Source organism: Mauremys mutica, chromosome 13, assembly GCF_020497125.1.
Source record: "Mauremys mutica isolate MM-2020 ecotype Southern chromosome 13, ASM2049712v1, whole genome shotgun sequence".
Classification (NCBI taxonomy): Eukaryota; Metazoa; Chordata; order Testudines; family Geoemydidae; genus Mauremys; species Mauremys mutica.
Genome location: NC_059084.1, coordinates 50,280,790 through 50,351,605, shown reverse-complemented (window position 1 = coordinate 50,351,605; position 70,816 = coordinate 50,280,790). Strand labels below are relative to the sequence as shown.

Genomic DNA, 70,816 nt, shown 5'->3' with positions numbered 1-70,816 from the left:
CAGGGATCACCTCACTGAAGTTAATGGATTTCCAAACAATGTAAAATTTAAGCTTATGCAGGATAAAATGACAAGAGCCTTTATAATATTCCCTAGGGTTCCGCACACTCTGTTTCTTAGAGAAGATAAAATTCCCCAGTTTTCCTTTAAATCTGACCAAGAACCTTACCCTGCCTGTGTGCCTAGACCTAAATTTAACCTCTTTTCAAATCCGGACCTGAACACTGATCCATACACAAAATGTTTGTCTGTACCCTAAAATGCTAATTCTTCCTCTATCCCTACAAATCCTGATTTAACCCCAAAGCCTAACTTTAACCCTGTCTCTCTAACTCTAAATCTCACACTTCATATAACACTGACCCAGACACTAAAGCTAATCCGGGCCCTTCCACTTATATTTAACCATACTGAACCTTACCCTTAACCGCAACCCTAACCTTAATCCAATCCCCTAACCCTAACCTTAATCCTAATCATACCCTTATCTCTAACCTTAACCCTGCCTCTAACCTTAATCCTAACCATACCTTTTATCACTAACCTTAACTTTATCCCTAATCCTAATTTTAGGCATAACCCTAATCACAACACTGGGAGTTTTGCCGGTATATGTATGAGTATTTCAATGAGGCTGAATTTTCCTCTCTTTACATTTCGCTCAGTGACCTCTCATTGCTGGGAGGAGTGTGTGAATTTTTTTCCCACTAGACGCCGCAAGCGTCGGATTAATTGCAGGATTTTGAGCACAGGGCCAGCCGGCGTGGCGAGAGAGTAAAGTTTGGAATTGAAAGACCACTCGGGAATCAATCCTGTAGATAGTGAGAAAGTACAGACCCCTGGGGGACACCACTATTTACCTCTCTCCATTCTGAAAACTGATCATTTAGTCCTACCCTTTGTTTCCTATCTTTTAACCAGTTCTTATGTTCTTAAGAAGCCTGGCAGATTTAGGAACCACAATCTCACTGGATTTCACTGGCGGCTGGATGCCCAGCCACCTACCTGCCTCTATTCTTCTCTGCTCCTTGTCACCGGAATGTTTCAGCGACTCACAACCAGTCCTGGATTTCACCCTCGAGTCCGCACGTGAGGCAGGGAAGTCTCATTAACCTCAGTTTACAGACGAGGAAATGAGTCCCAGAGTCACAAAAGCGGAAATTAACCAACTTGCCTAGGGGTTTGGGGCACCCAGTGCCCACTAACAAGAGTGGGAATTGTGCACGCAGAGCCCCTAAACGGATTTACCCAACGGTAAGAGGGAGCGAGTGGGTGATTTAAGAACTGACCCTGCCACCCCTGTCTTGTCTCTAGGGCTCCAAGCAATTGAACAGACTAATGCACAGCTGTGCTGTGCTGAGCTGAGCGCCTGGTCTCTCTGGGGTGTAAAGGGGACCCCTGTCCGAAGGCAACATCGCCATGTACTGAGCGCTCACCCTCTGCCGCCTCTAATAGCCACCCTGGGAACCCTCATGCAAATCCCTTCCCCGGGGGGTTCCTGTTAAATACCAACCCCCGGTTCTTGGAGCCTCAGTCTCTCCCCAGACACAGAACTGCCCGGTCCTGCACGCTGGGGAGTGTCTCCATTAGCCATCACCATGACACTGTCACTGCTCTGCTCCCTTTTCCTACTCGCTGCCCCGTCAGGTGAGTATTTCATGGGACGCTGAGAAACACCGAGGTGGGGAATGCACCAGTTCCAGGCCAGACTCAGCTCTGTTCTTTTCCCCAGGTGTCCTCTCCCAGGTGCAGCTGGTCCAGACTGGCCCGGGAGCGATGAAACCCGGAGAGACCCTCAGTATCACCTGTAAGGTTTCTGGAGTCTCCGTCAGCAGCTACTATTGGAGCTGGGTCCGGCAGCTGTCGGGGAAAGGGCTGGAGTGGATGGGGCGCATCCAGAGCACTGCAGCGGGAGGCAGCACAGAGTACAGCTCGGCTTTCAGTAGCCAGATCACCATCACCAGGGACACCTCAAAGGACGAAGTTTATCTCCAGCTCCGCTCGCTGACAGCTGCAGACACCGGCACCTATTACTGCGCCAGGGACACAGTGACACAGAGCAGAGCAGGGACTGGCACAAAAAGAGGAAGCGAGTTCGCGCAGACACTCAGGGCCCTTTTACACAAACATCCCTGCTCCTGGTAGCAGGGAAACGTTCACTCTTCTGGCCATTATTATCTCAGACTCATTGGGCAGGGGCTGTCACCTCAGAGAACCGACATGGGTGATGATGGGGCTGATCTACAGCCCTTTGGAACCAATGAAACTCTCGCCTCTGATTTCACACAGCTTCGGTTGTTATGGCCTTAAGAAAGATCTACACGATGAGAGCAGATCCACAGCTGGAATCAATGATCACAGATCCACTGGATTCAATATAGCAGCTACCCCTGATTATGCCAGCTGGCAATCTGGAACTTTTATTCAAACAGTTACACACTCTAGTAAACACATGGGAGCTATTCATCCAATGGGATTTGGGTGCCTAACTCCCTTAGGTTCCTTTGAAAATCCGAGTCTTTCATAGGAGGAGGTTCCATCTATACATTTAGAACTAGATAAACATCCCCTTCACAGCGGTGCTTTTATTCTGGAAAGAATTAAAGCCTCTAGGCTCAGAGTTTAAAAGGTTCCATAGCATTTAATATTCTAGTTAATATTGGATCCCTGCCCCCCAAAGACTTTATTACCTAGGTAAAAAACAGGAGAGAACAGATGGGATATCACAAGGAACAAAAAGTTTATATTAGTCAGCATGACAGGCACTGGCCTCTGCAAACCACTGATCTAACTGTTCTCTCTCTCTCTCTCTCTCCATCTCTCCATAGACTCACAGACACACATAGACACGTGTCCTAGCGCAGGGTGCAGGGAAGGGTGAGCTGGAGTGTTCGTACAGGTGGGGGCGGAGGACGAATCGCCCTTTCACGGAATTTCCGTAGTAGGTGGTTGCTCCACCAATTGTTGATAGCACCGCAGCCCCTGACCGGGACCCGCCCTGAGAGATCCAATTAATTCAGTAGCTGTCTATGTTGAACCTGAGCTGGTACAGGTCAGTCTCTCTTATCCGTACAAGGGGAGAAAACACCTTCCAAAGCGGCTGCAACGAAAGCTAAATGGAGCCAAAGATTTATTTTCCCTGGTGTGGGAGGGGAAAGGTCTCTGGTGGATTGGCTGGGAACTGCACATAAACAGGGGGATGTGGATTCTCTCTGGGTGCAGCCCTGCAGAGAGAGATTTAAACAGGAAACGCTCACGGTTATTTGCGTATCCCCCTCCTAATAACAGATAAAACTCCTTCCCAGTGGATGATTTGATGATTGCCCTTGTCACGGGGCTAGACGGACCATTGTTCTGACCCAGTCTGATCTCACGTCTTGGTCTGATGATCTAAGAGTGGGAGCTAGACTCATTACTGGAGAAAAAAGGCTGGGACAAGCTTTGAACTCCTCAAGGGTTTAACAGACGCTCAGCCTTGGCTCCTGCCTCGACAACTTGCTAGATGGTGTATGCTCGGGCTGCAGGCCCAGCCCTGGCACCCTTGAAGCGGACACGAGTCTCCTCTTCACAGTCAGGGAAGTGTCTGTAACTGCTGTCAGGGTTTGACAGCACGGAAAGGAACCTGCCCCGCTCTGCCAGGTTTTCTGCGTTCTCATCTCTGCACGTTTCCAGTGACAGGCAAGAACCGATATTGGAAAGGTGTTTATTGGTGGTCGGGTCACAGAAAAAAAAAAGTCGAGAGTCCTCGTCTTCCTGCCCCCCACACTCCTCTCCACATCTCCCCTTCCGTGTTTCTGACATTGTTTTGAAAGCGCGGATTTCATAGCTTCCTTACGTGTACACTATCCTCTTCTCGCATGTCATGGCTGGGGCGCATCAGCCCCAGAGCAGATCTATGGAAAGGGGAATGAGGGTCCCCAGGCCGGCAGCCATCAGACAAGGCCTCCAGACCTGCGCGGTCTGACCCAAAGACCCCTGACACCTTCCCTGTGGGGTTGCTGCCTGTCTCTGCACGATCCCAATAAGCCCTACCTGACTTCCTCCCGGTACCCTCACTAGCCACTGCCCTCAGCGCCAGCCTTGGGGAGCTCCCTGTAATTAAGGGCAGCCGGTCCCGGTTACTATGTTAAATAGCTGGGTCTTTATCTCCCCCTGGGACAGCAGCAGAAATTCTGGACTGTGATTGCAGAATGTGAGGTGGGTTCCTTTAGCCATGAGGCCCCTTTGAAACTCCCAGCCCTGCGCTAGCAGCTGAGTGGTCTCTGCCAGGCCCGCTGACAGGCAGCGACAAAGGGGCGTTCTAAGACAGGGGTCACTGGAACAGCTCCGAGAGAGACTGACGCACGGGGGGAAGCAGACGTGGATTGGAGAGAGGTGGGGGCAGGAAAGACACAGAGCGGGGCTCCCACTGAATAAGATAGAGCCGAAATCCTTCTGTATCGGGGGGAGCCCTGTCAGTCTGTATTCACAAAAACAACCAGGAGGCTGGTGGCACCTTAAAGACTAACAGAGTTATTTGGGCCTAAGCTTTTGTGGGTAAAACCCCCACTTCTTCAGATACACCGACTGGGAGAGGGGGGTACCCCAGAAGTAAATTGCGGGCCCATCTCTCAGCCACACGCAAAGAAACTGAGTTCGCTCTAGGAAATAATTGGAGTCTCTTATAAGAAGGGAGATATGCAAATAGCGGCGAGAGTTTCCTGTTTAAAGCTGTCTCTCTCACTTCCACAGCTGCACCCGGACAGACAATCCGCAGCCCCTGTCTCTGGGCACTCACCAGACAACCCCCCTGAGAACGCTCCTCTCCAAACACGGGACAATGAGGCTTTGGTTGTATCTCGTTCTCATTGCAGCAGCGTTTGAAGGTATTTTCTCCCTTCCCGTGTCTTGGATAGTCAGGAGATTGTTATTCTGTTTCCCTAGATACTCATGTTCTCCGTAATTCATCTTTATCCCCAGGTGTCCGGTCCCAGGTGCAGCTGGTGGAGTCCGGAGGGGATGTGAAAAAGCCCGGAGACTCTCTCCGCCTCTCCTGCAAAGCCTCCGGATTCACCTTCAGCAGCTACTACATGGGCTGGGTCCGCCAGGCTCCGGGGAAGGGACTGGAGTGGCTCGCCTGGATTCACAGCTCTAGCATATACTACAGTGACTCCATAAAAGGGCGATTCACCGTCTCCAGAGATGACCCCAACAGCCTGTTGTACCTGCAAATGACCGGCCTGAAGCCCGAGGACACCGCCCGGTATTACTGTGCGAGAGACACAGTGAGGGGAATCCCGATACTGCTAATACAAAAACTCAAGATGCAGAATCTTCTTGCTCCCATGCGCCGCACGGGGGCAGCACTTCCCCGAACAATCTAGCCCTGGGCACAGGAACGGGAGCTACAACCAGAGCGAAAAATCACCTCTCGTCAGGTTTGAGATCTCTGTATTCATATATGATCACGTGTCCATAACAACTGCAACAACTTGACTATCACATGCTTACAGTGGCACTCGTCAGACACGGAACTAAACATGCACCAGAGAAATATTCGGGGACCCGATTGTTCCGTGTGATAATCAGAATTTGGGCTTCCAAAGCTGCCTAAAAGTGATGACTGTCCAAATGCTTTTGTTGTTTGTTGGGGGATGGGTAGAAATGCTCTCAAATTTCTTAGGCTTTTGCTAGATTTTAAAAGAGCAATTCTAAAAGCTAAGTACCAAGAATAGCTCTCTTGGGGTCCAGCTTAAAAGTTACAGTCAAACAGAAGCATCTGGGGATTAGCACAGAGGAGATCTCACGTCTATGGGCCTCATCAAATAACGCTCATCCAGCCCATGTGAGAACCCTGGGTCATGGCACATACTGGATCTCATCCATCCAGCTCCCTGTCTTGGTAGAATTCAATTAATCTACCCGGACAGGGAGTTGCACGCATGGTTCACTCAGGGAGGTTGGAGGTTGAAAGGGGCTGTCAGCAGGTGCCATAGATAAATGAGCTCAATCTATCCAGGGGCATATCTAGGTATTTTGCTGCCCCAACCATAGCAGGCAGGCTGCCTTCGGTGGCTTGCCTGCAGGAGGTCCATGGTCCCACGGACTCAGCGGCAGGCCTGTGGGAGATCCCCCGAAGCCAGGGAACCAGCAGACCCCCTGCAGGCATGCTGCCCAAAGCAACCTGCCTGCCGCCCTGGCGGTGACTGGCAGAGCGCCCCCCCCCCCGTGGCTTGCCACCCCAGGCACGCGCTTGGGGTGCTGGTGTCTAGAGCCACCCCTGCCCACCCCAGTGTTCTCGCCACCTACATTACCATTGCCTGACACCTATTAATGCAGCATTTAACTAATTATTAGAACACTGGGACTTGAAGATGGACCTCCCTTGATCTCAGAAGAATACTCTGAACACCGGGGCTATTGCTCTCTCATCACAAAGACTCTGTAAGGATTCTGTACCAAGTGGAACAACTTCAAATGCAGCTCTGTGGAGATGAGTCCCCCCGAAAACCTTCTAGCCCGGGCACTCTCCTGGGAGGTACAAGAGCTACCTTGAAGTCCAGTCTGTGGCTCAGGCAGAGTGGGGCGGAGTCAGGGTGCTTAATTCGAGGCTGTAATTTACACTGAGAGCCAGGCACCTATAGGCAGGTGTTATAGCAATGACCCTTAGACCCTTATATGACGCGTTCCCCCAGGACTCCCAAGCTTATTGATCCAGGCAGTGCCCCAGTGGGGCGGGTCTGGTGTTTAAACGTTGTCTGAGTCTCTTCCCATATTTCCACAGGCGTTCAAACCTCAAGCGTCCCAACCAGCCAACTCCAGAGCCTGGCTATAAGACAGAGCTGGTTTACATCCTAGGTCCCTGGCTGTGTGTGTCCTCCGCTCTCAGGCTGCTGATTTGCAGATGCTCCAGGCTGTTGGCCTTGTCTCTGGAGATGGAGAATCGCCCTTGAACGGAATCAGCCTAGTACTACTAGTAGGTGCTTCCCTGGGTAGCAGGTCTGGCCAGTTACTCCAGTCTCTTCCCAGGAGCCTGTCGGACCCAGCTCATGCCGTAGCTGCTGAAGGTGAAGCGGGAGGCTTTGCAGGAGAGGCGGAGAGAGTCTCCGGGCTTTTTCACATCCCCTCCGGACTCCACCAGCTGGACTTGCGGCCTGGCCCCTGCAAATACAGATTTGTTTAAAAGCTTGATTCTATCAGAGTCTGGAACCCAGGATAAACTTAATTGCCTTAATTGTTACCTGGGAGACGTGACAGAATGAGAATCAAGTTTAGCCAAAATCTCATTTTCCTGGGCTCTGTGAGAGTTGGAAATTCCAAGGGGCGGAGCGAAAGCATTTTCTTCTTGGAGGAGCTGCAGGACCAGAGACGTGGCAGGATTTAAACAGGGTGATTAGCATTTGATTTGCATAGACATCCCTTCATATAAGGGAGAGGCTCCCCGAGCACCGTGAACGTGGCGAACAGGTACATAGATGGGATGAATGTTGATAAATAGCTAGATAGGCTGTATGGGGATGGGGATAGATAGACTGTATGGGGGAAGACAGATATGTGGCAAGGGAATGTTAAATGGACGGATTTACAGAGTGATGCCCAGACGATAAGGATGGATGGTTGAATCCATGATGCGACATGGTCCTAGGCTCTCAGACTGGCTGGAGACCAGTTCACTGATGCGGTTAATAGAGGTGAGACAATGTACGGGGCAGGGAGTCGACTAAACAACGTATGTAACATTTTAAACCTACCCGACACAGCTCTGTGACACTGACCAACAGCGATTCCGGCAGAGGCCCCGGGCCCTTTTATACCTGCCAGAGCTCAGGGTTTTGCTTATCCTGCGTTCTGTCCTCACACACAGGAAGTGAGCGGTTTACATGAGAATTTTAAGACTTTTCTTTGGTGGATAATAGTTCCTTTTCACCCGTATCAATGTCTGTAATAGAGTATTTGGGACCGACTGAATCCCGAGCATGCCCAGTGCGGGACACCCCATTCCCGGTATCTCCACCTCCTGTGGATCTAGATCTGACTGACAAGCCGTGTTCATTTCCCCCATTTCAAAAGGAGGAAATTACTGTCTCCTGTGAGCTCCAAGCGCGGCCTGTCAGCATCACACCAGCTGGGACTTTCTCTGGTAACCGCCACGGGAGGTTTTTATCTGAGCTCAGCCCGGCTTCCCCTCACTGTGCAGGGGGCGTGTCTGGCACAGTGAAACCGGGCAGTGTCCTCCGGCTTCAGGCCGGTCAGTTGCAGATACAGCAGGTTGTTGGGATTGTCCCTGGAGATGGTGACTCGCCCTTTGACTGCATCAGCGTAGTATGTGCTGCTCCCACTGCTGCTGCTGCTACCGGCGACCCACTCCAGCCCCTTCCCACAGGGCCGCCCAGAGGATTCCGGGGGCCTGAGGTCTTCGGCGGCGGGGGGCCCTTCCGTTCCAGGACCCGCCACCGAAGTGCCCCAAAGACCCGCGGCGGGGGGCCCCCGCCGCCGAATTACCGCCGAAGCGGGACCCGCTGCCGAAGTGCAGCCGGGTCTTCGGCAGCGGGGGCCCCCACCGCGATCTTTGGGGCACTTCAGCGGTGGGTCCCGGAACGGAAGGGCCCCCCCCCGCTGAATTACCACCGAAGACCTGGCTGCGCTTCAGCGGTAATTTGTCGGCGAGGGGTCCTTCCACCCCGGAGCAGAAGGATCGTCCGCCGGAAAAGACTGGGAGCGGAAGAAGCTCTGGGACCCGCGAGAGTTTTCCGGGCCCCTGGAGCGAGTGAAGGACCCTGCTCCAGGGGCCCCAAAAACTCTCATAGGGGCCCCTGCGGGGCCTGGGGCAAATTGCCCCTCTTGCCCCCCCGCCGGGCGGCCCTGCCTTCCCAGGAGGATGACGGACCCAGTGCAGGGTCAGTGCAACCTATTATGTGACCTAGGAGGTGGCCCAGGGTGCTAGGATTTGGGAGGTGGTATTTTGGATTGGGGGGGGTGGCATTTTCTTCATTGGTGACTGCAGCAGCTGGATCTTCGGCCGCTATGGTCGCTGCGGGCATTTAAGCAGAGGGAGCTGGGGCAGGGGGGTGCAGGGAGGGCCACCTGCAGCAAGTAAGGGGAGTGGGGGTGGCACACATGGGAACTCCCTGCCCCAGCTCACCCCTGCCCCACCTCCTCCCGGAGCAGCTGTGGCTGCTTCACTTCTCCCTCCTCCGAGGCTTGAGGTGCCCATCAGCTTAGGAATTGCCGCTTCTTCTGCTCCGGGTCTCAGGCACTTAACTCGCTCAGGGTGTGTCAGCACTGGAGGACCTGCCTCTGAAGACCCCCAAAAACTCATGGGGGCCCCTAAAAACTCTCATGGCCCCCCCTGTGAGGCCCACGGCAAATTGCCCCACTTGCCTACCCCGCTCTGGTCGTCCCTGATTTCATGGCCCTTGTGCGCGTGGAACAGGGCTCCAGAGCCGAGTCCCCCCAAGTCCCTCTATCACTGCACAGACACACAGGCCAGGACAGTCTGACTCCTGCACCCGGAGCCCTGGGGCGAGTCACTCAGATCACTGGCAGCAAGAGTGCGTGTCCCTTATAAGAAGGGAAATATGCAAATGAGGAAGGTAGTTTCCTGTTTAAATCTGTGCCTCTCTCTGCCCAGGCTGCACCCGGAGACACAATCCGCAGCCCCTGGGTCTGTGCAGTGACCAGCCAGTCCCTGAGAACTTTCCCCTCCAGCACCCGGGAAAATGGGATTTTGCTCCTTGTGATTTTCGCTGCAGCCGCTTTGGAAGGTATTTTCCTCCTCTGAATAACTGTCAGAGTTAGAAGAATATTGTGTTACCGCTGTTTTTATACCGATATTAATGGCCTGTCTTTGTTCTCAGGTGTCTGGTCCCAGGTGCAGCTGGTGGAGTCCGGAGGGGATGTGAAAAAGCCCGGAGACTCTCTCCGCCTCTCCTGCAAAGCCTCCGGGTTCACCTTCAGCAGCTCCCATATGCACTGGGTCCGACAGGCTCCCGGGAAGGGGCTGGAGTGGGTGGCTGAGATTAGACCCGATGCATCCAAGCAGTGGTACTCCCCGGCTGTTGAAGGCCGATTCACCATCTCCAGGGACAACTCCAACAACCTGCTGTATCTGCAACTGACCGGCCTGAAGCCCGAGGACACCGCCCGCTATTACTGTGCGAGAGAGTTGCACAGAGAGACTAACACTGTGGATGCGCGTACAAAAACCAGAGCTGCTGAACTTCCCGCGGCTGCCGCATGGGGGCAGCAACGACACAAGCAAAACTGTCCTGCCTTGGGCGCAAGAGGGGGAGGGGCCTCAGGACTGAAAACTCTGACATCGCGGATTAACTCTTTCATGTCCTGACTACGTCCCCCACCCCAGTGCAGAGCAGAGCGCTGCTCGCCTCACGCAAACGGCTCTTCCCATTGGAGTTAACGGGGCGGGATCTCCAGGGAGCGAAGCAACGAGCAATTGGCCCCTTCTCCGTATGGCTAAACCTGCCGGGGAACATTCCCTGTGGGCACCGCACAGTTCAGTGCAGCCGCTCACTGCTGGGAAGGGGATTCAGTCCCGTCTCTCAGCGCCAGCGGGTGTCCCAGCCCCTGCCTGGACCTGAGAATCTTCCCTCACTAAGTAAAGGGAATAGAAACAGGACGTAAAATCGAGTCTCTGGAATGCTGCTCTTTCAGTGAATCTTTTATTTTATTATTTTTCTCTTATCCAAAATACACTCGGGATCCCACCGCACTGAGCATGGTCCAGTACACACCCTCCCCAGTAAACCCTCTCCTAGAGTGCTAAGAAAAATGACAAATTACAACAGAATTTGTGTCTCCTATAACGAGGCAGATCGGCATATAGAAGCCACAATTCACTGTTTAAATCTGTCTCTCTTTGCCCAGGCTGCACCCAGCTGGAGAGACAATCTGCATCCCCCAATGGCTGTGCAGTTACCAGTCAGTCCCCTGAAAACTTTCCCCCCAGCACCCGGGGTGAATGAAAGCCTGCCGTCAGCTTGCAACCCTATAATTCACAGCCAATGTGACCCATTGCTACGCCAAGATCCCATGGGTCTGTGGTGCAGAGACCACTCAGTTCCCGAAGAAACCCCGCTCAGCTACTACTGGAAATATGGAGCAGAGCTGGGAGTTTCAAAGGGGCCTTATGGCTAAAGGAACCCACCTCACATTGACAATCACAGTCCAGAATTTCTGCTGCTGTCCGAGGATGGGACTAAAGATCCCGCTGGCAATTTAGGTCCAGCAATTTAATATAGAGACCGTGGAGATAAAGGACTCAACCGGCAGCCCTTATTTCCAGGGAACTCCCCAAGGTTGGCGCTGAGGGCGGTGGCTAGTAAGGGTACAGGGAGGAAGCCTGGCAGGGCTTATTGAGATCGTGCAGAGGGAAGCAGCAGCCCCACAGGGGAGGTGTCAACAGGAGTTATCAGAGCGCAGGGCTGGTGGCCTTCTCTGGTGGCTGCTCGCCTGCAGGTCCTCATTCATCTGTGGCTAGATCTGCTCTCGGGCTGATGCCCCCAGCCGTAACAAGCGAGAACAGAACACTGTGTAGGCAGTGAAACTATGAAACCCGGGCTTTCAAAACAACATCAGAGACACATTCACATGGTGGAAGATCCACTGATTTCAATAACCGCACCCCTATACACAAAAGCTGAGGATTCAAACAGAAAAAGTCCCTTATTTAACACAGGGGCGCTATTGATACCTTAAGCTGTAGGCGCAACACCTAGAAAAGTTGCTTTGAAAAATGCCATCAATATTTAAGAGGAGGTTCTAGCTCAGGGGTGGGCAAACTTTTTGGCCTGAGGGCCGCACCAGGTTTCTAAATTGTATGGAGGGCCGGTTCGGGGGGGGAGGGGGGTCGTGGCCCGGCCCCCACCTCCTATCTGCCACCCCCCTCGGAACTCTTGCTGCATCCAACCTCCATTCCCTGATGGCCCCTCTGGGACCCCTGCCCCATCCACCCCCTCTGCTTCCTGTCCCCTGACTGCCCCCGGATCCTCGTCGCCCCATCCAACCCCTCCTCTCATTCCTGATGCCCCCCTCGGGGACCCCTGCCCCATCCAACCACCACTTCTCCCTGTCCCCTGACCCCTGCCCCTGACTGTTCCCTGCTGCCGCATCCAACCCCCCCTTCCTGACTGCCCCCCTCAGGTCCCTTGCCCCTATTCAATCCCCCTGTTCCCCCGACCCCTATCCACACTTCCACTCCATGACCACCACCCCGAACTCCCCTGCCCTTTATCCAACTCCCCCTCTCCCTGCCCCCTTACCGTGCTGCCTGGAGCACCAGTGGCTGAAGCCGGGCCATGCCTCTGCCACCACGCAGCACAGAGACTGGGTCAGGCCGGGCTCTGCAGCTGCGCTGCCTCGGGAGCTCACAGCCCTGCCACCCAGAGCGCTGCACCAGTGGCGGGGCGAGCTGAGGCTGCGGGGGAGGGGTCAGGGGTGCCTCCAGTGATGAGCTGCCAAAACCTTAACAACTGGTTCCCTATAAAACGTTCTGATTTAAGGGGGGGAGTGGGGGAGGGGCCTGGGCAGGGGGAGACATACTTGTGGGGCCGGGGGCCTCTGCAGGACCTGGGGCAAATTGCCTCACTTGCCCCTCTGGCAGCCCTAGAGCTTGCAGCCCCCTCCCCCCTTACCTTGTCAGCAGCTCAAAGCAGCAGGACGACTCTGGAGCTCATCTGAGCTGCCCAGCTGGTGCCGGCAGCTGTCCAAGCTGCAGCTGGGGGGAATCAGGGGAAGGACCGGGGGAGCCTCAGCCTCCCCAGCTGGGAATTCTGGGAGCAACAGGATGGTCTGGCCCACGGACCGGAGTTCTTTGCCCACCCCCTGGCCCTTTAACAACCGGTTCTCCACGGAGGTCTAATTTTAGCAACCAGTTCTTGGGAACCTGTGGGAACCGGCTCCAGCTCACAGGCCAAGAGCTCGGGGCCCTGCAGGACGGTCCCACGGGCGGCAGTTTGCCCGCCTCTGGCCTAGGGTCTTGTCTACATGATATAACTCAGAAAAGTTTAAGATTAATTAACTAAAGATGTGACGTGAATGTGCATTAAACCCCTGTGTGTGGACGCGCCCATTCAGAAGAAAAGTGGCCCGAATTCCCTTAAAGCAGGATTTTCCTGAGTGCCCCCATGTATGTATAAGCATCAGGGCTGGAATCCAGGGCTCCAGACATGCAGTTCCAAGCCTAGACTAGAACACCAGCCTTCTGGCTCCCAGTTAGCTGCCGTGCCCATTGTGTGTGGGGGGTGACGTGCTCTCGCCTTTCTCCTACAGGACAATGACTGCTTTGTTCCACAGCGGCGTGGCTGAGGGACTTACTGGCTGCCACTTCCAGCAGCTCCCATTGGCCCGGAGCAGCGATGGGCGGGACCTGGGACGGGGCAGGTAAACAAACTGCCCCCCCCCCCGCCAGGGGTTTCCCCCACACAAGCAGCGACCCCTGTTTGAGAAACCCTGATCTAGAGGATAGAATTAGGATTAGGGGTAGGGTTAGAAATAAATGCAGGGTTTTGGTTAGGGTTAGGGTTGGGAAAGGGTATAATGAAAAAATAAAATTATGTTTTTTGGACAGCAGAGGTAAAATGATTCTTTATCTTGATACGAAGAAAGTCAACAATACAGAATCAAAACAAGTGGAACTTTAATGCCCTTTGGAGCAGATCTTTAATGTTATTTAATCGCCTAGCTCCCCGAAAAGGAGAAGAGGATTCTATGCAGTGCCTTGAGACCAATTTTAGATGGAGTGTTGGATCCTCGCTGTGACACATGCATTCACATGAACACAAACTCACATACAGCAATCCCCCCCCATCCCGGTAAATTAAATGTGAACACCACATGTGAAATTCACACACACACACACACAATCTCACAGATTCACTTACAGACTCACCAAAAGTGAATACAATATGAACAAAATATATTAAAAAATTATTAAACTAAACAGATTTCAGATAATTTATCTCTATCACGTGCCCCAGCCTGAGCAAGGTCTGCCTAGTGTCCCACAATACACTGTCACAAAATTCTGTTGTGATACAAAAATTCAATAAAAATGTGGGTCTGCATAATCCGACATGCCCTGGGAATTATTGAAACAGAAATCAAATAAGGTAACGGCACAGACAGGGAAAGATACCATGGGTATAAAAGAGTAAGCGAAAGTCAACACGCGGTGTTTGTTGATGTGTTTTGTGTACACAAATTGAGACGCTCTCACTGCCTCCAGTATGGGGCGGCACACACACACACAGAGAAAGAGCGAGCATATTTCACAAACACCCACTGAACTGGGCTCATTCCCTTCAGCAGGGACCATCAGTGAAAAACACAAGCATTCAAACACATATTTCTATTTGCAGAGTCAACAATTCTCATCTCCTGTGGCGGGGGACAAGAGTTACCTACCAACAGCTCACTGCTGGCCTGTTGACAAGCATCCAGTAATCGCTAAGGAAAATCCACTGGTTTGTCCTGTGCAGGAGGTCAGATCAGGTGGTTCAAATGGTCTCTTCTGGGCTAAATATAATAGGAAGCTATTAACTCAAAAATATTAAAATGTATAAGATGCTACTTTCCCTTCCTGTTTACCCTTAGGACTCCCTGAATGCAGTCAAAGTTCTTCATTGCATAAAGCCCCAAAGCCGCATCGTCCCTTTGTGTCTCCATTTCCTCCTCACTCACTGACCCTGTTTGTCTGTATGCGCTGCCGAAGGCACAGTGTCTCTGTCACACCTGCACCGCTTTTCCCGTTTATATCTGCAATGCACGATATTAATTAACTAGTATTACAGAGGGGAAGCACCTTCCCCTTTACTCATCCTGTGACAGCTCATTTCTATTGATTGCTTCTGTGCACTGTTTATATTTCGTGTATATTCCCAATGCATTTCTCAGTAACCACTGCTGGAGGTTGGGATTCACAGACCCAGTTAAGCCCTGTCCTAAAACACATTAATCTCCAGGGAAAGGCTGTAGAAAGCACAGGGACCACTCCATCCCATCCCAGACGTGATCAAGACGTATTGCAGGCCACTCCACCACACAATACCCCCTACCTAGACATCTCCCTGGTGCCTTATACCCGCTGGGTGCAACCCGCATGCAAATCCCTCCCCGGGGGTTGCTGTTTAAATACAAACCCCTCATTCAAGGAGCATCAGTCCCACCCTAGACACAGAACAGTGTCATATTCCTGCCATCTGGGGAGCTTCCTTATTGCATGAAACAAGCATGAAACCCCTGTGGCTTTTCCTTTCCCTGCTCTCTGCCCCCACCTGTGAGTGTCTGTGGGGCACTGGGGGGAATTGGTGACAGGCCCGTGGAGTCTTTCTGTCGCTAATGCCTCTCTTGCCCCTTTCCCAGGTGTCCTCTCTCAGGTGCAGCTGGTCCAGTCCGGCCCGGGGACGGTGAAGCCCGGAGAGACCCTCGCACTGACCTGCGCTGTCTCGGGTTACTCCATCGCTACCGGTTACTCTTGGAACTGGATCCGGCAGCCCCCCGGGAAAGGGCTGGAGTGGATGGGGTATGTGTACATGTATAGTGGTGGGGGTACCGGCTACGCCCCGTCTCTCCAGGGCCGAATCACCATCTCTGGAGACACCGCCAAGAACCAGTTCTCCCTGCAGCTCCGCTCGCTGACAGCTGCAGACACCGCCACCTATTACTGCGCCAGGGGAGACACAGTGACCCAGAGCAAAGCAGGGACCATACAAAAAGGGGAAGCTGGTTCTAAGCTTATAGTGAGGCCACAGAAGCAGGGGGAACTGAGCCCCTCAGAGATAAAGACACACGCAGAAGGCTGAATATGAATAACCCACGTAGTAATAGATAGTTTTTTAAAACGCCTCCAGCAGCCACCCAGATTCTCTGGACACCATTTACCTTTCCGCTGCCACAGGAATCTTTGCAAACTTACTGAGAAATGTGTCATTTGTTACATTAAAATTATAGTAGCAGGCAGAGAAAGGTTCCTAGCAATACAGTAACAGAAAATCACTCGGGGCTCCTGTGTCGGTCTCTTTGCCTATGTTTGTGAGAGTCTCATTCTGTCCAGAGGGGGGAGCAGTTTTCCTCTCAAGCCCACACCCACGAGCTGTTCTATGGCAGGGGCCAGCAAACTTCCTGGGCTGAGGGCTGCATCGGGTTTCCGAAACTGTATGGAGGGCTGATTAGGGGAGGCTGTGCATCTCCAACCAGCCAGCCATGGCCCAGACCCCGACCCCTAGCCAACCCCCCACCCTACTTCTCACCCCTGATGTGCCCCCGGGATCCCTGCCCCATCCAATTTCCCCTGTTCCCTGATGGACCTCCAGACCCCTGCCCCATCCACCCCCCTTGCTCTCTGTCCCCTGACCACACCGGGACCCCCGCCCCTAACTTCCCTTTGCCCCTAACTGCCCCCCACCAACTACCCATCTCCTTTCTGATTGCCTCCCTGGGACCCCGTCCCATCTAACCACCCCTTCTCCCTGTCCCCTGACCTCCAAAAAACCCCCACCCCTGACTGTCCCCAGCCGCTCCATCCAACCCCTCCTCTCATTTCTGATTGCCTCCTGGTACCCCTGCCCCCAGTGATGAGCTGCCAAAATATTAACAACCGGTTCCCTCCTCCTCACTCCATGAGGGGGACATGCCCCCCAGGGACTCCTGCCCCATCCAACACCCCACGTTCCTTGACAGCCCCCCCCAGACCACTGCCCCATCCACCCCCCCCTTCCCTGTCCCCTCACTGCCCCCCTGCTGCCCCATCCAACCCCTGCTTCTTCCTGATTGCCCCCCCCAGGACCCTTGCCCCCATTCAATCCCCCTGTTCCCTGCTCTCTGACCGCCCGACACTAATCCACCCCCCAACTCCCCTGCCCTCCATCCAACACCCCCTCCATGCTCCCTGCCCCCTTACCGCGCTGCCTGGAGATGGGGGCCGGTGCCTGGAGCCCTCCGCACACCTCTGCCCCAGCTCACCTGAGAGAAGTCACTGCTTCCTTCTCAGCTCTCCCAGGCTTCCCATGCGAACAGCTGATTCGCGGGAAGCCGGGGAGGGGGAGTAGAAGCCTCGGGAGCGTTCAGGGGAGTAGGCAGAGGCGGAGTGAGGTCAGCGGGGCGGGGGAAGGGCAGGGAGCTGTTGGGGCTTTTGTTAAATTTAGGTGCTGCATGTCCTTACAGCACCTGGTTACAGACCAGTTCTCCCCGCAGCTCCGCTCCCAGGTATTGCTGTGCTAGTGTGAGAGAGTCAAGGGGGTGGGGGAAGGCTAATGCAATAATTCCTGTTCAGATTGGCAGCTCATAAAATACTGCATGATCAGCCCACCCCCATGCATTCTTTCAAAAACTCCCCTTCAGCAAAAGGCTTATTTTGTTTAGTGAGTTTAAATGCCAGAAGGTAACTTGCCTTTGTAGTGTCTTCCTGAACTGCAGCTTGTGTCACATAAATATTTTGCTGAGTTTTTAAGTTTGTGGTGAGTTCCCCAACTTTTTCTTCCCTTTCCTCAATTGTTAGCTGCCAAAATTAGGATGTTTCATTGAAAAATGGTGATTCAAATTGTATTCTTTGAACACTGCAATGCTCTCCTGACAAATCAGACATACAGCCTTCAAATTCACATTTGTTGAAAAAATAGTTTGCATTCCATTCTTTGATGAAAACCTGACATTCACTATCCACTTGTTTTTTCAACACTCCTTTTTTAAAGAGAAACTAAAATTGTACGATTGGGAGCTAAGAAAGGGGATAAAGAGGGTGCACATTTCACCTACCTAAATGCAGGTAGGAATCTCAAATGCAGTCATGCTAGCATCCCAGCTGTGAGAAGGGTGGTCCTAGCCCTTCTCCCTCAAAGTCATAGGAAGAACCTGAAAAAAAAACAGGAGTACTTGTGGCACCTTAGAGACTAACAAATTTATTTTAGTCTGTAAGGTGCCACAAGTACCCCTGTTCTTTTTATGGATACAGACTAGCACGGCTGCTACTCTGAAACGAAGAACCGGAGTTCGTGCTAGGAAATACAGGGTGTCCCTAAGAAGGAGGAGGATCTGCATATGATGGTCAGAGTTTCCTATTTACATGTGTCACTCAGTCTGCCCAGGCTGTACCCGGAGAGACAATCCGCAGTCCCCTGGGTCTGTGCAGTTACCAGCAACTCCCCCTGAGAACTTTCCCAACCAACACCAGGGACAATGAGGCTTTGGTTATATCTCGTTGTCACTGCAGCAGCTCTGGAAGGTACATTACTCGCCCTCATCGCCTGAGCATCGTTCTATGTAACTGTCTGTGGAACATTCCCCCAACCCCTCCTCGCTCTCTCTCTCTGGTGTGTGTGAATGAGTGTGGGGATATGAAAGGGAACAGGAGTGGTAATGGGAATGGAGATCTGTGTCTCAGCGTGAATGCTGATACTTGACTGAAAGTCGGTGGGAATAGAAATATTTTTGTTGTTGTTTTTGTTGCTATCCCTCAATATTACATCCTGGGGATGGTTTACAAAACACGAAGCATTCATATCACACAAGTTCTTTAAACACAACCAGGAGAAAGCTTCTGTCTACACTTCATTACTTATTAATAATTAACTAAATAAATGATTTGGTGATGCTCAGCGGTGACAAATTTGGTGTTGATTGTGGTCCTGGCGCCTAGGGGCTCCAGAAGATGGGAATGGGCGACAGAGGTGGATCACTTGATGATTCCCTGTTCTCTTCATTCCCTGTGGGGCACCCGCATTCTCCACTGTTGGAAGGCAGGATACTGGGCTAGATGGACCTTTGGTCTGACCCAGTCTGGCCCTTCTTATGTTCCCAATTATAGTCTAGGATCCCATAGTCCTAGGCACGGTACAAACACAGACCATAAAACCTCTCTCAGTCCCACTGAGTTTATAATCGGAGTGTAAATGGGAAGTGGAGTGTGACTGGGAACAGGAATATACGTATCAGCCGAGCATAATAATCTTCCTTCACTGTAGCCTGAATCCTCCCTTGACTCCCGCCTAAAGAAAAACTCCCAGACACGCCGCTCTCGGATCACTAATCTCAGGGATGCTCCACTGCAAAACCTTAACTCTGTCCTCAGACTCCTCCTGCCGCCCAGCTTCTCCAAAACCTGGCCCGAAGCACGAGCCAGGCTTTCTCAGATCACGTTCCTAGTGTCATGGATCATTTCAATGGAGCCGGTCACTGCCGGGAAGGGAAAGGGGCTTCCGTCCCCAATCCCTCCCGCGCCATGGGGAATCTTCCCTCTCCAGCGGGTGGTCCAGCCCAATGGATCCCTGGGACACGACCCCTCCCCAGACTCTGACCTCCTCTGACCGGACGTTGCATGGCCCTTGTGCGTGTGGAACAGGGCTCCAGAGCTGAGTTCCACCCCCCCCCATCCCTAATATCACCTCACAATAGCCAGGCCCTCAGTTCCCGGGTGAGGAAATGCAGTCACTGCAGGGAGCTGTTCATTCCTCCCAGGGGTCCCAAAGTGTCAGCAGGACCCCAGCGCCCTGTGCCCGGCGCTGCACAGACGCATAGGACGGGACAGTCTGACTCCCACACCCGGAGCCCTGGGGCGAGTCACTCAGATCACTGGCAGCAGGAGTGTGTGTCCCTTATAAGAAGGGAAATACGCAAATGAGGGAGACAGTTTCCTGTTTAAATCTGTGCCTCTCTCTGCCCAGGCTGCACCCGGAGACACAATCCGCAGCCCCTGGGTCTGTGCAGTGACCAGCCAGTCCCTGAGAACTTTCCCCTCCAGCACCCGGGAAAATGGGATTTTTGCTCCTCGTAATTTTGGCTCTAGCAGCTTTGGAAGGTATTTTCCTCCTCTGAATAACTGGCAGAGTGAGAAGAATATTGTGTTACCGCTGTTTTTATACCGATATTAATGACCTGTCTTTATTCTCAGGTGTCCGGTCCCACGTGCAGCTGGTGGAGTCCGGAGGGGATGTGAAAAAGCCCGGAGACTCTCTCCGCCTCTCCTGCAAAGCCTCTGGGTTAGACTTCAGCAGCAGCATCTACTTTATGCACTGGGTCCGACAGGCTCCTGGCAAGGGACTGGAATGGGTCGCTTATATAAACAGCGGTGGGGATACTGCATACCTTGATTCATCTCCAGGGATAATCCCAAGAGTGAGCTGTATCTGCAACTGACCGGCCTGAAGCCCGAGGACACTGCCCGCTATTACTGTGCGGGACACACAGTGACACGAAACCAATTTGTGATCATACAAAAACCCAGGCTGCGGAATCGCGCTTCTCCCGGCAGCCGCGCGGGAGCAGCAGTGATGCACACACCGCTCCGGGCTCAGACAGGAGAGCCGGTAAAACGCGCTTCCACCCTGGGGCGCGTTCTCAGTCCGGTCCCCGCAGCCGCGCTGGGTGTGTCCCCGCTGCCCCCACGCGGAGAATGGGAGGAGGGCGAGTCCGCAGCGGGTCTCTGCAGCCTGGCTCCCCCACGGGGTGTGTCTCCGTCTCCACACCCAGCGACACAGCGCGGTGCTCTCCGCTCTCCGCCCGGGGTGTGCAGGGAGCCGCTGGAGCGGGCCCAGGTATGAATCCCCCGGAGGGTGTGAGAGGAGCGGGTCCTTGGGATTAACCCTGCTCCCAGCGCGTTTCAGCGGCTGAATTCTCTGGGCTGCTTCGCTTCGGGACCCGACTGGGTCAGAACAACCTGTCCCCGGCCCCGTGGGAACGGAGAGGGAAGCGGTGACAACAAACATCCCACATCAGCTGACAGGAGACCAGACCCACCCCGCACACACAGGAGAGTCCGACAAGCAGGAGGCTGGTCTGGGCTCCCGACCCCACAGCAACGGGACTGAGGGGGAGGGGGTCTGGTGTGGCAGGGCTGGGGGACCCAGCCGATGGTGGGTGTTGGGTCTCAGTCTGAGTAGCTGGATCTGCAAGTGGGCTCCGGCTCCCAGCTTTGTCTCTTGCAGACGGAGCGGGGACAGGCTGCCTGTGGATAGAGGGGGACAGACCCATGGGGGCAGCGCGGGGCATGGAAATCCTCTGCTCGCCGGAAGAGGGGCTCTGGCACTGAAATGGGGGAGAGTTGTGGTTACTGCGGTTAAAGGGGCATTTAATAAACACCGCTCCGCCCTCAAACCACCCACCGTGTTGTAGGAACGGGGGTTGGGGACACGAGGCAGAAGACGCAGAGGAGAGTTCGCTGAGAGCGAGAACATTGCTGGGTTCTGGGGAGATGGAGGGACAGTTCTGGAGGGGGAGGGGACACCTTTCTGAGATTTTGGGGGGCATAGAGGAGTCACACAGCGTGCCCAGAGAGCGAACAGAAAAAGACCGCTCCGTCCCAGCGTTGCTGCTGTAGTTTTTATAAGATTACACTGAAATTATAGGGCCTGATTTTCTTCTCAATCATCCCAGTGCAAAGCCTCAGGAAATCAACCGATGAGCTCCAGGAACCGTAAGTCCTCTCGCCTCCTTGTCAATGAAAAACACGTCACCTGGAGTCACTGGAACACATGCTTCTCTCGCTCCCTCGGCTGGAAAACAGGGGTCACCCCGGAAGTTAATGAATTTCCAACCAATGTTATACTTAAACTTATGCAGGACAAAACGACAAGATCCTTTATAATATACCCTGGGGTTCCTCACACTCTATTTCTCCTTTAAATCTGACAAATCTGTGCCTAGCCCTAAATTTAACCTCTTTTCAAATTCGGACCTGAACACTGATCCATACACAAAATGTTTGTCTGTACCCTAAAAATGCTAATTCTTCCTCTATCCCCGCAAATCCTGATTTAACCCCAAAGCCTAACTTTAACCCTGTCTCTCTAACTCTAAATCTCACACTTCATATAACACTGACCCAGACACTAAAGCTAATCCGGGCCCTTTCACTTATATTTAACCATACTGAACCTTACCCTTAACCTTAACCGCAACCCTAACCTTAACCCAATCCCCTAACCCTAACCTTAACCTTAACCCTAATCATACCCTTATCTCTAACCTTAACCCTGCCCCTAACCTTAACCCTAACCATACCCTTTATCACTAACCTTAACTGTATCCCTAACCCAACTTTAGGCATAACCCTAATCACAACACTGGCAGTTTTGCCGGTGTCTGTATAAGTATTTTAATGAGTTTGAAATTTCCTCTCTTTACATTTAGCTCAGTGAACTCTCATTGCTGGGAGGAGTGTGTGCCTTTTTTCCCCCACTAGATGCCCCAAGCGTCGGATTAATTGCAGGATTTTGCGCACAGGGCCAGCCGCCTGGGGAGAGAGTAAAGTTTGGAATTGAAAGACCACTCGGGAATCAATCCTGTAGAGAGTGAGAGACCTGCGTATTCTTGACACTCTGGCGACAGGAAGAACGATACTGGTGTGCTCAAATTACTACCTGTTTTATTTAAAGCATCCTATTTCCTGGTGAGAGCCATGGACGCGAGAATGGGGTCGTTGTTAAAGAGAGACAGTAGGGTGCGCAGTTTCGTGTAGGTTCTCAGATTTAAACTCTTTACATTTTACAGACCTTGGGCGCCCCAAAGGAGACACCCACTCAGAGGGAAGGTTTTTCTTTGAGCTTCCACTACAGTGAGTCTCTCACAGTGATACCGGGCGGGGTCCTCATGTCTCAAACTGTTCCTGTGTGAATACAGCAGGTCTCCGTGGTTGTCCCGAGAGATATTAAATCGCCCTTTCATTGAAATGGTGAAATATGTGCCGCTTCCAGAGCTGTGTATAGTGCAGATCCATTCCGATCCCCTTCCGGGAGCCCAGCCCAGCCAGGACCTGCTGAGAGTGAACCCGGAGGCTTTGCAGAAGAGGCGGAGAGAGTCTCCGAGATTTTTCACCACCGTCCCCAGGACTCCGCCAGCTGCACCTGCGTCTGGGCACCTGCAAATCAAGACACGTTAAGAACCAGGAGATTCTTTGAGAAGAAATCTCAGGAGTCTCCGCTCTTTGGGGGCAGGAAATCACCTCTGAGCGCTGCGAGAGTGTGGAGGACATGGAGCCAAAGTTTCATTTCTCTGCCTGCCTGGGTCGGGGTCAGGGCCGGCTCTACTGCTTTTGCCGCCTCAAGCAGCGCGGGGGCAGTTCGGCAGGCGCATTTCCGCTGCCGTTAGGGCAGCAGGTGCCTTTCCGCTGTGGCGGCAATTGGGCTGCAGCTTCTGTCTGCAGCCAGAAGACTGAAGCTGTGCCCCCGCGAACAGCTGAATATAGAAGCTGCAACTGAATCACCCCCGGGGAAACGCGCGAGCCGCCCTAAAGGCACACGGACTGCCCCCTCCAGCAGCAGCAATTCCTGCGCTGCTTGGGGGCAAAAACACAGGGACTGCCGCCCCTTGCAGATTGCCGCCCCAAGCACCTGCTTGTGATGCTGGCGCCGGGATCAGGCTCTGCGCTCACACACACACACAAATATGCATATTTGCAAGGTCCTATTTTCTCAAGTAAAGGGCATCCGCAGACACAAACACACAGGCGTTTACACTCTCAGCTGCTCTTCCTCCTTCCAATAACAGGAGGCAGGGACGCACAGAGATACAGTCACACACGTTCCACCCAGCAGGAGGCCGCAACACCCAAACAATCACACCTATGCCAAGAAGAAACCGATCTTATTCCACGCACGCTCAGCAACCCACGGACCCCAGCAGGGGTTAGCGCAGGTCTGGCCGCTCAGACTGAGGGGTCAGCCTAATAGAAGGAGAGCTAATGGGGTTTAAGCGCTATGGCAGTGTATTGACTGTATGTAAACGTGTTCGGTGTCACTTAGCGAGATGGCCCCGTCTCTGACCCCCTGTAAGACGCAGGCCTGTGCAACGAGGGGATTCCGATCAAGTCACAGACCACCCTGCCCAGCTCGTTCACCTCCCGTCCCCGCTGGGTGAAACCCACATGCAAATCCCTGCCCTGCTTAAACACCAACCCCCAGTCCAAGGTGGCCCGTTTCTTCCTGCTGCACCTCTGAGAAATGGCACTGCTGCTGCTGGGGTTTCATAGAATGTCAGAGTTGGAAGGGACCTCAGGAGGTATCTAGTCCAACCCCCTGCTCAAAGCAGGACCAATCCCCACAGAGATTTTTGCCCCAGATCCCTAAATGGCCCCCTCAAGGATTGAACTGACAAACCTGGGTTCAGTAGGCCAATGCGCAAACCACAGAGCTATCCCTCCCCCCTTTTCTGCCTCTTGGTGGCTCCCTTCTGTGAGTATTTCAGGGACACGCAGCCCCCGCTTTCCTCCCTACCCGCAGTGCAGCATGGAGCATCACTTCTCCTTTTCTTCCCCTTTGCCAAGGTGTCCTCTCGCAGATCCGGCTGGTCCTGTCCGCCCCGGGAGTGGGGAAGCCCGGAGAGTCCCTCACGGTGACTTGTGCAGTGTCGGGGGACTCCATCGCGACCCGCGCCTGGTGGAACTGGGTGCGTGAACTCCCCGGCCGAGGGCTGCAATGGGTGGGGCGCATCCATTTTTCTGGGAGCACGAACTACGCCCCCGGCCTGCAAACCCGAGCGAACATCGCCAAAGATGACGCCAAGAACGAGTATTACGTGCAGCTCCGCTCGCTGACCGCTGCGGATACCGCCACCTATTACTGCACCAGGTGGGACCCACGGTGATACGCGCCAGGACAAGCCCCCCGGTGGGGAGAGTCTCCCTGAATGAGGCGGCTACGTCTCTTCACTGTTACAACCTCCCTGCCCTCTCCCAAGGCGCCTGAGATCTTACCCCGTTTGCACTAACAGCTCGATTCCATATATATTCAGTGGGTTTCTCCTAATTATCTCGAATCTATATTGACCCGGAGGAAGAGTGACTCGGGGACCAGGGAGCTGGCCAGAGGCGCATCTGCCCTGTTTACTGCTCTGCAAGACCTGAGGCAAATCACTTAGGGCCAGATTTATAAACATATTTGGACACCAATTCCCTTTGAAATACCTTTACAAATCTGTCCATCCATTAGTCTCTGTGACTTTTCCCCCCTCCTAGCTCTAGCAAAGACATAAAATCATAGAACTAGAAGGGATCTCAGGAAGTCATCTAGTCCAGTCCTCTGCACTCATGGCAGGACTAAGTATTATCTTCTAGATCCTCCTTGGCAGGTGTTTGTCTAACAGTTAGACTCTAACCTGCTCTTAAAAATCTCCACTGATGGAGATAGCACTACCTCCGTAGGTACAAGACTTCCCTTGCACACTTCTTTCTGGGCCAGATGTTCAAAGTTAAGCAACTAAAGTTGCAGATAGGCATCTAGTGCCATTTGCATGAGCACCTGAGAAATTTAGCTCACCCAGGGCGAAATATTCTTAAGATATTTGGGTGCTTAAGATGTAGAGAGTTGCCTAACTCCCAATGATTTCAATGAGTTGTTGACAACTGGGTGCTTTTGAAAATCCCATTAGCTGCCCGTTTGTATGTTTAGGAACTTAAATACATCTGATAATCTGGCTTTCTTTGCCTAAGTTTCCCATCTGTGTAATAGGAACGACACTTCCCTACTTCACAGGAGAGTTATGAGCACAAAACACAGGAAAGACTGTTGAGGTGCTCCGAAATGTTGGTAAATAGCGCCATATCGATGATGGAAAGGGATAGTACAAATTGTTTTGTCAGGGCTTTTCTGCAATGGAAAATTAAATATTCAGCTAAAATATTTTTTCCAGAAAATATCTATTTTGGGAATGTAGCTGAATAATAGTTTGGTTTTTGACCAAAAAAATTGAAAATGTTTGCTTGTCATGTTTTTTTTTCTTTTCTTTCTCTTTTTCTTTTTTCTTGTGAATAAAAGTCTTAGTTTTCTGCGGGGGACAACCCATGTTCTCACCCAGCTCTACTGAAATCAGACGAATTATCCATTTGGTCCAATCTTTCTGTTATCTCATCAATGAAAACCGGATTTTACTCTCATTTACACTGGTACAAATCCAGCATCACATCACTGATATCTGCGGGATTAGTTCAGATCCTTGTCATGCCTGTCACGGTTGGCAGGACGAGACCCTGGCAGTTTCACCAGTGATTTCATTGGGAGCAGAAGTCGGCCCAAAATTAACCCTATTTAAAGTTATTTCCAGTTCCCCTGAATAAACTTCTTTATTTTCTGCCTCTGAAACTGATCATCTCCCAGAGAGATTAAATCCTGAGTTTTGACTGATGGCAATGGCCAGGCCCCAGAGAGAGACACTCACCCACTCTCCCTCCCTCCACCTGACACCAGCCCTAATTTATCAGCCAGTCAATTCTCTCATGTTCCGCTGCAGGACGCAGCTGCAGCTCCTCTCAAGGTTTCCCCCAAGGAGCCCCGAACCACCAGCCTGCCGGCCCCTTTCCTCTCCCATCCCCGCGAGGTGAAACCCGCATGCAAATCCCTGTCCAGGGAGGTTCCTGTTTAAATACAAACTCTTCGTCCTAGAAGCCTCAGTCTCTCCCCAGACATTGAACTGTATTTTCTTGGCTGCCGAGGCGTCTGTTCATCAATTCATCCCACCATGGACTCGTTCTTCGCCTTCCTTTTCCTCTTAGCCACCCATGCTGGTGAGTGTCCGTGGGAGGCGGATAGGAAAAATCCTGCTTCTATTGTACTGGAGGGAGAAGTGCCCTTTGACTTCAGCAGAGCAGGGGGAGTCTCCGGTCAGTGCTCGGAGCAACATTATAATTCCTGAAATTCCCTCCTCTTTGCAGGTGTCCGTGCCCAGATCCAGCTGGTCCAGTCCGGCCCTGGAGTGGTGAAGCCTGGAGCGACCCTCACCCTGACCTGCGCGGTCTCGGGTCAGTCCATCACTAGCGGTCACGGCTGGCACTGGGTCCGGCAGCCCCCTGGGACAGGGCTGGAGTGGCTGGGATGGAGATATTACAGCAGTTCCACCTGGCAGACAAACTACGGCTCATCCTTCCAGAGCCGAATCACCATCTCCCCTGATTCCTCCAAGAACCAGTTCACCCTGCAGCTGGCCTCCCTAACAGCTGCAGACACCGCCGTGTATTACTGCGGCAGAGAGACACGGTGACACAGAGCAAAGCAGGAACCTGTACAAAAAGGGGAGGTGGATTCTGACCAGACTTTCCGGCCTCTCTCATGCTGTAATTTATCTGTGTAGAGAAAGGGAAACAAAAGCACAGGAAATTTGTACTAGATGGAAATGAAGGGACATCTTCTGTTTCCCCTTTCCACTCCCCCCACCCCCAATAGACTCCTTTGCTGTGACACATTCATGGGAAGCTTGGCACGGGGACCTTAAAGCAGCAACAGCTATCGCTCCCTGTGGTCTAGTGCAGAGTTTCTCACACAGGGGTCGCGGCTTGTTTAGGGAAAGCCCCTGGCAGCCCCGATGGTGTGTTTACCTGCCCCGTCCGCAGGTCCGGCTGGTCACGGCTCCCACTGGGCGCGGATCCCTGCTCCGGGCCAATGGGAGCTGCGGGAAGCGGTGGCCAGTAAGTGCCTCGACCCCCTCCGCTTCCAGCAGCTCCCATTGGCCCGGAGCAGCGATCTGCGGTCAGTAGGAGCCAGCGATTGGCCTGACCGGCAGAGGGGCAGGTAAACACACCGGCCGGGCTGGCCAGGGGTATTCCCTGCACAAGCAGCGACCCCTGTTTGAGAAACCCTGGTTTAGTCTATAAAAAGCAATTACGCTGAACTGATTTATTTCAGTTTAGTCAAATGGGTGCTACATTTGTGTGTGGACTCTCTTATTTCGGTTTCCTATTCATTCCAGTGTTTCAGCTTGGGAGCGAGAAAAATGCTGAAAGCGAAGTTTATAACCAATGTATAAGAGCGTCGACACTCAGAAAGTGGAACTGGTTAATCTCACTGGGATTGGAATCGCATCATCACCTCTTTGAGTGTAGACAAACACACACACACACACCCCTTCCAGTAGGGGGAGCAGTGATACCAGCATCCAGAGAGAGAAAGGAAGACAGTAGAGAATATTCCAAATCTTTGAAAAAGGAAGAAGTGATTTTTTTCTCTCTCATAGAAACATGATTAGATACCGGATGAGACTGGAGGTCCATCTAACCCAGTATCCTACCTCCAATGGTTGCTGATGCTTCAGAGGAATGTTGTTAGAACACTGTTGTAGCCCTGTTGGTCCCAGGATATGAGACACGAGGTTGGTGAAGCAGGATCTTCTATTGGACCAACTTCTCTTGGTGAAAGAGAAACGTTTTTGAGCAGCATGAAGCTGCTCTTCAGGTCTGGGAAAGGTCAGTATAGCTAGACAGCATGTCTCTTTCAGCAGCAAAAGCTGGGCGTGGGTGACAGCGGATGGATCACCTTTTCTGGTGATTCCCTCTGGGGCACCTGGCATTGGCCACTGTGGGAAGACAGGACTCTGGGCTAGATGGACCTTTGGTCTGACCCAGTAGGACATTGTGATGTTCTCATCAGGATATTTCTTTCTGTCTACATGTGCATATCAGTATGTTTTCTGTGACCTAAGAAGGTCTCTTTCCTTTCAGTAGAAGGTAGCACTGACACAAGCACACGAAACAAAAATAAGCACCACAAATCTCTTTCCCTGCCTGACGGGGCAGCAGTGTTTCTCCCACCCACCCTCAGTCAGAGGCGGTTTTTCTCCATGAAACACACCTACTAATAAGGCGCTCTGTTTCCCCCCATCCTGCTGTTCAGATTCTGCCCTGTGTCCTGCCACCACAGCCTGTGTTTTGACAAAGCCCATGATCTGCATCTTCTCTATTCCTTTTCCCAAAACTAATTTCCCCTGTAGACAAGGCCTAAGTCAAACTGGAGCAACTTTGTTTCTAAACCACTCATGACTCCCAGAGCACGCAGAGCTGGTCTCCACACAGCTTTTGTACTCGTATAACTGCTTGAGTTAGGAGTGTGATGTTTTCATTCATGTTTGGATGAGGCTCTACCAGTGTAAAGATCCCTTATTCAAGTCTAGCTTCTTCCGCTTCTCCTCTGAGTCATGAGCAACCCTTCTGTCTGCAGTCTCCTTGCAGGTCATGATGTTTGAGAGCAAGAGCAGAGTTTATGACCCCGGAATATTGGTTGCCCTGAGCCATTCTCTGCTTTTCTCAGAAATGTCCCAAAGACAACGGAACCGGGCATAACCTGAAATGGGGTCACCGGACACTTTACAGGCCGGTGTAAGGGACTGTCTGGGCTTCAGCACTGACACATCCCTACGCACAGAGCAGGTTTCACTCCCCACCGCAGGGCACAGCAGCGTGTGTCTCTCACACACACTGTCTCTCCGCCTCACAGGTGTCTCTGCTAGAGGAAAAGCAGCGGACACTAGGGCGATGCGTTTCCCCCGAGCGTGTGCTCAGACTGTCCCCGGGTTACTGCCGTCACGGCCTTTACTCTGACAGAGCCCACAACCCGCCCCGCCCCTCCGAGCCCAGCTCTCTCCCTCTCCCTGAAGCGGATTCTCGCTCTCTGGTGCCTGGAAACAGCCTGTGCGGGCGGCTCCCCGCAGCTGCGGCTCCTTCCCCTCCCGGGACAGTGTCACGTCTCTGGACATCTCCCCTCTCTTGTTTGTATTGTTCAGCTCTGCCGGGGGCATTCGGCACCAGGCGCAGCTGGATTCAAACCTCCCAGTGTAGGGACCCGATCCACAGCCCCTTGCTTCCCTGAAGGGCTCCGGTGAAGGTGAATTGACTTTGGGTCACACGCTAAGACGTGAGGGGATGCGGGACGCTGCTTCCCACAGACAGCGCTCCCTGCCTAGCGGTGTCCCTCCCTTTATACCCGCTGGGGAGAGCCGCATGCAAATCCCTGCCCCGGGGCCTTCCTATTTAAATACAAACCCCTGGTTCTAGGAGACTCAGTCTCTGCCCAGACACAGAACTGCCCGTCCTGCCCGCTGGGGAGTGTCCGTCGTTTTATGAAAACAAAAATGAAATCTCGGTGGCTTTTCGTTTTCCTGGTATCGGACCTAACCTGTAACTGTCTGTCACAGAGCGGGAGAATTGGGAACTGAGCCACAGATTCCTTTGGTGGCTTATTTTTCCATGTTCTGTTTCCTTTTTCCCAGGTGTCCTCTCTCAGGTCCACCTGTTCGAGTCCGACCCGAGACAGATCCTCACCCTGAGCTGCGCTGTCCCTGGGGTCTCTGTCACTGGCAGCAGCTGTGCCTGGATCCCGCAGCCTCTCAGGAAAGAACTGGAGGGGGTAGCACCGTCTACCCCATCTACAGTGGCAAATTTGTGCGCACTAAAGCAGTGACTTAAATTTAGGCGCCTAAATCCCAGAGAAAGTGATTAGAGTTTAGGTCCCCAAATAATTTAGCTACCCCGAGCCCAAGGCCCTGAGGCTCCTGTGCCAATTCTATACGAATAAACAGTGTTGCTGAAAGGCATCACAGCCTCACTACCTCAGTGTCCCAGTAACACTGCAGGGCTCATTCTCAGCTCGCGCTCAGCAGATATTTGCCCGCCATTCCGGGCAACGCCTTTGGGACCAGGGTTTATTTCCCTTATAAAAGCAGGCCATGCAAATTCCCTCACCCAGCTTCCTCTTTAAACCAGCCCTTCCCCTCACCCTGCAGGGCTGGGGTGGAGAATCCGCAGCCCCCGGGGACTCTGCAGTGCCAGGCAAAGCCCCACACTCAGGAACATGCCACTCTGGCTACATTTCCTTCTCATTGCAGCTGTTTTCCCTCGTATATTGTTTTTCCGAAGACAATGGGGGAGTCCCCTGGTTTTGTATAAACAGGGCCGCCCAGAGGATTCCGGGGGCCCGGGGTCTTCGGCAGCGGGGGGGTCTTCCGTTCCGGGACCCGCCGCCAAAGTGCCCCGAAGACCCGCGGCGGGGGGGGTCCCCGCCGCGGGTCTTGGGGCACTTTGGCGGCGGGTCCCGGAACAGAAGGGGCCCCCCGCCGCCGAAGACCGGGCTGCGCTTCGGCGGCGGCGGCGGGTCCCGCTTCCCCCCCCCCGCCCCGGCAGGTCCTGCTCCGCCCGCCCGCCCGCCCCCGGCCCCGGCGGGTCCCGCTCCGCCCGCCCCCGGCCCCGGCGGGTCCCGCTCCGCCCGCCCGCCCGCCCTCGGCCCCGGCCCCGGCGGGTCCCGCTCCCCCCCCCCGGCGGGTCCCGCCCCCCCCCCCCCCCCCGCCCGCCCGCCCCCCCCGCCCCGGCCCCGGCGGGTCCCACTCCCCCCGCCCGGCCCCGGCCCGTCCCGCTCCCCCCGCCCGCCCCCCGGCCCCGGCCCCGGCGGGTCCCACTCCCCCCCCCCCCTTACCCGAGCACCGTCTCCGGCGGGGCCTGAGCTTCGTCCCGCTCAGAGCTGCGTGGTGAGGGGGCGGGGCTGTGAGCTCCACGCCCAGCGGAGGCAGTTGCCCCGCCCCCTCCCCACGCCGCTCTGAGTGGGGCGGGGCTCAGGGGCTCGGCCGGAGGCTGAGGCTCCAGGAGAGGGGCGGAGGCGGGAGCCTCCGCTCTTCTCTTGGGGGCCCCTCCGGAGCCCGGGGCCACGGGCAAATTGCCCCCTTTGCCCCCCCCCCCCCTCTGGGCGGCCCTGTGTATAAATCTCGACAGGAGCCAGGTCTGCTGGGATTTCACCTTGTAGGTGTCCGGTCCCAGGTGCAGCTGGTGGAGTCCGGAGGGGATGTGAAAAAGCCCGGAGACTCTCTCCGCCTCTCCTGCAAAGCCTCCGGGTTCGGGTTCGCCGATCACCGGATGAGCTGGGTCTGCCAGGCTCCTGGGAAGGGACCGGAGTGCATGGAGGAAATACACCCAACTTCAACTACCATCAGCTACGCACCGCCCTGCAAGGGAGGCTTCACCATCTCCAGGGACAACCCCAACGACCTGCTGTATCTGCAACTGACCGGCCTGAAGCCCGAGGACACCGCCCGGTATCACTGTGCGGGACACAGTGCGGGGAAGCCGGGCTGAGCTCAGACAAGTAACTGCCCTGTCGCTTCCAGAAACAGGTCGCTGCTGGCGGGGAACCGGGGTTCAAGCACCAAAATCTGCAGAGGAGAAAAGAGAGAAAACGGGAATCTCCCAATCCCTGCCTGTCACCTCCACTTCCCTGTTCCCGGGAATTTACCTCATTTAGACGTTCACACTCATACAAGAAGGCATGTTTGGGGGACGCTTTCCCATCCCGTCCCCCGGCCACTTACACACCGGGGGAGGTACCTTCTCCATCTACGGCATCCCACCCCACTGAGTCCAGCACCCCCACATTCCCGGCGCGCTGGGACTGATGCAACCGAAATTATATCTGACAAACAAACCTTTGGGAGAAGGAACATCTGTTTGTCCGGAGATGGCCCCGGGCTTCGACTAGTGGGGCCCAAAAGACGACTCTCAGGCCCAACCACAACAATAAGAATAAATTATTATTAATTATTGATGATTATTGACGATAACATTATAACTGGATAGCAGTGATTCAGGACTCCCAGTTTTATCGCAGGTGCTAGTATGCCCCAAATTGAGGTAATATATTAGCCCTTCACAATGTTTAATGTAGTTGCTTTCTCAACACCGCTGTGAGACAGGGAGATGCTGCTGTCCCCTTGCCAGAGATGAGGAACTATCCAGAACGATTATATAAAATATTTGCTGGTAAAGTTTGAGAATGCGCCAAAGATGATGAGGAGGAGGATGAAGATCATGGTGATGATGATGATTCAAAGGTGGCTTAGAAGCTTCCTTTCTTGCTTTCTCTCTTTTATGCTACAATCTCTCATTCCCTTCTTCCTCTCTTTCGCCTTTGACAACTTCTTTCCAGAGCACTTCAGGACCAGGTTCCCATTGTGCAGGACTCCATACAAAAAACATGGGACCTGATCCGTATCTTGAAGCTCTAACTCCTCCTTGTTTGAACCAGAATGATATCGCTGTGCACTAGCAGGGTCTATGTGGAGCATTTTAACCACAATGGGCTGCTGCGCTCTACAGGTTACAGCCCTGTGCTGCACACTGCCACACCATGGAGACAAGACCTGGGCCTGCAAAGTCCATACTCACGGGCAGAAATATAGGTGCCCAGGGAACTTTTACTGCAAAAACTGAGGTGCAAAGTGATCTCAGGTGTCTACAGAATTCAGGGACAGCTCGGGTGGGGTTTCAATCTCATTTTAGGCCTGATTGTAGGATTGAGGTTTCTAATGTGGTCATTAAGTTCCTAAATCCATTTGTGAATCTATCCCTTGATATTTAGGGAGCTTAGGGAGGAGAAGATGTTGGATTTCCTGTTAAAAGACTGATGTCCTAAATATCTTACAGAGCCTCCTACTGCTTCATATAGAGACATGTCTGGGTATGTCTTCTACAGTGAAATGAATTAATTAGACCTGAAATTTCAAAGATGCCTAAGTTCTCCACTTGTGAGGTAACTCTCTTCTCTTCATGTATAACAATGCCTGCATCTGTAATTTTCACTCCATGCATCTGAAGAAGTGGGTTTTAACCCACAAAAGCTTATGCCCAAATAAATCTGTTAGTCTTTAAGGTGCCACCAGACTCCTCCTTGTTTTTTAGGGGAGTGAGGTTCTACTCTGCAGCTCCTTTCCACCACAGCAAGAAGGACTCACTCTCACTGCAGGACCTCTTCTACTTACACACCCACTCCAAGCAACCAGATAAACAAACAAACAAAAATATGGAACAAACAAATCAACCAACAGAAGAGAACAAACAAAACATACCCCAAGTGCAAATTTCACCTCCAAAGGGAACATAAACTAGTGACTCCAAGAACTCACCTAGTGTCAGCTTAAGGAAGTTCACAGTGCATTGCTCCCTTTCGGGGTACACGTCTTCCTCAGGTGCCCAACTCAGGTGGACTCACTGAAGGGAGCCCATGGCGTGAAGCAGGGGGGCTGAACTCTCTCAGTTTTGGTCCCAAGAGGTGGTGAATCCCTGTGGCTTACCCTAGTGAGAGTGTGACCCCACTGGGGCTGACACACTGAAGGGCTCCTCCCAGTGACTGTTCCAGAGCTGTTCGAGAGCATGAGACCTATGGATTCGTGCCCCTTTTGCCAATCCTATGCTATGTGAAGATTTATTAAATAAGAATAGAAACAAGAGAGTTATTTACACCCTCCCATTCATTTTGCCAGTCCCATCCATAGGAGTTCATAGTCATATACCAGTTCCTATTTCCCTTTGCAGTCCTATTCATACTCCACTTTATATCCCCAATCATATTAAGGTTCAGATAAATACCCCCTGGATACTTCCATTTCGATTCCCCTTCCCCTTCATATTTATGTTTGGATTCATATCCACTTTGGCCTTCCTCTTCCCACCACGAAGCATAAAACTCACAGACATGTTTCTTTTGGATTGTGTTGGGAATATGGATCTGGGCATCAGACCCTCAAATGCTTCGGTGCCACTCAGGAGGTGCATAGACACTTGTGCTGCCCCCTCTAGAAAAGGGTGGACTTTTATCGAGAGGATGATCAATGGGCTGAGGGGGGAGATCACTCAGCGATCACTGACCCCACCCTGCCTGTCAAACAACCTCACTCTGGTCTCCCCACGCCCCCTGACCTGCACTATGGGCTCGGCTTCTCCACAGACCGCACTGGGAGACGGGGGAGCCTTAACCTGGAGAAAGCAACAAAAAGTCCTGAGGGCATCTTATAGACTAACAGATGTATTGGAGCATGAGCTTTCGTGGGAGAATATTCACTCCGTCAGACGCATGGGTATTCACCCACGAAAGCTTATGCTCCAATACTTCTGTTAGTCTATAACAGGGGTCAGCAACCTTTCAGATGTCGTGTGCCAAGTCTTCATTTATACACTCCAATTTAAGGTTTTACGTGCCAGTCATACATTTTAACATTTTTAGAAAGTCTCTTTCTAGAAGTCTATAATCTATAACTAAACTATTGTTGTATGTAAAGTACATAAGGTTTTTAAAATGTTTCAGAAGCTTCATTTAAAATTAAATTAAAATGCAGAGCCCCGCAGACTGGTGGCCAGGACCCGGGCAGTGTGAGTGCCACTGAAAATCAGATTGCGAGCTGCCTTTGGCACACATGCCATAGGTTGCCTACCCCTGGTCTATAAGGTGCCACAGGACTCTTTGTTGCTTTTTACAGATCCACACTAACACGGCTCCCCTCTGATACTGAACGTGGAGAGTGTCTGATCGGAGAGTCACTGGGGACATCCACAGAGCAAGGGCTCTGTTCTTTTCTCCTGCCCCTCTGACATCCACCCTGGGCATCTGCTCCCTGCGCTCCCCAGGGGGAGATGGAGTCAGCCTCTCTCCCATTACAGCTGTGTGCGGTGTCCATACGGGGAGATACTTTGTGTTCGTTCTGGTGTGGAACCAGAGCGCCACCCCTGGGAAACCCCTTCCCCTTTTGTCTGAGCTTCCCCTGACTGTGTCTCTCGCACAGTGATACCGGGCGGTGTCCTCGGGCTTCAGGCCGCTCATTTGTAATTATGCCGTGTTAATAGAATTGTCTCTGGAGCTGGTGAATCGCCCTTCGACAGTCTTAGAACACCAGTGACTTGATCTGCGTAAGGAGCTAAATCCAGGGCCCTGCGCTGAGGTGCACCCCCTCCCCTGCAGCTCCCCACTCCCCTGCCGGGGAGCCCTGCGACCCCTCCCCACCCCAGCTCACCTCTGCTCCACGTCCTCCCCGAGCACACAGCCCCTGCTCTAATTCTCCTCCCAGGCTTGGGATACCAAACAGAAGTGGAGCAGCGACAGGGCTTGGGGAGGAACCGCTGTAACAAAAAAAATTGGGGGCACCCACCTAGTTCTCCTTAATGGTAGCACCGACCATGGCTAAATCCAGCCACCCACTGCAGCCCCTTCCCGGGAGCCTGTCGGACCCAGTCCATATCATAGCTGCTGCAGGTGAACCCGGAGGTTTTGCAGGAGAGGCGAGAGAGTCTCCGGGTTTCTTCACATCTCCTCCGGACTCCACCAGCTGCACCCGGGAAGGAAGCCATGCTACAAATCACATAGAAAGAGGAATAGTATAAAAGTCACCTGACTGTGCACATTACTCGGGACAAAAATACCTCCCAACGCTTCAAAAACGAAAACTAAATGGAGATAAAGTCTCATTTCGACTGGTTTTGGAGGGGAAAGTTCTCAGTAGGGTTGGCTGGCAACTGCTGAGACCCAGGGAGCTGCCGATTGTGTCGACGGGTGCAGCCTGGGCAGATTCAAACAGGAAACTGTCTCCCTCATTTGCATATGAGGCTCCTTATGTAAGACAGACTCCTTCCATTAACCTGCCATTGCCTCTCTAAATTTCCACTACATGCATCCGAGGAAGTGTGTATTAACCCAGGAAAGCTGATGCTCCAATACCTCAGTTAGTCTATAAGGTACCACAGGACTCTCTGCTGCTCCTTCCATTAACCATGTGAATTACTCTCAGTAGGGCTCCAACGGGAGTCGGACTCGCTCTACGTTTCTGCAACTAACAACCTGCGGTGGGCTCCTGAATAAGCATTTGCCTAAGGGAAGAATGAACAGCTGCCTGAAATTCATATAGATGATGCTAGTGTCTGGTTCAGTGTCTGTTGTACTCACGGCAAAGCCTCCATTATAGGTTTGGGATTAGGCTTTCAGGGAGGAGACTCTTTGACTAGAAAGCAGGGCAGAAGCAACAAACAATTTCTGTGTATCAGGGTCAGAGGTGTGTGAAAGGTGATGGTCTCCTTCAAGAGGGTTTTGGAACTGTGGCTGTAGGTTGTTGTTACGGAAATATCGGGTCTGCCTAGCTGAGAGCCAATAACAGCCTGACAGGGATAAGGAAAGATGCTTTATTCTGCAGAAGAAAGGAGAGCTGTGTAATAGATACAGAAGACTCTACTGCACACAAGTTTTTACAAGCTTTTTATACACTTTCAGACAAAGACTATGCCGTGTTAACACTTCATTGGTGGTTACCGGACCGTGAAACCGTTGTCTGGTCAGGGAAAACTGGCTTGGAGCACGATTTTTCTGCTTTGCGGCAGAAGAGGAAAGATAGTTGAAAAAAGTTCAGGGTACTGTGTACGTGAGGTTTCTGGAGGCTTCTGCCTCCACCTACTGGCCGTTTGCAAAACTATGAAAAGGGCAGGGTGGGGGCACCCAATAGCTTTCACATTGTGATTTAATCTATCAGTCACACTCAGTTTATACCAAGGTCCCCATGTCTAAACCAAACACGTAACTGGAACCGGTCTGTCTCCCCTGTGTGCCAGTATTGCTAAATTAGGTATTAGAATGATAAGAATGTGTTTAGGATTCAGGCTTTATTGAATACGTGTGAGTTGTTGCATGCATTAATGTCACTTGTATGCCATAGAGTAAGGTCCTACTTAAGTGGTTGTATTGTGAGCCTGTGTGACTCACCAAACTGGGGAAACATATTAATTAGTGTTACATTGAACCACAACAGAAAGTGTTACCTCCTTCCCAAGAGAGTTCATTCATCCCAGGGGTCTGAAAGTGTCAGGAGGACCGCAGACCCTGTGCCCGGCGCTGCACAGACACAGGACAGGACAGTCTGAGTCCCGCACCCGGAGCCCTAGGGCGAGTCAGTCAGATCCCTGGCAGCAGGAGTGTGTGTCTCTTATAAAGCGGGGACATGCAAATGAGGGAGACAGATTCCTGTTTAAATCTGAGCCTCTCTCTGCCCAGGCTGCATCCGGAGACACAATCGAAGCCCCTGGGTCTGTGCAGTGACCAGCCAGTCCCTGAGAACTTTCCCTTCCTGCACCCGGGAAAATGGGATTTTTGCTCCTTGTAATTTTCGCTGTAGCCGCTTTGGAAGGTATTTTCCTCCTCTGAATAACTGGCAGAGTGAGAAGAATATTGTGTTACTGCTGATTTTATACCGATATTAATGGCCTGTCTTTATTCCCAGGTGTCCGGTCCCAGGTGCAGCTGGTGGAGTCCGGAGGGGATGTGAAAAAGCCCGGAGACTCTCTCCGCCTCTCCTGCAAAGCCTCCGGCTTCACCTTCAGCAGCTACAATATGGACTGGGTCCGGCAGGCTCCTGGCAAGGGGCTAGAATGGGTCGCTTTTATAAACACGGGTGGGAGTAGTAGATACTACCCTGATTCAGTGAAAGGCCGATTCACCATCTCCAGGGATAATTCCAAGAGTGAGATGTATCTGCAAATGACCGGCCTGAAGCCCGAGGACACCGCCCGCTATTACTGTGCGGGAAACACACAGTGAGGCGAAACCGGTTTGTGATCCTACAAAAACCCAGGCTGCGGAATCGCGCTTCTCCCGGCAGCCGCGCGGGGGCAGCAGTGACACACACCCCGCTCCGGGCTGGGACAGGAGACCCGGCACCCGGGTGAATGTAACACAAACCTCCCGGCAGTTTTAACCCTTTTAACCCTGGGCAACGTGTCTCCCCTTCCTACCCAGAGCCCCGCTGGGCCTGCGGCGCAGAGATCCCCCGCTCCATCTGTGAACCCCAATCCGGAGCTGGGGCAGCAGTTGGGTGTGGGAGAGAGCCCACGGCTGGGGTGGGGGCAGCCAAATTTCTTTTTCCCTGGGGCGGCAAAAAAACCTAGAGCCGGCCCTGATCGCCTTTGTCCCCACAGCGCCGCCGGGAGGCCGGGAACTATCCCAGCCCCTGGGTCAGAGCGGGGAGACTGAGGCACGGAGAGCTGTAGGCTGGATATGGAAATGGGCCATTCAGAGTCCGGGCGGGGCTGTGGGCAGAGATCACCCAGCGCCTGAACAAACCCCACTCCGCTGGGCCTGGGGATGTGGCACCGCCAGGACTTTCCCAAGCGGCTCGTGGATTGTTTTCACCCCACGGACATTGGGTAATCACCGCCCGGACTCTCCGCGGGTGTCAGTGGGTGGAGCTGAGACATCCCGACCCACAGAGTAAAGTGCCACAATGTGACAGAGTCACCATGGAGATAACAGACCCTGCCCCTCGGACCGTGATGCCATCACTCAGTCTCAGCCCACTCTTGGCACTCAGGGCATTGGGGACAGTCCTGTGACTAAGGGCGCTACGATGGGGTCACTGGACTCGCTCAGAGTCAGGCGGGTGCGGAGGGAGATGCTGAGCCGGGCTGGAGAGAGGTGGGGCCAAGAAGGACAGAGAACACGGCTCCCACTGAAATAGGCCCAGGGCTTCCCTCAGCCTTCTGTGAAAGTCCCACCCTACATTAGGCGCCACCTCAGTGTTAAATGTCAGGACTCCCATGATTCTAAACAAGCCAGTCTTCATTGTCTCTGGGACTCAGACAGAGCCCGAAAACACACTGTGCCAGGCCAAGGGAAGCCGTGTGCCCAGGTGTCGCGTGGGGGCTGCAGATGGAAAGTGCCACCAGGCCAGGAATAAAGTCAGGTTTTAGGTCTCTAATTGCCAGATAATATTCCCGATTGCCCATCGCTCCACAGTCAGGGGCGGCTCTAGACCCCAGCACGCCAAGCAGGCGCGTGGGGCGGCCCTTTCCCGGGGGGGCGGCATTTGGCTCCGGTGGACCTGCCGCAGCCATGACTGCGGCGGGTGCCGTGGTCCCGCGGCTCCGGTTGAGCTCCCGCAGGCATGCCTGCGGGAGCTCAACCGGAGCCGCGGGAAGAGGGGACCTGCTGCGGGACCGGGGAAGGGCGGCGCAGCGCACCGCGCTACTTGGGGCAGCCTAATTTCTAGAGCCGCCCCTGTCCACAGTGTCCGTGCAGCTCGGCTCATTCTCCCTTCAGCGACACTCGGTCGCACTGTAACACACAGTGCCGGGATTTTGAGAGAAAACTCATAGATTGAGGCAGCTCTCTCATTCAAAAACAATCCAGCCCAGACTGTGATTTGGCCCCGGTGTCACTTTCTTAAGGATGTGTGTGAACGGGTGCGGGAATATTAATGGCAACAGGAGTGAGTCCGAATGCTGCCAAATACTCGTGTCTCTCACAGTCTAACCCAGGGGTGGGCAAACTTTTTGGCCCAAGGGCCACACCTGGGTGGGGAAATTGCATGCAGGGCCATGAATGTGAGGCTGGGGCAGGGGACTGGGGTTCAGGAGGGGTGCAGTGTGCGGGAAGGGGCTCAGGGCAAGGGGTTGGGGTGGAGGAGGGGTGTGGGGTGTACAAGGGGGCACAGGGCAGGGGGAGGGGGCTCACAGCAGAGGGAGGGATGTGGGAGGGACTCAAGGCAGAGGGTTCGGGTGCAGGAGGGGTGCGGGGTGCAGGCTCCTGCCCAGTGCCACTTACCTGGAATGGCTCTGGAGTGGCAGCGGCGTGCACCAGGGCTAAGGCAGGCTCCCTGCCTGCCTGCCCTGGTCTCGCACCACTCCTGGCAGCAGCTGGCACCCAGGGCCGGCTCCAGACCCCAGCGCGCCAAGCGCACGCTTTGGGCAGCATTTTGCCAGCAGGGCGGCAGGCGGCTCCGGCAGACCTTCTGCAGTCATGTCTGCGGATGCTCCACCGGAGCCGCGGGACAACGGAACCTCCGCAGTCATGTCTGCAGGAGGTCCCCCAGAGCCGTGGGACCGGCTACCACCAGAGCACGCCCCGCGGTGCGCCGCCCTGCTTGGGGCAGCGGGATTCCTAGAGCCGCCCCTGCTGGCACCACGTCCCTGCGGCCCCAGGGGGGGAGAGGGCAAAGGGCTCCGCACGCTGCCCTCACCTGTGGGTACCTCCCCCAAAGTTCCCACTGGCCACGGTCCCCCATTCCCAGCCAATGGCAGTTGTGGGGGTTGGTGCCTGCAGGTGAGGACAGTGCCCAGAGCCCTCTGCCCATCCTTCCTCAGGGGCTGCAGGGACGTGGTGCCGGCTGTTTCTGGGAGCAGCAAGAGGCCTGTGGCGCCAGGCGGTGGCAATCCCGTGGGCCAGATCCAAAGCCTTGATGGGCCGAATCCAGCCCACAGGCTGTAGTTTTCCCACCCCTGGTCTAACCCAAAGGCAAGGAGGAATAAGGGAAGCTTTTCCCTGACCCCAGAACACGCTCTATCAGGCCAGGGAAGGATGTCTTGGGATTTGAGATCATTTTATTTCTCCCTTAGGTAAAAGCACAGTCATGATCCCTCATCCCAGGTGCTTCACAACACAGAATAAGGGACCCTCTGAGTCCTCTTCATTGTTGCAACCACTGTTATATATTTGCAGCAAATATTGTACAAAGGTTGTCTAATGAGGTGTCTATGAAAAGGTTATGAATTGCTGGTTATGATTGTGCTATCTGTATGCAGGTATCATTTTTGTATTTGAAGTTATAAGTATTGGAAAATCCACCCACTTTATGGGGATTGTCTGCTCCATTCTTTGCAGCTCACCCTAATGGAGTGACCACAGCTATCCCCCACTAGGAGACTGACCACCAGGGCTGGCTCTAGGCGCCAGAAAACCAAGCACGTGCTTGGGGCTGCACATTTTCAGGGGCAGCATTCTGGCCATCTGGTTTTTGTTTTTTTTTGTTGCTTTGGGCAGCAAAAGCCTAGAGCCGGCCCTGGCAGCAGCAGCACCAAGTCATGGGCTGGCAGAGCCCTGGGGCTGCTGTGGTTCACGCCAAGGGGGAGCAGCACCCACACCTTGTGGCTGGGCCGGGCAGGCTCCAAGCGGGGGACACTCAGGTTGGTAGCCGCCCTGTGGGGCACATGGAGCTGCCTGCAGGTGCCACAGGGTGGCCACCCCCCAGCGTCGCAGCCGGGGCTTGGTGAAGCATCCCGAGCCACCCAGGGACTGCGGCAAAGCGGCGAGAAGCAGCAACAGCAGTGGGGCCATAGAGGGTGGGGCGCTGCCCTGCGGGCCCATGTCCCGCTCTCCAGGACTCCGCTCCCTCTGGGGCTACCATGCCCCGGCTCCTCAGCCCCCTGCCGGAGCGGTCCCCCAGCTCTGCCCTGCTGGGTCCTGGACGGTCCTGGAGGCAGGAGCCCTGGCTGGAAGGACCCTGGGCTGAGGGTTTACCCAGACTCTGGGCTGAGGGTTTACCCAGACCCTGCCAGCGCTGGAGGCGAGGGGGTATCAGGCAGAGTCAGCACTGGTAGGAGGGAGCCCAGTGCTAGGGTGGTAGGGGGGGTGGGTTGGGGGAAGAAAGAGAGAACACTGGGCTGGGGTGGCGGGGGAGTGGGGGTGTAATCGGGAGGGGGTGAGAACCCAGGACTGGGGTTGGGGACAGCCAAAAATCTTTTTGCTTGGGGCGGCAAAAAACCAATGGCCGGCCCTGCTTGTAAAGGTGACTTGAAAAGAAGTTTTCTGAAAACTGGGTTTGTGCCGAGATGCGGAAGGTTTTTAAATGTTTATTTTTCCCAGGGTGGGGCGGGGCAAGTGGGGCAATTTGCCCCAGGGCCACAGGGACCCCCACAATAATACAGTATTCTATAGTATTGCAACTTTTTATGAAAGGGGCCCCCAAAATTGCTTTGCCCCAGACCCCCTGAATCCTCTGGGCAGCCCTGAGCATAATGAGTTTTAATGATGTGCTTCAACACGCTGGTGGGAATATTTCCAAATGCGTCACCAGCTCTTGTCCAGAACAAGGAAATATTACAGGTCTTCCAGAGGCTTTGCAGACAAACACACAAACAAAGCCCTGCCTCGCTGGACAGGAAAGAGAGATTGAGAAAGCGACAGGAAGGGACTGAATGAAAAATCGAGGTTGATCTGTAAAGTTTTCAGGAGCATTTACTTGAATCGAGTTGATGATGATGATATTCTGATCAGATGCTGTATGAACACCACGTAAACAAACACAACGAAATTTCACACGGAAAGTGAGGAAGAGGACCAGGGATCTCTAAGTGTCTCAGAATGACAGCAGTGTGACTAACCAAAACGCCTGTTCTGTTGCTGGGGTTAGAGCAAAATGACAATGATACGTAACAATAAGTCAGGTGGCAACAAGGATCGGAAATGTAAGCTCCAAAAATCCCTTTTTGCAAAGAGTTGCCAAAAATAAACATTCACCGGGCAGATATTATCCAGAATGTGAGTCTGTGTCATTTCTTCAAAGGGGTCCTTCTAGAGAACACATGGGATGTGATATCAAACGGAAGGGGAGAAGGGGTATTCTCAGACAATTACAGTCTTCTGAAGGCAGCAGATATAACTTCACTGAATCATGTGATCCAGAGAACGTTCATGTCAGCCGAAAGACTCCCAATTAATTTAACTGATTTGAATAAAGCCCTTAGTAACTAGAAATGTATCCGGGACTGTACACACATGTAATGCTTTTACCGGCAATATAATAAATCTCTACCGAACACAGGATAAAATGGCAGAGGTAGTGTAAGGGAGCTGAACGCCCAATCCTACTGAATTATGATAACATTTTTGTTCCTAACTCTCTTGGTCTCTTTTCCAAAGCAAAACCACAAAACAAGAGTTATAATTTCTCTTCTCCGAATTTCCTTTATTCCTAAAAAGGTGCTGTCCTGTACTGATATATGGATGAGAATGTCAAAGACCGTCAAGAGTGTAAAACGACAAAATCCAATCAATGTACATTGAGTTTGGGCTTCCAAATACCTTGGGCTGTTTTGAAAGTTTCACATACGCCCCCACTGAGCTGAACTCACTGTCTCAGGGGGTAGGACGCGTTCCAGGGAGAGAGCCCCATGTGTAGACAGAGCTCACACCCTGTCATCTCCTATATTGAGTTGGGAAACTCACATGCAAATCTCTGCCCCGCAGGGTTCCCGTTTAAATACAAGCCCCTGATTGGAGGAGCCACAGACTCCATCCAGAGACACAGAACTGCCCGGGCCTGGCTGCTGGGAACCGTTTGCATCTTCACTTAAGATGAATCTGCTGCTGATTTTCCTGTTCATGCTGGAGGGCCCTTCAGGTACGTGTCTATTGGGGAGCAGGAGGGTTCCTTGCTGCAGTGACTCCAGAAGAGGAGCCTAAGGGAATCAGGTGCCTGGATGCCAATGGAATTCAGTGACAGTTGGGTTCCCCGCTCCCCCAGGAGCTCTCGCAGGATGCTTTATTTCCCCACTCCCAGGGGACAGGGGCCTGGCTCACTGGTTCATTTCTGTGTTTCCTTCCCAGGTGTCCTCTCCCAAGTGCAGCTGCGGGAAACGGGCCCGGGAGCGGTGAAACCCGGGGAGTCCCTGACACTCACTTGTACCATCTCCGGAGACTCGGTTTCTAGCGACAGCGCGGCCTGGCACTGGGTCCGGCAGCCTGTGGGAAAAGGGCTGGAATGGATGGGACGCACATGGTACAGGTCTGGCCGGTGGAACACTGAGTACCCCAGCTCTGTGCAGAGCCGAGTGACCTTCACACAAGACACCGCCAAGAACCAGGTCTCCCTGCAGCTGCGCTCGCTGACAGCCGCAGATACCAGCACCTATTACTGTGCCAGGCAGCCACACACACAGTGACACAGAGCAAAGCAGGGACTGGTACAAGAAGGGGAAACGGATTCTGACCAGCGCAGAGAGACAATTTGAACAGAAAGAATGTGATCGTCCTCCCTCCCTCCCAGACTCAGGAGGAGAATTTCGGGGGAAATGATCAAACCCTGAGGAACAGAGGTCAGGATTTAACTGTAACGTGTCCGGTCCCAAATCCAACTGGTCCAGTCCGGGCCCTGCGTGGTGAAGCCCGGAGAACCCCTTTCGCTGAGCTGCACCGTGTCTGGTTACTCCATTTCTTCTGGTGCTAACTGGGCTTGGAGCCGGCAGGCTCCTGGGAAAGGCTTGGAATGTATGGGGCATGTATATGCAGCTAGTGCCGAGTCACCATCTCTGCGGACACCGCCAAGAACCAGGTCTCCCTGAAGAAGCTCCGCGCGCTGACAGCTGCAGACACCGGCACCTATTACTGCGCCAGGGACACAGTGACGCAGAGCCAGGCAGGACCTGTACCAAAATGGGAAGCGGTTTCTACACACATTCAGGGCATTTAACGCTCCCATTTTCCTCTAAGAGGGACACAGGCAGCAATAGAGAAGCAGAGAGAATCTCTAAGAGTCAAGATTTCAAAAAAATTCATGCAAGGAAACGATACCCTGATATTGCAGAACAGCAGTGAAAACAATGTCATTTTTCACTCTAGGACTAAGGATTAAACAAGGAAATCACCAGCAAACTCCAACTCTCCCCGTATGCTCTCATCCCCCACTGCTTCCCTCCCACTCCGCTGCCGTTCACACCTCAGGGTTCACTACTGAGCCTCGCCGGAAGAACTGATGATGTCACTGTGCATAGGGCTGGGACAGGGAAATGGGAATTTGTGAAACCTCACGCAGTGATAGGAACTGCAAGGTGAGTGAAGCAATGCACAGGGAGGCGCCCAGATGCTGGGGTAACCTCTGTATCGGAACGTGCAGAGACTAGACTAGACTCGAGTAGAACAGAATAGAGAACCCTAGAGAGGACCTGGATGCGCCATCACCCTGCCAGATTCACCAGCTCGGGAGATGAAATGTCGCACATTGACACATGACCCTGAGTAGGTTTCAGCCCCTTTCCCTACAGGAGTAAATGTATGATCGATCCTTGTGTGAATAACGGGAACATGGGAGTTGCTGTGATTGTGAACATGACATTGGTGCCCTCACTCCGCAGCCGAGAAGGGGTCACAGTCCTGGGCACCTGCTTTCTGGCCCTGCCCTGAAGAGCTCACAGTCTGCACAGACAAAGGGGAAGGGGAGGCACCGCCTGGGGAAATGACTTCCCAGGGTCACACAGCAGGGCCCCAGTAGCTGGACTCTTCAATCCTAGCCGAGGGCCCCTCACCTCTGATCCGGGACCCGCCGCCGAAGTGCCCCGAAGACCCGCGGCGGGTCCCGCTTCCGCGGTAATTCGGAGGCGGGGTCCCCCATCGCGGGTCTTCGGGGCACTTCGGCGGCGGGTCCGGAACGGAAGGGTCGCAGCTGCCTGTCTGTGACTCCCCCACACAGATACAGACACAGACTGACCGCCCTGTTAGCAGAGACCAGCCCGCAACTTCCCCTTGTGCCCAGTTCACTCTGTGCCCCTCACTCTGCCCCTCCCCGCCTTTACCCCCACCCCCACTATCCCAGGCTGAGAGAATCGATATTACAGTGGATTAAAACATGCCATTGAAACCCCCTCCCTAGCAGCCAGGCGGAGGCTTTCCGAGCTGCCCTAGAGATACGGACACCTCATGCCTATTCTAACCCCTCGGGAGCGCTAGAAAATCTCAGCCCGGGCAGACAGGTTTGAATTCTGGAAGGAGCCTACGGGCGCTGGACAGCGACCTGCCAGGGGCTTTCGATGTGTGTTCAGGGCTCGGTCCACAAGGTGAATTCAGCACCTACCTGCCGCCTTATGTGCCCAAATCGGACATGCCACCGAGATCCTCAAAGCCGAACCCCTGTAGGCACCGAAATCCCCTAGGCGCCTGGCGGGGAGATGTGCTGGGCAGAGAGAGCAGGAAAGCGAGTCACTGCACAGCCCGGGGGTCAGGACACTCTCTGGGACTCAGGAGGAGACTCAGGTCCCGGCTCTAATGAGTCTTTAATTACTTATAGCAAGTGCAACAGCCATGTGCCCTGGTGAGCTTGGCCCTTAATGCATCAATTCCTAGACACCGCGCCCGGCACACATAAAATTCCATCTTAAATAACTACACTCACATCCCCGAAAACATACAGCAACGGAAAATAGAGAGTGCAGCATTCCGGGAGAGAAATAAAGCTGAGTTTCCTGTTGTGGCTTGAAGTGATGGTTACAAGCAGGAGTAGGGAACAGACCGTGATACCCTTACGTTGACTAGTGAATACACTAGTGAATAACCCGTCTGGTGGAAGCCAATATTAGCCGGTGTTGTGGTATTTCTCTATGATTCAGTATCATGGGACAAACCTTCCGCGGCCTTATATATCCCGTGGCGCTACTCAGAGACCCAGTGAGCTACTGTCTCCCCTAAGAGCTCTTGACTATCCCAACCCCAGCTCTCAGATTTTACAAACCAGTCTCTGCAAGGGTTCGCCCACCCCTTCGGGAAACTGAGCCTGGCACCTGAGCACATTACCTCCAACCAGGGGCGGCTCCAGGCCCCAGCACGCCAAGCGCGTGCTTGGGGCGGCATGCTGCGGGGGGGGGGGGCTCTCTGCCAGTCGCCGGGAGGGCGGCAGGCAGCTCCAGTGGACCTCCCGCAGGCGTGCCTGCGGAGGGGCCACTGTTCCCACGGCTTCGGTGGAGCATCCTCAGGCACGTCTGCGGGAGCTCCACCATAGCCGTGGGACCGGCGACGGGCAGAGCGCCCCCCGCAGCGTGCCGCCGTGCTTGGGGCAGCGAAATTGCTAGAGCCGCCCCTGCCTCCAACCTGGGAAATAATATTCACAGCGTGACTGAGCAGCGTCCCGCACCGTGGCGCCCCTGGGGCTACGACTTTCACTATAGAGGAGCTCCTGACCCCCACATTGCCCACTTATTGTAAGGTGTTATAATAATTTTGTCTTCTCTTCCCTAACCCGAGACAGACAGGACTGCGTGGAAGGTGAGCTGTCAATGGGGAATTTTCTCTCTAAAAAGCAACTAGCGCACTGTAAAGACCACTGCAGAAACTACTCTGTGAGTGCGGGTCTCCCTCCTCTTTTTACCCAGTTAACCCACTGCACCCACCTCCGGGAGGCGGAGTTCGCTGAGGGCTCAGGTCCAAGATGTGTCTTATAAAGCGGACGAGATGCAAATCCAGCGCCTGGGCGCGCTATAGAAACCCCGTTATCTCCGGGACCCCGCCGTTGGGGAGGGACAAGTCCGTGCAGATCCCACCAGAAACCCCCAGCGTCAGCAACATGAGTCTGTGGCTGAGCCTCGCTTTCTTCCTAGCGGCCCTTCCAGGTAATTTTCTCCATTCCCCGGAACAGGGACTGGGGACACCAGGGGAGGCTGCACATCCCTGCCCCGACCCAGAGCGCGGTGACCTCACTGGGAACCTTTCCGCTGCTTCCCAGGGGCTCTGAGCCAGGCCGGGGGTGAATGTGATTCTCGTTCTGTCTTTCCAGGTGCCCGGTCCCAGGTCCAGCTGGTGGAGTCCGGAGGGGGGATTCAAACCCCCGGGGGATCTCTCCGCCTCGCCTGCCAAGCCTCCGGATTCACCTTCGGCAGCTACTGGATGCGCTGGGTCCGCCAGGCTCCGGGGAAAGGACTGGAGTGGGTCGCAGAGATCCGCAATCCTGCTTATAGCTCAGCAGCATATTACAGTGATGCGGTTAAAGGGCGATTCACCATCTCCAGGGACGAGTCCCGCAGCTCGGTGTATCTGCAGATGAACAGCCTGAGAGCGGAGGACACCGCCCGGTATTACTGTGCCAGAAGAGACACAGCGATATGAAATCCACTGCGCTTAGCACAAAAACCTCCAGCGCGAGTCCCCCTCCCTCCCGGTGCCCCCAGCCACTGCCAGCACAGAGCCGAACCCGGAGTGTGAAGTCCCCGGTCCTTCATCCGGGCTTCGCTCCTCTGAACATTCACCTTGCTAATGAAAAACCCCCACAGTTCCGACAGAACCGAGGCCGCCTTGTACATGTCCTAGTCACGCGGAAATAGATTATTTCTCCAAATTTCTATTAACACCTAGCTGCCCGTCCTTCCACCTGCCTTCCAGCAGATTTAGCTGGAGAAGACAGGCAGGAAGCAGGAGCCATGTAGCCAAGGTGGAGCCTGCCCTAGAATTGTTCACACCGGGATTTTGCCACAGTTTGCACACACCTAAGGAAGGCGGAATTGTGCTTCATTTGCAAAGTTACTGGGGTATCCTGAATAGCCGTTCTGAAGGAGGGAGGCTAAGAAGGTCACTAGTCCTACATGCACAGGCAGAACGTGGGGATTCCCTGTACCAGGGCCGGCTCCAGACCCCAGCGCGCCAAGCGCGCGCTTGGGGCAGCGTCCCGCGGGAGGGTGGCAGGCGGCTCTGGGGGACCTCCTGCAGACGTGCCTGCGGAGGGTCCGCTGGTCCCGCGGCTCTGGTGGAGCATCCGCAAGCATGCCTGCGGGAGGTCCACCGGTGCCGCGAGACTGGCAGAGCGTCCCCCGCGGCGTGCCGCCCTGCTTGGGGCGGCGGAAATCCTAGAGCCACCCCTGCCCTGTACTGTCGGGTTTCTCAAACAGGGGTCCCCACTGGTGTAGGGAAATCCCCTGGCGGGCCTGGCGTGTGTTTACCTGCCCGTCCGCAGGTCCCACTGATCGCAGCTCCTGCTGACCGCGGATCGCTGCCCCGGGACAATGGGAGCTGCTGGAAGCGACGCGGGGCAAGGGACTTACTGGCTGGGTGCGGCTTCCAGCAGCCCCCATTGGCCTGGAGCAGCGATCCGCCGCCAGTGGGACCTGCAATCGGAGGACCTGCAGACAGGGCAGGTAAATAGACCTTCCTGGCCCCGTTCTTTTTCTTGGCTGGGTCCCAAGGAGGGGACCCCAAAATGAAGCTGAGCACAGGGCCCCAGTAAATCTGCCACAGATTGCAACAGTTCCCACAGGTACAAAGTTTTCCTGAAGATAGTGGGGAGCCCCCAGATTTTGTATCACTCTCACTAGGAGCCAGGTCTGCAGGGATCACATTGTTTTTTTTCTACTCTGCATCTACATACACGGCTCCATGGAACTTGCAGGCGCCCTTTGACTTCACCTCTTCGAAAGTCTCCGGGTTCCACTTCAGCGCTGGGTCCGTCAGGCTCTTGGGAAACATCTGCAGTGGGTCTCCAGGGTGCAGTATTCACAAAATTGTTCTCATTACACCGATTAAATGAAAGGGTGGTTTGTTGTCTCCTGAGACAATCCCAGCAACCCTCTGTATTTACAAAGGAGCAGCAGGAGAGCGGAACACACCGCCGGTATCACTGTGTGACAGGCTAGACCAGAGTGACAAAGCCGGTCACCAAAACCGACAGCGGGTTAACATCGTGTTTGGCTCTTAAAATGGCCCCAGAATCAGGCATACCCTGATTCAGTGAAAGGCCGATTCACCATCTCCAGGGATAATCCCAAGAGTGAGCTGTATCTGCAAATGACTGGCCTGAAGCCCGAGGACACCGCCCGCTATTACTGTGCGAGAGACATGAGCTCAGACAAAAACCTCTCCCTGCAGTAATTAGAAAAGCAGTTTGGTGTTGGGGGCGCCCAAGGCCTGTAAGCAGTGGTGAGCTGGAGCCGGTTCCCACAGGTTCCCAAGAACCGGTTGCTAAAATTAGACCTCCGAGGAGAACCGGTTGTTAAAGGGCCAGGGGGTGGGCAAAGAACTCCGGTCCGTGGGCCAGACCATCCTGTTGCTTCCAGGATTCCCAGCTGGGGAGGCTGAGGCTCCTCCAGCCCTTCCCCCGTTTCCCCCCAGCTGCAGGGAGGCCAGAGTCGTCCTGCTGCTTTGAGCTGCCGGCAAGGTAAGGGGGGAGGGGCCTGCAAGCTCTAGGGCTGCTGAGGGGGCAAGTGGGGCAATTTGCCCCAGGCCCTGCAGGCCCCCTGGCCACATCGGTATCTCTCCCCTCACCCCGACTCCTCCCCCCCTTAAATCAGAACTTTTTATAGGGAACCAGTTGTTAAAATTTTGGCAGCTCATCACTGCCTGTAAGTGACAATGAGATCAGTTCTGGGAAAGGGCCGAGCAGCAGCAAACCCTTTTATTGTTATTATTATCCCTCTTCTTTGATTTTACGCAAGGTGAAGGAATTTATACAAGTTCCCACAAAGCGCAGAACATTCTTAGTTGGGTCCCTGCCTCTTTCTTTCCTCTCCAGGGGACAAATTCTGAGCCCACCCCCAACCTGCGGGGGAGTCACAGATTCATAGACTTAAAGCCCGGTACGGAGCAGGATGAGAAACTAGTCAGAGCTCCTGCATAACACAGGCCATGGAGCCTCAACCTGGTTCATTCCGGTTCCCTCTGGGACCCTCTTCACTTCACCGTGCTGGGATTCCGCTCAGTGTCACCTTGTCAGTGACACATTCCAGCAGAAAGACACTGATCTCTCAGCTTTGGACACTAGAACACATCAGGTTTGCTTGTTTGTTTTATTTGGTTTTGTGTTTGGGGTTTGTTTGTTCATTTGTTGTTTGAGTTGAATATTTTTTTCCACCAAAGATGCCTTTTCTGGCACAAGGAGCATTTTTCTAGCAGAGAAAAAATCCTGGTTTACATGAATAAATAAATAACCCCCGTCCAAAAATATTCATTTTCTGGTTTGAATAATAATACAAAGAGAGGAGAGCGAGAAGGGGGGGGACTGCCTAGTCCCCTTTTCCCACACAACCTGAGAGGGCAGCAATGAGGAAAACAGCGCAGCACAGCTTTGGGGACAAGACTGAAAGGGGTGTCAGAGGTTGGAAAACATCATTTTTCATCTCGGTGCCTACACAAACTACTCGTTTGTGTAAAGAAACTGCATTTGCACTTTGACTCTGGCTGTTCCACCTGAAATCTGAGAGAAAAATAACTGGCAAGTTTTTTCAAAAGAAAACCAGCCACAGAATTACATCCTGAGGTCCCACTCGTATCCAGCCTTCATGGAACCCAACAACTTTGACATGAAGCCCAAATTAAGCTCTACCTCTTCCATACTATTTGTAGTATCAGTCCCTCAGTGTCAGCACAGGCAAGTCACTTTGATCGTGATGATTCCACTCCACGCCTTGTACATTGTCTCACTGCTATTAGCCTCCTCATTGAACTGGTCTCCAGCCAGTCTGAGTACCACATCACTTGGAGCCAGTCAACCATCCTTGAACAGCTCCTTACTATTGTCCAGGGTGCCTGTGTATGGCTTCATGAGCCATGGCATCAAGGGGTAGGCTGAGTCCCCCAGGATAACTACAGGCATTTCAACAACCGCAACAGTTATCTTCTGGTCTGGGAAGGAAATCCCTTGCTGCAGCCATTTAAACAGACTAGTGTTCCTGAAGATGTGAGCATCATGAACCTTTCCCGACCATCCCACGTTGATGTTGGTGAAACATCCCTTATGATCCACCAGTGCTTGCAGCACCATTGAAAAGTACCCCTTGCAGTTTATGTACTGGCTGCCCTGGTGCTCCGGTGCCAAGATAGGGATATGCATTCTGTCTATCGCCCCCCCCCCCCCCACAGTTAGGGAATCCCATTGCAGCAAAGCCATCCACTATGACCTCCACATTTCCCAGAGTCACTACCTTTCATAGCAGCAGCTCAGTGATTGTGTTGGCTACTTGCATACAGCAACCCCCATGGTAGATTTGCCCACTCCAAACTGATTCCCGACTGACCGGTAGCTGTCTGGCGTTGCAAGCTTCCAGAGGGCTATTGCCACTCGCTTGTGAACTGTGAGGGCAGCTCTCATTTTGGTATTCTTGTGATTCAGGGCAGGGGAAAGCAAGTCACAAAGTTCCATGAAAGTGCCCTTATGCATACGAAAGCTTCGCAGCCACTGGGAATCATCCCAGACCTGCAACACTATGCGGTCCCACCAGTCTGTGCTTGTTTCACGGGCCCAAAATTGGGGTTCCATGGCTAAAACCTGCCCCATTAACACCATGATGTCCACATTGCCAGGGCCCACGCTTTGAGATAAGTCTGTGTCCATGTCCTCATCACTCTCATCACCGCACTGCCTTCGCCTCCTCACCTGGTTTTTCAGCTTCTGGTTCTGCATAAACTGCACGATAATGCGTGAGGTGTTTACAATGCTCATAACTGCTGCGGTGAGCTGAACGGGCTTCATGCTTGCCATGCTATGGCATCTGCACAGAAAAAAGTCACAAAACAATTGTTTGCAGTTGCTCTCATGGAGGAAGGGGCGACTGACAACGGTAGCTATCCCACAGTTCCCACAGTCTCCACCAACCATTTGAATTCTGGGTTAACTGACAACATTTACCCATAACAACCCGGGACAAATTTTGGCCCCTTCAGGCATTGGGAGCGCAACCCAGAATTCCAATGGGCAGTGGGGACTGTGGGAATTGTGGGGTAGTTACCACAGTGCACTGCACCGAAAGTCACTGCTTGCCACGGTACTGTGGATGCACACCACCGACTTAATGTGCTTAGTGAGGACACGTGCACTTGACTTTATACAATCTGTCCCAAAAAACGACTTCTGTAAAATCGGAGAAATCCCGTAGTGTAGACTAAAGCTCATCATCCTTTCCCTCATCTCTGTTAAAGGGCTGAGTATTTTTATCATCCAAGATTGTAATAACTCCTGGGCTAAATTTTACACCATGGATAAATTCAGTGCTTGAGATCACTTTGAATATCCCTTTCTTCTCTCGGGTTCTCAGGCAATTGTGAATAATAATCTCCCTTCAGTGCTGCCTGAATCCTCCCTCGACTCCCCCCTACAGAAAAACTCCCAGACACGCTGCTCTCGGCCCACTAATCTCAGGGAGGCTCCACTGCAAAACCTTAACTCTGCCCTCAGACTCCCCCCCCCCCGCCTCCAGCTTCTCCCACCTGCACCCACAAGCGGGCCCCAGACCGGGCCCAAAGCACGAGCCAGGCTTGCTCCGATCACGTTCCTAGTGTCACGGATCATTTCAATGGAGCCGGTCACTGCCGGGAAGGGAAAGGGGCTTCTGTCCCCAATCCCCCCCGCGCCATGGGGAATCTTCCCTCTCCAGCGGGTGGCCCAGCCCAATGGATCCCTGGGACACGACCCCTCCCCAGATACCGACCCCCCTGACCGCACGTTGCATGGCCCTTGTGCTCCTGGAACGGGGCTCCAGAGCTGAGTCCCCCCCCCAGCCCCAATATCACCTCACAATAGCCAGGCCCTCAGTTCCCCGGTGAGGAAATACAGTCACTGCAGGGAGCTGTTCATTCCTCCCAGGGGTCCGAAAGTGTTAGGAGGATCCCAGCGCCCTGTGCCCGGTGCTGCACAGACACACAGGACGGGACAGTCTGACTCCCGCACCCGGAGCCCTGGGGCGAGTCACTCAGATCACTGGCAGCAGGAGTGTGTGTCTCTTATAAGGAGAGGGCATGCAAATAAGGGAGACAGTTTCCTGTTTAAATCTGAGCCTCTCTCTGCCCAGGCTGCACCCGGAGACACAATCCGCAGCCCCTGGGTTGTGCAGTTACTAGCCAGCTCTCCCCTCGAACAGCAGGAAACATGAACATTTTGCTCCTTGTAATTGTCGCTGTAGCCGCTTTGGAAGGTATTTTCTTCCTCTGAATAACTTGAACAGCCAGACGAATATTGTGTTATCGCTGTTTTTATACCAATATCAATGACCTGTCTTTAGTCCCAGGTGTCCGGTCCCAGGCGCTGGTGGAGTCCGGAGGGGATGTGAAAAAGCCCGGAGACTCTCTCCGCCTCTCCTGCAAAGGTTCCGGGTTCACCTTCAGCAGCTACGGCATGAGCTGGGTCCGGCAGGCTCCCGGGAAGGGGCTGGAGTGGGTCGCCTACATTTACAGCACCAGCATATACTACAGTGACTCGGTAAAAGGGCGATTCACCATCTCCAGAGACAATCCCAACAGCCTGTTGTATCTGCAAATGACCGGCCTGAAGCCCGAGGACACAGCCCGGTATCTCTGTACGGGAGACACTCACAGTGAGGGAAATCCCGATACTGCTAATACAAAAACCCGAGCGGCAGACCCGACCTTCTGCCATGCGCCGCGTGGCGGCAGCACTTCCCCAAACAATCTAGCACCGGATCTACAAGCAGAGTGAAGAACAGATCTGTCCTCAGGTTTCAGAGCTCAATATCCATCTATAGACTCATAGAACCCTGGGACTGGAAGGGACCTCGAGAGCTCACTCATGGCAGGATTCAGTGTTATCTAGACACCATCACTGACAGGTGTTTGTCCAACCTGATCTTAAAAATCTTCAGTGCCGGAGATTCCACAACCTCCCTGGGAAATTTATTCCAGTGCTTAACAACCCTGAGAGTTAGAAAGTTTCCTAATGTCCAACCTCCCTTGATGCAATTTAAGCCCATTGCTTCTTGTCCCATCCACTGATGTTAAAGAGAATAATTTGTCACCCTCCTCCTTGTACTTCTCCATTATGTACTTGCAAACTGTTATCACATCCCCTCAGTTTTCTCTTCTCTAAACAAACTCGATTTTTTCCCATCTTCCCTCATAGGTCATGTTGTTCTTCTCTGGGCTTTTTCTAATTTGTCCACCTCTTTCCTGAAATGTGGCACCCAGAACCAGAAACAATATTTCAATTGAGGCCTAACCAGTGTGGAGGAGAGCAGGAGAATTAAGTGGGTTGCTTATAACACTCTTGCTAATACATCCTAGAACGATTTTTGCTTTTTTTAAACAGTATTACATTTTTGACTCCTATCAAGCTTGTGATCCACTATGACCCCCAAATCCCTTTCTGCAATACTCCTTCCTAGGCAGTCATTTCCCATTTTGTATGTGTGCAAGTGATGGATCCTTCCTAAGTGGAGTACTTTGCATTTGTCCTTATTGAATTTCATCCTATTTACTTCAGACCATTTATCCAGTTTATCCAAATAATTTCGAATTTTAATCCTATCCTCCAAAGCACTTGCAACCCCTCCCATCTTGGTATCATCTGCAAACTTTATAAGTGTGCTCTCTATGACATTATCTAATTCACTGATGAAGATATTGAACAGAACCAGACCCAGAACTGATCCCTGCGGGCAGGGCCGGCTCTAGGTTTTTTGCAGACCCAAGCAAAATAATTGTTGGCCGTGCACCCCTCACCCCTTTTTCTTTGGCTTTTACACATTTGCACTTTGCAATGTTGTTGTTGTTCTGTTTTTTGTTTGTTTTTTGTTTTTTTTTACTGGGTGCTCTACTGATGCAGCATTGGGCAACGACTGCACCTGAATCTGCTTGAGCCGGGTGTATCTGCCTGAATTCCTTATTGAGACAGAGGAGCTGAAAAGCCCTGTGAGCCACCAGAGCGCCTGAGTAACTCATGCCCTTGTGATACATGTGGGTGGGGGGGAATACAGACCAGAGAGGGGCATTTCAAGAGGCTTAAATCACCGCGTGCTTTGCGGCGCCGGTGTCACGCCTGGGTCTCTTGAAGGGAGGCTCCGGGTTTGTGCAGCCGCGATCGGAGGCTGAGCAAGAGCCCTCCAAAGGGGACAGTTATCTCCTGAGACAGCCCCTGGCTTTCCTGGGCACGCTCCGGATTTCAGTCTTACTAGGAGCTGGGCTGCTGCTTCTGAGCGCTCTGCTCTTTCGCTCGTTTAAAATGAGCCTGACGTTCCCCAAATCATTAACTGACACGGACAAGGAGCGCTGGAGAACTGCCCGCTGTCCAACGGGTGCTAATTCCGACACTGCCACTCAGGGCCAGCTCCGGGGGTTTTGCCCCCCCCCCCCAAGGGATGGGAGGGGGGGGGAAAGCTGCGATGGGCACTTCGGCTGCAATTCTGCGGCAGGTCCTTCCCTCTGAGAGGGACCGAGAGACCCGCCTCCGAAGAGCCCGATGTGCTGCCCCTTCCCCTTGGCCGCCCCAAGCACCTGCTTGCCGAGCTGGTGCCTGGAGCTGGCCCTGCTGCCACTTGATCAAAGGGTCGGGTAATTATCTTTAAAAAGTTGTGCCTGAATGAAAGGATTTCTCCCGGCTCAGATTCATTTCCAAGGGAGCGGGAGAGAAGAAGGGGGAAAGCCGGGCTAACCCTTGGGGGGGGGGTTATGGCACTCTCTCCTCACTGAGCGCCACTGGCTGTACTGACAGTGTTACTGGCCACTCGGGGCTTTCTGTCTGGCCCTGGTAAGTTCTCGGTGACTTTCTCGCTGTTCCTCGAGGGACTCGGGCTTTAGGAACATAAAGTGGCTCTTGGCGAACTCCGGGGTCAGGCAGACTTTGTAGCAGTAGCCCGGAGGGCCGCTGCCCGACACATCCAGACAGTTGCTGGGCACTTTGTTGCCGGAGGAGAGCTGGGGCTTGATGTTGGAATTTTTGAAGACAGTGGCTGGAATGCTGCCTCTGGGAAATGTGCCGCTCCAAGCACGTGCTTGCTTTGCTGGTGCCTAAAGCCAGTCCTGCTAATATGGGATAGGATTTCAGAGATGGTTGTGAGGGAACTAAATGCCAAAATCCTACTGAATCTGGATGGCATTTGGGTCCCCAACTCCCTTGTGTTCTTTTGAAATACCAGCTAAAATTACAAGAGAAGGGGTATGATTTCTCTTCTCCAAATAGTCCTTCATTATTAAAATGGTGCCACCCCACACTTGTATTCGGCCAAGAATCTCAAAGACCTTTAAGGGTGTTAAATGACTAAATGTTATTCACTTAAAATGAGTTTGGGCATCCAAACACCATAGGCGGTTCCAGAGCTTCCTGAGCTGAATTCACAGTCTTAGGTGGACACGCGTCCCAGGGAGAGACCCCCATGTGTAGGCAGAGCTCACACTCTGCCATCTCTTATATTGATGTTGTGAAACCCACATGCAAACCTCTGTCCCTGATGGTTCCTGTTTAAATACAAACCCCTGATTGGAGGAGCCTCAAGTCTCCCCCTAGACATAGAACTGCCCGGGCCTGGCTGCTGGGGACAGTTTGCGCCTTCACTTAAGATGAACCTGCTGCTGATTTTCCTGTTCATGCTGGAGGCTCCTTGAGGTACGTGTCTATTGGGGGTCAGGAGGGTTCCCTGCTGCAGTGCCTGCAGAAGAGAAGATGCTCAAGGCAGCCTAAGGGAATGAGATGCCCGGATCCCAATGCAATTCAGTGGCAGTGGGGTGCCTCACTCCCTTAGGCGTGGTCTCAGGATGTTTAATTTTCTCATGTTCCCCGCTCCCAGGGGACAGGGGCCTGGATCACTGATTCATTTCTATGTTTCCTTCCCAGGTGTCCTCTCCCAAGTGCAGCTGAAGGAAACGGGCCCGGGAGCGGTGAAACCCGGGGAGTCCCTGACACTCACTTGTACCATCTCCGGAGACTCGGTTTCTAGCACCAGCGTCACCTGGAACTGGATCCGGCAGCCCGCGGGGAAAGGGCCAGAACTGGTGGCACGCATATTGGATAGATCTAGTAGTTGGCACACTGACTATGCCAGCTCTCTGCAGAGTCGAGTGACCATCTCACAAGACATCTCCAAGAACCAGTTCTCGCTGCAGCTCCGCTCGCTGACAGCTGCGGACACCGCCACCTATTACTGTGACACAGAGCAAAGCAGGGACTGGCACAAGAAGGGGAAGTGGATTCTGACCACTTAATTGTCACAATTTGAACTGAAAGAGCTGAGATGCTCCTCCATCACTGGCCCCCCAACCCCCTCCCCCTCAAAAAAAAACCTCTCCATGTACATCAAAAGAAAATGCAAAGGGGAGGTGGATAAGGAATCTGAGCGAACTTCTTATATCTCTGTGGACCAAGGTGCTGGCAGGAACAGGAGGATCATGAGCTTCAGTGACACTCATCAACCCCCTGCTGGCAATATTTCCAAAAGCACTACCAGCTCTTGTCCAGCAAAATGAAATATTATAGATATTCTCAAGGCTTTGCGGACAAACACACAAACAAATCCAGTCCTTCCCCCACTGGATGGGAAAGAGAAATAGCGAAAGAGACAGGAAGGCACTGACTGAAAAATTGAGGTTTTTTTGTAGAGTTTCCAGGAGCACCTACTTGAATCGGGTTCATGAGGAGAATGAAGATGATGATGCTGATGGTGATGATGATAATAATAATGTTCGGGTTGGATCCTTGTAGCGGCCCTGGACCCGCACTGCCCCTTTGTGGCAGGGGTGGGATGGGGTGTCGGAACCTTGCCACTCTCAAGTTCACGTGCCCGTCTCTCTGTGGCTGGCCGGTTGCAGCCTAATGGTCTCCTTCCCCACAATCACCCCTTGGTCGGGGTAGTGGACCTAGTGGTTAGAGTCCAGGTAAATCAGGTCAAACGTCTAGGTGGGGTGGCCCAATGGCCAGGGTCCATATACATCCCCTCCCATGTGGGAGCAGTGTGGCCTAATGGCCAGAGTCCATACAATCCCCCTCACAAGTGGGGTAGTGCAGCCTAGCAGCCAGAGTCCAGGTAACTCACCCCAAGTGTCAGGTCAGTGTGGAGCAGTACGGCCTAATGGCAAGAGTCCATACAATCCACCTCACAAGCAGGATAGTGTGGCCTAGTGGCTGGAATCCAGGTAACTCACTCCAAGTCTCAGGGCAGTGCGGCCTAATGGCCAGAGTCCGTACACTCCCCATGGGGTGTGGGAGGGTGGTAGGGGAGACCCAGGCCCATCCTCTCCACCAGGCCCTGACCCAGGGTGCTGGTAGTGACTAGTTCCCCTTGCCACCAGCTCAGCGGGGATCAGCCCACAACATGCCAAGTGTCTGTATGTCTCCTGCTCTGTTTTACCCACCTTCTGCATATATTTCATGTTATAGCTGTCTCGGAAAATGACGCAGCAAGTTAGTTTTCAGAACACTTTCACGGCAGAACTGACAAAATGCAAAGATGGTGCTGATGTGAGATTTCTAAAAATAGCTACAACACTAGACCCAAGGTTTAAGACAAAAGTTTTGGGGACAACTCTGCAGTGTAGACATACCCTCAGATGTGGAAACTACAGAACCTGAACCATCAACGTTACCAAGCAGAACCCGTCATCAGCATGGAAGCTTGTCCTCCGGAACTGTGGTTGAAGCATGAAGGGACACATGAATCTTTGGCACATCTGGCACTTAAATATCTTGCAACGCCAGCTACAACAGTGCCATGTGAACACCTGCTCTCACTTTCAGGTGACATTGTAAACAAGAAGTAGGGAGCATTATCTCCTGCAAATTGTAACCTACCTTGTGTGTCTGAGTGATTCACTGACCAAAGGTAGGACTGAGTGGACTTGTAGTCTCTAAAGTTTTACATTGTTTTATTTTTGACTGCATTTTTTAAATAATTCTACATTTGTAAGTTCAACATTAATCATAAAGAGATTGCACTACAGTACTTATATGAGGTGAATTGGAAAATATTATTTGTTGTTTTTTGCATTTTTTTGTTTTAATTACAAATATTTGTAATTTAAAAGAACTATAATGTGAGCACTGTACATTTTGTATTCTGTGGTGTAATGTCAAATAATATATCTGAAAATGTAGTAAACATCCAAAAATATTTGGTATTCTATTGTTGTTTAACAGTGCAATTAATCATACAATTATTCATGATTAATTTTTTAATTGCTTGACAGCCATACAAGCAATATAATAAATCTCTACCGAACATGGGATAGGATGGCAGAGATTATTTAAGGGGGTTAAACACCAAATCCTACAGGATTATGATGACATTTCAGTTCCTAACTCCCTTGTGGTCTTTTCCCAACCAAAACCACTAGAGAAGAGTTATAGCTTCTCTTCTTCAAATATTCCTTCCTTCCTAAGAAGGTGCTGTCCTGCACTTGTATTTGGCTGACAATTTCAAGGACGCTTAAATGTGCTAAATGACCAAATACCCTTGCTGAGTAGAACTCACTGCCTGAGGGGGACACGCGTCCCAGGGAGAGATCCCCCTGTGTAGACAGAGAACTCACACCCTGCCAGTTCTTCGGGTCACGTTGTGAAACTCGCCTGCAAATCCCTGCCCCGGAGGGTTCCTGTTTAAATCCAGCCCCCTGATTGGAGGAGCCTCAGACTCCCCCCAGACACAGAACTGCCCGGGCCTGGCTGCTGGGACACTTTGCACCTTCACTGAAGATGAACCTGCTGCTGATTTTCCTCTTCATGCTGGAGGCTCCTTCAGGTACGTGTCTAGTGGGGGTCAGGAGGGTTCCTTGCTGCAGTGACTCCAGAAGAGGAGATGTTCAAGGCAGCCTAAGGGAATGAGATGCCTGGATCCCAATGCAATTCAGTGGCATTTGGGTGTCTCGCTACCTTAGGCGCAGTCTCAGGGTGTTTTATTTTCACGTTCCCCGCTCCCAGGGGACAGGGGCCTGGCTCACTGGTTCATTTCTGTGTTTCCTTCCCAAGTGTCCTCTCCCAAGTGCAGCTGCGGGAAACGGGCCCGGGAGCGGTGAAACCCGGGGAGTCCCTGACACTCAGTTGAACCATCTCCGGAGATTCAGTTTCTAGCACCAGCGTCGCCTGGACCTGGGTCCGGCAGCCCGCGGGGAAAGGGCTGGAATGGGTGGGACGTGCATTCTATAGCTCCCCCAGGTGGTACTCACTGCACCCGTGCTCTGCAGAGTCGAGTGACCCTCACACAAGACACTTCCAGGAACCAGTTCTCGCTGCAGCTCCACTCGCTGACGGTTGCAGACACTGGCACCTATTACTGTGCCAGAGGCAACGCTCGGGGACACACGAGCAGGCAGCCCTACGGACAGGGCCGGCTCTACTGTTTTTGCCGCCCCAAGCAGCGTGCCGAATTGCCGCTGCAGAAGGCGGGGGAAGTCCCTGTGCCATTCGGGTGACACCCACATTTCCGTGGCAGCGGAAGATGGAAGCTGCACCACCGCGGACAGCTGAACATAGACGCTACCGCCGAATCGCTGCCGCTGTGGAAATGCGCGTGCCCCCCTAACGGCACATAGACTGCTCCCATTGTCCGCGGTGGCAATTCGGCGCTCTGCTTGGGGGCAAAAACACAGGGACTGCCGCCCCTTGCAGATTGCCGCCCCAAGCACCTGCTTGGGATGCTGGCGCCTGGAGCCGGCCCTGGTCCCAGATATTCTATTACAGATGTAAGTTGTGGAAGGGTCCCGCTAGTGTGGGGAACTTTCCTGGCTTATACACTACGCTGTGAAGTGGGTGTGCGAAAGGATCTGAGTCTTCGCTCCCACTTCCTTTAAAAACACATAACGTTTATATCACACAAGTTCTTTAGACACAACCAAGAGAAAGCTTCTGTCTACACTTTATTGCTTATTAATAATTAACTAAGTAGATGATCTGGTGATGACGCTCAGCGTTGATAGATTTGGCGCTGGTTGTGGGTCTCCAGAAGCTGGGAATGGGCGACAGGGGGTGGATCACTGGCTGATTGCCTGTTCTGTTCATTCCCTCTGGGGCACCTGGCACTGGCCATTGTCGGGAGACAGGACACTGGGCTGGATGGACCTTTGGGTCTGGCCCAGTCTGGCCGTTCTTATGTTCTTAATTACAGTCTAGGGTCCCATAATCCTATGCACGGTACAAACACAGACCATAAAACCTCTCTCAGTCCCACCGAGTTTACAACCCGAGTGTAAATGGGAAGTGGCGTGTGACTGGGAACAGGAATAGAAACACGAATATAAATATCAGCCGCGCAGAATCATCTTCCTTCACTGTAGCCTGATCCTCCCTCGACTCCCCCCTACAGAAAATCTCCCAGACACGCCGCTCTCGGCCCACTAATCCCAGGGATGCTCCACTGCAAAACCTTAACTCTGCCCTCAGACTCCGCCTCGCCCCGCCACCCCCCCGCGCAGCTTCTCCCACCTGCACCCACAGGCGGGCCCCAGACCCGGCCCAAAGCACGAGCCAGGCTTGCTCCGATCACGTTCCTAGTGTCACGGATCATTTCAATGGAGCCGGTCACTGCCGGGAAGGGAAAGGGGCTTCCGTCCCCAATCCCCCCGCGCCCCGCGCCATGGGGAATCTTCCCTCTCCAGCGGGTGGCCCAGCCCAATGGATCCTTGGGACACGACCCCTCCCCGGACACTGACCCCCCTGACCGGACGTTGCATGGCCCTTGTGCGCCTGGAACGGGGCTCCAGAGCTGACTGGCCCCCGCCCCCAGCCCCAGTATCACCTCACAATAGCCAGGCCCTCAGTTCCCGGGTGAGGAAATACAGTCACTGCAGGGAGCTGTTCATTCCTCCCAGGGGTCCGAAAGTGTCAGGAGGAGCCCAGCGCCTTGTGCCCGGCGCTGCACAGACACACAGGCCGGGACAGTCTGACTCCTGCACCCGGAGCCCTAGGGCGAGTCACTCAGATCACTGGCAGCAGGAGTGTGTGTCTCTTATAAAGTGGGGACATGCAAATGAGGGAGGCAGTTTCTTGTTTAAATCGGTGCCTCTCTCTGCCCAGGCTGCACCCGGAGACACAATCCGCAGCCCCTGGGTCTGTGCAGTGACCAGCCAGTCCCTGAGAACTTTCCCCTCCAGCACCAGGGAAAATGGGATTTTTGCTCCTTGTAATTTTCGCTGTAGCCGCTTTGGAAGGTATATTCCTCCTCTGAGTAACTGTCAGAGTTAGAAGAATATTGTGTTACCGCTGTTTTTATGCCGATATTAATGGCCTGTCTTTATTCCCAGGTGTCCGGTCCCAGGTGCAGCTGGTGGAGTCCGGAGGGGATGTGAAAAAGCCCGGAGACTCTCTCCGCCTCTCCTGCAAAGCCTCCGGGTTCGACTTCAGCAGCTACGCTATGAACTGGGTCCGGCAGGCTCCTGGCAAGGGACTAGAATGGGTCGCTTATATTAGCAGCAGTGGGGGTACTGTATACCCTGATTCCGTCAAAGGCCGATTCACCATCTCCAGGGATGATCCCAAGAGTGAGCTGTACCTGCAAATGACCGGCCTGAAGCCCGAGGACACCGCCCGCTATTACTGTGCGAGAGACACAGTGACACGAAACCGGTTTGTGGTCATACAAAAACCCAGGCTGCGGAATCGCCCTTCTCCCGGCAGCCGCGCGGGGGCAGCAGTGACACACACACCGCTCCGGGCTGGGACAGGAGACCCGGCACCCGGGTGAATGTAACACAAACCTCCCGGCAGTTTTAACCCTTCCGTTCCCGGGCAACGTGTCTCCCCTTCCTGCCCAGAGCCCCGCCGGTCCCGCGGCTCGGTGGACCTCATGCAGGCATGTCTGCGGAAGGTCCGCTGGAGCCGCCTGCCGCCCTACCGGCAAAATGCCGCCCCAAGCGCGCAGCTTGGCGCGCTGCGGTCTGGAGCCGGCCCTGCCTACGGAAAGGTGAAGTGTTTCTGGATAGTGCGGTGAGGCGCTGAGTACAGCGAGGAGACTCCCAGCGTGGTTCTGCATCGCCTTTACCCAGGTCTTGTCATCTGCAAATTGTAATGGAAAGGGGAGATTGTAACTGACTCTTGAAATCAGTTAGCGCCTCCATTCAGTCTGAGTTCCTCTGCGGAGGTGGGCATGTTGAAGGGAGAACAATGGGGGGATACGGAATAGGACTGATTTCAGAACACAATAGCACTCAAACAACGTGTTCCTTCCGCCTGATAACATAGATGTCAAATTCCTGTAACACAGAAAGTGAAAAATCCACAGTAAACATATTTATTAAAAATATCTAGAATACCCTGTACAATTCATAAACTCCTCTGTGCGCATCTGATTTTTCATTACACGCGTGATGATAAGAAAGAAAGAAAGAAAGAAAGAAAGAAAGAAAGAAAGAAGTGAATGGAGTGAATGTGAATGGAGTGAATGGAGATTCATCCACTTTGACTCCAACGGAATTACCACTGATTTACACCAAAGGTGAATGAGAGGAGAAATAACCCATTTTCTATAGTATTCATACATGTGTAGATTAACATAATCTTACAATAAAATGATCATTCGTGGTGATAAAACCTTGTCCCTCATGATCTCCTGCGGCAATGAGTTACATGGGTAAATTGTGCAAAAGTCTGTGGAAAAGTATTCCTTTGAAAGAAGAGAAAAAATAGTTTGAGACAAACACTTTCAGTGATGATTCTGGCCTTTATAAATAGTTTTCAGCATCATGGGCCAGATTTTCAATGGTGTTTAGGTGCTGTCACGGAGTCCCCGGGCGATGCTCTGGAACTGCTCCCCACAAAGCCAGACAGGAATTTGGGGAGCTTCCTCTCCCTTGAAGCAGACTGCCTTCAGGGCAAGAAGCTCACACATCTTCCCTTCAAGGGTCTGACCTTGGAGCATTCAGCATCCTCTGCCCTTCCATGCGCTTGAAACAGCGAGTCTGCCAAGGCAGGGTCCTGGGGAAGCCACAGGGTCCTGCACCCCCACTTCACAGTCAGACGTGACTCTTAGCCAGCTAGTAAAGCAGAGGTTTATTCGATGACAGGAACACGTCTAAAACAGAGCTTGTAGGTGCAGAGAACCGGACCCCTCGGCCGGGTCCATTCTGGCGGGCAGTGAGCCAGACCCCCACATCTGCCCTCACTCCCTGTCCCCAGCCAGCTCCAGACTAAAAACCCCTCCAGCCCCTCCTTCTCTGCTGAGTTCCTTTTCGGGGCCAGGAGGTCACCTGACCTCTTTGTTCTCCCACACCTTTAGCATCCCCTTGCAGGGGGGAAGGGCCTGGCCATTAGTTGCTAGGCAACAGACGGTCGGCTAGAAACTGAGGCCCCCACACAGTATTCAGAGGGCACATTAAGAACAGTCCCACTTCCTCACAGGTGCCTAAAATGCAGATATGCATCTAGTAGCAGTTCTGACAGAAAGTCTGGGCTACACACCTAACTCCCGCCGAGTGCTACTCCGTAGACCCCTAACTACACTTTGTGCTTGAAGCCCACAACTCTGAAATGTATTTTCTCCTTCTATGAGGGCATATCCCAGAGGAAGCCTCCTCTTCAGACTGATATCCTCCCTCTCGAACCCTTTAAATTCTCTTCACCATTGGGTGAAAACTCCATGTACAGCTCTGCCCCCTGTGAGTTCCTGTTTAAACACAAGGGACTCCATCCTAGATACTCCAATGTTCATCTAGGAATATGTCGTCCAGAACCTGGAGCACAAATCTTCCACAGTAACTGTACATAAATATAAAATCCCTCCAGACTTCAATCTTCTATTAGCTATTCCTTCACATGTGTATTGGGAAAAATAGGGAGAGAATCGTTTCTCTCTATAACTGGGTCTTTCGCTCAGATATTTGCTCCTTCTTTACTCCCCGAAAGGTGTCCTCTCTGCAATCCAGTTGGTCTAGTCCGTGCCAAGACTCACAGAATCCTAGAAATGTAGGGCCGGAGCGGATCTCCAGGGGTCACCTGGCCCATCGCCCCAGGCTGAGGCAGGGCCACGTACACCCAGAGATTGTGGAAGGGAGGAGAGAACCTCACGCTGACCTGGGATGTCTCAAACCTTCCCAGCACTCAGAGTTATCACTCTTGGAATTGGGTCTGGCTGCGAAGGGACTGCAATGGACAGACCACATGAAGGATGGATGGGGAGAGATTCCGTTTATTCCCAAACTTGGAGAGGTCGAATCATCATCTCTACAGACACACCCAAGAACCACCTCTCCCTGCAGCCTTTGGCAATTCCCGAGAGCTGATGCCCAGACCGAGCCCTGCACATGTCCTGAGCCGCCTGGGTCATTCCAAATTCTGTTGGACAATCCTATGATTCAAAATCTGTAACTGTAGATCTGACTCGTGTGTCTCCTCTGTGTAAGGCCCAGAGCGTTCTCATTTCCCTTTCAACCCCTCGTCTCCCTTATATCCCCTGAGCGACACCTGCATGCAAATCCCTGCCCACGTGCGTCCTGTATAAAGACAGGCTCCTGGAGGCAGAAAGCTCAGATTCTCTGGCGTTTCGGAGAGACGCTCTATTCTCTGACAGTAGAATCATGAAGCCGTTACTTGTATTCCTTCTCCTGCTGGCCGCCCCGTCGTGTGAGTATTGGGTGGGACCGATCTGCACAGCACCGGGAGATGAATGGGTTGTGGGATGAATTCACTCGGCTCTGTCTTTTCCACAGGGGTCCTGTCACAAGTGCAGCTGGTGGAGTCAGGGCCCGAGACTGTAAAACCCTCAGCGACTCTCAGCCTCACCTGCTCCATCTCAGGCGCCTCCTCGGACACCCTGGGCAGTAATTGTTGCTGGTGGAGCTGGATCCGGCAGAGTCCCGGGAAAGGGCTGGAATGGATCGGGCGTATAGTTCAAGGGGGAAGCACAAACTACGCCGCTTCCCTCCAGAGTCGCACCACCATCTCCGTGAACCCTTCCAAGAACCAGTTCTCCCTGGAGCTGCGCTCGCTGACAGCTGCAGACACCGGCACCTATTACTGCGCCCGAGAGACACAGTGACACAGAGCACAGCAGGGACCCGTACAAAAAGGGGAAGTGGATTCTGAGCAGCGCAGTAACTCACTTGTCTACGGCAACAGTGAGGTGGGAGATGAATCTACCCCTGCACTAGCCTGCTGCGGTCTAACTGTTCGCGTGTATCCTCATGACCCGGATTAAGAGCTCGCCAGAGCGCTCAGAGCTACTCCGCGTTCAAAGGGGACTGGACCAAAGCGTTCTAAGGAGCTATAGCGGGATCGATTCACACCCCCACCTGGCTGCCATCCATTCGTTCGTGTAGACAAGCCAGATATGGGGTTTCCCCAACTAGAATCGAAATCGAAAGGAAATTCGCAGGGGAGGTTCGTCGAGTGGGAGGAGGATGAATCCCAGGGAACTGTCTTTGATTTTGTGCCCAATGCCATAGTATAGACTTTGGATTTGGGAGATGCTTCCTCGCCCCAGTGGTGGGAACACACCCGCCATCCAACTTGTGAAAAACCAGCGGAACTGCCAAGGCACTTTTCAATATATAAGGACATAATTCCATTTCGGTCCATAAGTGCTGGAACTAGGGGTGCTGCCACGGTTTCCGTCATATACAGGATTTACAGTTTGGTTTAATGGCTCTCTGCGCCCCCACTATACAAATTATTCCAGAGCCCCTGGTCCGGTCTGCTTTCCAAAGGGGTTTAGGGGCCTAGTGGGACTCCCAAAAGCATCTAAGCACCTAATTACCATTGAAATTAATCAGTTTTTGGCATCTAGATGCTATTGAAAATCCCTCTGGGTGCCTAAATACCTTTAAAAATCTGCCCCTATGGGCTCCAGTGTCCTACACTTAACAGCAAGACAACATTCCCCGGGAAAGTTTACACGGAAGGGGAAGCAAGAGTCAGCAGGAGGACCAGCATGGTGGTTTCTTGCGGAGGGAGGCAGGAAAAGCAAAGCCAGGTCTCTGACTGCACAGTGGGATTTTTCCAACCTAATTCCCTGGGAACCGCTTCTAATGATCAATGGGATTTTAGCTCTGTTTCCTTCTGATCTAGCACGGGGGGCTTGGAAGAGGCTATAATAATAGGGGATTGTTCACACCCTAGACGCAGAAGCGCTGAGGGACACACCAGCACTGGGTAACTCCACATCCTCCAGGAACACCCTGAGAAACAATCAAGAATTTCCACTTCCACCCAGCACGAGCCATTCCATGGTATCACTACAGGGGGAGAATAGTTCTACCTACTGCACCGCTTCCGCCAGCGAGCCCCGAGCCCCCTTAACAGACTCTTTAATCACTTATATCCTCCCTGGGAAACCCGCATGTAAATCCCTACCCCGGGGGGTTCCTGTTTAAATACCAACCCCTGATTCTAGGAGCCTCAGTCTCTCCCCAGACAGTGAACTGCGCGTTCCTGTCTTCAAATGTCAAACCGGGGCCGTTACCTCTGGGATCATGATCCAACTATAGACACCTGCGTAAAGGGGCGCTCGGCCTGTGGAACAAACCCAGCCGCAAGTTCACAAGGGTGGAAGATAGCTGCTACTCGTTCAAAAAGAGAGAACAGCGGCTGCGTTCCTACTTGTTTCTTTGGAGGGATGTAGACTTGTTCTCCGTTGCTGTGCCTCCTTTGCAGTCCTTTCCAAGTTGCAAAGGAAGGGGAAGGTTTTATTACCGGCTCTTGCAATCAGTCAGTCAGTGACTCCATTCCCTCTGGTTTCTTTGTGGGAAATGGGGACCATAGATAGGAGAAAACTGTCCTTTTATTAAAAAAAACCCACCGAGGCTCATAACTAGAAAACTAGCCCTATTCCTGCTAGCTGACCTAAATAACGCTGCCTCCTGTAACATAATAGGTCAACAAATGCGGTAAATATACGTATGGGGGAAAATTAGGAGGTTCTTCAAAAATATGAGCACCTTTATATGCGTCTAATTTTCCTTACCCGTGTTATGTTGTGGGGGAGGAGAGAAATGTAGGGAAAGAAAGAAAGAAAGTCAAAACATAGCCGGAAAATCCCTTGTAGAGAAAGTGCCTTGAGTTTTGGCACTAGGGGGCAGTATTGTTATAAAACAAAGAGATGGTCTATGGAAAGCAGGAACCGGATAGTACATGTGTGACTTTGCACTCTATGATTTTATAAAAATATGCTAATGAGTGTGAATATGATGTAACTGGAATATGCTTCATGGAAGGGGTCTCTTGTAAGATATCATTACAAAGCTTATAATCTACTGAATGTGTTCATCCTATGTGTATGAATGTATCATTCTTGTATCTGAAACTAGAAATATGAAATATAACTCTGATGACTTATTGTAATTATGCAAAGTGTGGGCCATTAATGGGGGTTTGGAATCTTGAAGGCTCCCATTAACCAGGACGATTGACTGTAGAGGGCTCTGTTTACTTGTAAGTCTTCCTGTAGATCAGGGTTTCTCAAACAGGGGTCGCTGCTTGTGTAGGGAAAGCTTCTGGCTAGCCTGGCAGGTTTGTTTACCTGCCCCGTCTACAGGTCCGGCTGATCGCAGCTCGTGTTGGCCCGGAGCAATGTACCATGGCCAATGGGAGCCGCGATCGGCTGGACCTGCAGAGGGGGCAGGTAAACCAGCCAGCCAGCCAGCCAGCCAGCCAGGGGCATTCCCTACACAAGCGGTGACCCCAGTTTGAGAAATCCTGCAAAAGGGGGACTTGAGTGACACATAGGTGTGGGCACACACGTGAATTTCACTCACAGTGAGGGGTCTGGGAGATTGTAGAAATGTCTCCCCAGTAGAAGGGGCAGGTTGCCAGAGGTTCATAAACCTTTTTCCTGGTCTCCCTGTCCATGAGTGAATGTCACCCTGAGAGCTGCTAGCTTTCAGCTCCTTTTCATGTCTGATACAGAGGTATGGAAATTTTCATGCAAATTCACCTCTCTGACTTCCCTGACTCAAATGGACACACACACACACACACACACACACACACACACACAGAGCCGCCCGTTATAAATTACCGGACCTGCGCTGCCAACTCATATTTCCTTTGTGCTATATAGTCTGGGGAAAATATGGAACAGTTGCTGCTCATTTTACTTCCTTTCCTTACCCTGACCACTTGTGAGTATCCAGTGCGGGCGGGGGTGGACTATGAGGAGGGTTATTACTCCAGGGGTGTCGGAAGGGGATGCACTTCTTCCAGAGTGACCTATTATATGGGAGGAGCTGCAGCGTCATTGAGAAGGGAAATCAGGAAAGTAACAGAAATATTTCTCTAGTGGTCTGTATTTACTGAGGGACAACAACCCATCCTAAACTCTCAACTACTGAGGGTTTCTACAACCAACTCTCTGTGTAACTTTTCATGAGTGATGAACCCGAAAATTTGGATGCTAATCCCTAAACTGTATCCTTAAATGTATTGCTCCCAATGTGGGTTGTTGCTGATGATGTACTATATGTATTGTATGACTTTCAAACCAAACTTTGTACTTTTGGATCATTTAAACCTTATTACACCCAGATGTACTGACACAATTTCCTTAACCTGTATATTGTATAATTTTGACATTCGCTTTAATACAGTTTTTAATCCGTGTCCCCTTTGTAGGTGCCCTCTCCGAAGTAAAGCTGGTTCAGTCTGGTCCTGGAACCGTGAAGCCCTCAGAATCTCTCCAGCTGACATGTGCCGCCTCTGGTTTCTCCATTGCCGGTAGCGGTTACGCTTGCCACTGGGTCCGACAGGCTCCTGGCAAAGGGCTGGAGTGGCTGGGTTACATCAATGTGTATTACTCCACCTCCGGCTCCATCCCCTCCCTCCAGAGCCGAATCTCCATCACCACCGACAATTCCAAGAACGAGCTGTACCTGCAGCTCCGCGCGCTGACAGCTGCCGACACCGCCGCCTATTACTGCGCCCGGCAGTGACACAGTGACACGGAGCCCAGCAGGGACCTGTACCAAAAGGGGAAGCAGATTCTCAGTGGTGCGGCTGATAGTCACATGCGCAGCCAACCCGAAAACCACCCCATGTATTGACTATATAATTGGCTTTGAAAGAGAGACAATGTAGGCAGTGGTGCCCGCCTCTCCTCAGAGCGGCTTCGCAAAGCTCACTGTCCATGTCACTCTGCTCATTTCACCCCTCCCCTGGATCCCTGTTCTCGCCGGCATCAGACTCACCTGTCTTG

At 52.9% G+C, this 70,816-nt stretch overlaps 2 pseudogenes and 5 gene segments (V, D, J or C); all 7 read left to right on the top strand.

Moving 5' to 3' along the window:
* Positions 1 to 1,598: 1,598 nt before the first annotated feature.
* On the top strand, positions 1,599 to 2,040 carry LOC123347592 (the record flags this gene model as incomplete). The annotated part of the segment is given in 2 exon segments: positions 1,599 to 1,647; positions 1,733 to 2,040. Coding segments are annotated over 2 exon segments (357 nt in total), but the record flags the coding sequence as incomplete, so codon positions are not given.
* Positions 2,041 to 4,749: 2,709 nt separating this feature from the next.
* On the top strand, positions 4,750 to 5,687 carry LOC123348462. The segment is given in 2 exon segments: positions 4,750 to 4,865; positions 4,960 to 5,687. Coding segments are annotated over 2 exon segments (450 nt in total).
* A 234-nt stretch (positions 5,688 to 5,921) lies between these two features.
* On the top strand, positions 5,922 to 10,419 carry LOC123347591. The segment is given in 3 exon segments: positions 5,922 to 5,938; positions 9,688 to 9,743; positions 9,837 to 10,419. Coding segments are annotated over 3 exon segments (561 nt in total).
* Positions 10,420 to 37,616: 27,197 nt separating this feature from the next.
* Positions 37,617 to 44,321, top strand: LOC123347590 (annotated as a pseudogene).
* Positions 44,322 to 47,439: 3,118 nt separating this feature from the next.
* Positions 47,440 to 48,113, top strand: LOC123347589. The segment is given in 2 exon segments: positions 47,440 to 47,620; positions 47,785 to 48,113. Coding segments are annotated over 2 exon segments (510 nt in total).
* Positions 48,114 to 62,724: 14,611 nt separating this feature from the next.
* On the top strand, positions 62,725 to 63,238 carry LOC123348493 (the record flags this gene model as incomplete). The annotated part of the segment is given in 2 exon segments: positions 62,725 to 62,846; positions 62,940 to 63,238. Coding segments are annotated over 2 exon segments (345 nt in total), but the record flags the coding sequence as incomplete, so codon positions are not given.
* A 2,968-nt stretch (positions 63,239 to 66,206) lies between these two features.
* LOC123348458 lies at positions 66,207 to 70,569 on the top strand (annotated as a pseudogene).
* Positions 70,570 to 70,816: the final 247 nt, after the last annotated feature.